The sequence below is a fragment of the Lacerta agilis genome, chromosome 3 (genome assembly GCF_009819535.1).
Source record: "Lacerta agilis isolate rLacAgi1 chromosome 3, rLacAgi1.pri, whole genome shotgun sequence".
NCBI lineage: Eukaryota > Metazoa > Chordata > Lepidosauria > Squamata > Lacertidae > Lacerta > Lacerta agilis.
The window spans coordinates 110,849,488-110,921,576 of record NC_046314.1 but is presented as its reverse complement, the minus strand read 5'-3'; the positions used below and the strand labels follow the sequence as shown (position 1 = coordinate 110,921,576).

At 46.2% G+C, this 72,089-nt stretch overlaps 3 long non-coding RNA genes across 3 annotated transcripts; all 3 read left to right on the top strand.

The window, feature by feature from the left end:
* The first annotated feature begins 23,498 nt into the window (after positions 1-23,498).
* Positions 23,499-24,719, top strand: LOC117044736. The gene is made up of 3 exons (XR_004426327.1): positions 23,499-23,668; positions 24,270-24,396; positions 24,501-24,719. It is a non-coding gene; the product is annotated as an uncharacterized LOC117044736 (long non-coding RNA).
* Positions 24,720-42,912: 18,193 nt separating this feature from the next.
* Positions 42,913-43,371, top strand: LOC117044735. Its single transcript, XR_004426326.1, has 2 exons — positions 42,913-43,037; positions 43,153-43,371. It is a non-coding gene; the product is annotated as an uncharacterized LOC117044735 (long non-coding RNA).
* Positions 43,372-48,722: 5,351 nt separating this feature from the next.
* Positions 48,723-51,789, top strand: LOC117044734. Its single transcript, XR_004426325.1, has 3 exons — positions 48,723-48,836; positions 50,564-50,690; positions 51,585-51,789. It is a non-coding gene; the product is annotated as an uncharacterized LOC117044734 (long non-coding RNA).
* The last annotated feature ends 20,300 nt before the right edge of the window (positions 51,790-72,089 follow it).

Below are 72,089 nucleotides of genomic sequence, written 5' to 3'. Positions count from 1 at the left end.
GTCACAACGGGGGGTGCACCCCGGGTTCCATGTCTGTGGGGGTGACAAGAAGTCACCCCACCAGGGCTCGCGGTGCAAGCAGCCATCACACCGCCACAGCCGCATGTAGAGGATCCTCTGTTCGCGGCTGCAGCCACGAGCAGAGGACCCCGGCACCATCCGTATGGAAACTGGAGCAGCGGCACCAGCAAACCGCTATACAGCGCATGTGCGAAGTTGCTATGTACAACGCATGTGCAGCATTGATACGTACGGCAAATGCATCATACGTAGCGACACCGCACATGCGCCCTACGTAGCAACAACCGCCCCAGGTGTCACGATGCCTTCCTTCACCCCTGTGCATTGGAAACCTCAAAGCTGGGTTAATGGAATGTACTCTATGTGAGGCTGCCCGAGAAGACCCAGAAATCGTTATCTTGTTATTTGGGTGGTTTCCAATAGCGGAAGGTGCCTGTGTCCAGTGCTCCAGCCACAGCCCCTCCCCTTAATTTGGCTACATTCCTATTGGCACTCACCAGCAGTGCCTGGGAAGTCCACTGAATGCGCAGAAATCATTCCCTTATCATTGGGGTGTTTTCCAATAGGGGAAGGGGTCACCCAAGTTCAGTATGAGAGGGAGGAAGTGGGAATTGCACCCACATGTACGCACAGAAATCATTCCCTTATCATTGGGGTGGTTTCCAATAGTGGAAGGGGTCACCCAAGCTCAGTATGAGAGGGAGGAAGTGGGAATTGCACCCACATGTACGCACAGAAATCATTCCCTTATCATTGGGGTGTTTTCCAATAGTGGAAGGGGTCACCCAAGCTCAGTATGAGAGGGAGGAAGTGGGAATTGCACCCACATGTTACAGGATGGGGTGCCCCTGTCCAGTGCTCCAGCCACAGCCCCTTCCATTAATTTGGCTACAGTCCTGTTGACACTCACCAGCTGAGTCTGCTATTAGCAGGAATGACAATGAGAAGACAACTTGTTCTTTCTTTTGCTACAGCACTTGCGCAGACGTCAGAGCGCGAATGTCGCAGGATGGGTGGCAGCTGCCATAATGGCTTTTGCCCACCTGGAAAACATCACAGGGGACATTGTGGTAACCAAAAAATATGGTGCTGCAGAAGATAGGTAAGAATTCTAGATGAATCTCCTGCCCTGTTGTCAGGATTGATTTGTCCATTGGTTCTTTTTTATCTAAGCCAGTTTGGAGGGGTCCTGGTCCAAGCCAAAACCCGGGCTGGCTTTTAAGACATATTAATGTATCCGGCAGGAGAATAAGAATAGCATATTTGTATACGGAACAGAATAAGTAGGAATGCTGATGACCAGAGCGAAAAAATAGCTTGGCATGTTCTTGTGCCTGTTACACGTGCCTGATCTGTAGAAGTTGCTGGGGCCAAGAAATGACTCATCCTGAACTTCTACATGCTTCTTCCCACCTCAATTCCATCCATGCCGGAAGAGCCTATGAAATCGGCCAGCTGTGTGTTGGTGATGCTTTCTGAAATGTTGGTGCTGAGCTGCAGCACAGAGCCGTAAGGCTGGGTGGGCCACTCTCCTGGGCAACTCTCTCTCTCTCTCTCCTGCTCTTCATGTTATGATCTGTAACAGAAGAGGAAGACAGAATGGTCCATGTTTTGTATTAAGATTGGCTGCAGTTCTCACTCAGGGCCACCAGTATGCAAATGAAGGATTGAAAGCTGCCGTGCTCTGATTGGTTAGTTGGTTGGAACTGGTTACTGTTACAAGTTACTTAGTATTACTGTATATAAAGCAGCCAGCTAAGCTGTTGTCAGTGGAACAAGGAGCAGTTCTAACTGCTGTAATGAAGAGCTGTTGGTCTAAAAGAGCTGTGTTCTCCGTCCATCTTTCCCACAACCTAAGAAGAGTTTGGATTTGATATCCCGCTTTTCACTACCCTAGGGAGTCTCAAAGCGGCTAACATTCTCCTTTCCCTTCCTCCCCCCACAACAAACACTCTGTGAGGTGAGTGGGGCTGAGAGACTTCAGAGAAGTGTGTCTAGTCCAAGGTCACCCAGCAGCTGCATGTGGAGGAGCAGAGACGCGAACCCAGTTCACCAGATTACGAGTCTACCGCTCTTAACCACTACACCACACTGGCTCCCTAACCTAACAGTCCAGATCATTGTGACATAGTTAATATAGAAACTGAGGTGCTTTTGGGACTTTTCCAGGAGATAGTTCACCTCTCCAAACCCCAGTTTTGTTCTCGTTTTTCTACCAAGTCCTGCTGTGGCTCAGCATTTGCAGTTGTTGATACTTTGATACTTTCCTTAGGAAACACATCAAGGGTTTTTCTGCAAACAAAAAAGAAAAATCAAAGCCTAGGTTACGTGAAGGATAGTGGAAGTAAGACAATCAGAATGAATTGCTTTGGTCTTACTAAGCTTGACAAGAGCAGAGCCATGGGGAAGATTTAAAAAATCAATTGGCCTTCTAATGTTGACATCACGTATTGTGTTAGGAGGAGAGGTGGATTCAAATCACTGGTGTATTTCAAGTTATCCTGTATTTTCCTCTAATAATTTTTATTAAGATTCACAGAGAAAAATACAAAACTTAATATCCTTTTCCCTTTTTTAACCACACCAAGAGCCAGTGTGGTGTAGTGGTTAAGAGCGGTAGACTCGTAATCTGGTGAACCGGGTTCGCGTCTCCGCTCCTCCACATGCAGCTGCTGGGTGACCTTGGGCTAGTCACACTTCTCTGCAGTCTCTCAGCCTCACTCACCTCACAGAATGTTTGTTGTGGGGGAGGAAGGGAAAGGAGAATGTTAGCCGCTTTGAGACTCCTTCGGGTAGTGATAAAGCGGGATATCAAATCCAAACTCTTCTTCTTCTTCTTCTTCTTCTTCTTCTTCTTCTTCTTCTTCTTCTTCTTCTTCTTCTTATCTAAATACAATAAAAGCACAAAAAGGGGGGAGGAGAGACATAAAGAAAGAAAAAGAAATAAATAGAGCAGAAAAGAGGTTAAAAGGGAAAGGTAGAAAAAATAAGATTCAGAAAAGAATGAACTTCTGATTCTTCATCTGCCCACTATGAAGATAGATGATAGATAGATAGATAGATAGATAGATAGATAGATAGATAGATAGATAGATAGATAGATAGATAGATAGATTTTCACTACATCCAATCCAATATACCGCCCAACAAAGTTAGTTAGTACTTTTAAGGGGCAAACAACAAATTATCCTGCTCAGAACCTATTCAAATCAGGAAAGGCCGATCTGTGTTTCTCCAGATGTTGCCAGCCTACAGATCTCCCTCACCCTTGATCCCTTGCCATACTGGCTGTTGGGGCCAATGGGAGGTGGACTCCAACAACATCCGGCGAGCCACAGGATGATTTAAAGGATAAGCCACGTATTAATGTATATCTCCTCTTTTTCTTTATATTAAAATGTGTGAGTTACAGGTAGGTAGCCATGTTGGTCTGCCGTAGTCAAAACAAAATAAAAAATAAAAAAATTCCTTCCAGTAGCACCTTAGAGACCAACAAAGTTTGTTCTTGGCATGAGCTTTTGTGTGCATGCACACTTCTTCAGATACACTGAAACAGAAGTCACCATGCACACGAAAGCTCATACCAAGAACAAACTTAGTTGGTCTCTAAGGTGCTACTGGAAGGAATCTTTTTTTTTTTTTTTTTTTTTGATTAAAATGTGTGTTTGTGTTTTGCATCTGAATGTGTTCAGCTTTTTATTCCTGATTATCTATGTAATGCAGCATTAAAAACTGCAGAATCTGACAATGTTCTCTCTCACACACAGATAACGTCAGGATGCTGGCTGAGTTACATCCATAGCCTGAACATTTTCCGGCCTCTGCAACCTGCTTTGCTACGCATTTGAGCTTTTAATGGAGTTGATTCCATGGTGATTGTTTTTCTTCTTCTGCTAATTAAAAATCATGCATTTGAGCACCAATGTTCTTTGTGTCTCTGTGTCTCTGTGCATTCGCACAGCTGAATGAGCTACTTTATTTCAAAGTGCCTTGGAGAGACACTTCCACACAGATGTCCTGTTCACATTTCAGGCAAAAGAGGCTCCAGAAACATCTACTGTCTTGCTCACCTAATTTAAAAAGACACAGGGTTTGCCCATTTTTACCTGCCTCGCAGTGCAGTCCCACAAGTCTGTACATTGTGCCATTTCTTGGACTGGCTTCTGTTCTTTGCCCATTCCCCCAAATGGGTTTCTGTGGGTTTCTCAAGTGGATTCCACAGCTTCCTGATATTTTGTCATTAAAGAACCTCACTATACAGCAACAAAACAAACACCACTGTGAGAGGTATTGTGCCTCTGAATACCAGTAAGTGGGAATCGTAGGGAAGCAGTGTTCTGTTGGGGTCATGTCCAGCTTGCAGACTTCCCATGGGCACCTAGTTGACCACTTCAAGGACAGTTACAGGTGGGTAGCCGTGTTGGTCTGCCATAGTCAAAACAAAATCGAAAATTCTTTCTAGTAGCACCTTAGAGACCAACTGAGTTTGTTCCTGGTATGAGCTTTCGTGTGCATGCACACTTCTTCAGATACGTATCTGAAGAAGTGTGCATGCACACGAAAGCTCATACCAGGAACAAACTCAGTTGGTCTCTAAGGTGCTACTAGAAAGAATTTTCGATTTTGTTTTGACTTCAAGGACAGAATGCTAGACTAGGTGGGCCAATGGCCTGATCCTGCAGGCTCCCCTTATGAAACTGGATGGGGAAAGGCTGACTTGAGGAAGCTCAGCGCAAGACACAAGAAAGCTTTCTGGAGATGTTGGAGCACAGAGGCAGATGGAGCTACCTAGGGTGGGTGAAGGTGCAACAGAGGCTACAGGAGCACAGGGTGCCAAGGGACCATCACGAGAGGAAGCAAGGGCAAAGAAGAGTGAAGTACTGCTAAGAGCAGCCAGATCCAGGACAGGTGTCGGGGAGGAAAGGTGTTGGGACTTTCTTGGACTTGACACAGCCCCCCGCCCAACGGAACCCTACACCAAACATCAACTGTGACAGAAGAGCCTGGAAAAGAAGCAGCATATGGCCACATGATGTTGCTTTATGTACCAGCCAGTTTTCTAACTAGTTCAGTATTGTTACAAGTGGGTCTGACACCCTCAAAATAAAATCTGAACAAAATTGGTGAATCAGCGAAGAGTAGATTGATTACAAAAACTTTCTTGCAAATAGGCACACCCAAAGTTAGTAATAATAAAAAAGCTTATATTCTCTATTCCCTAAGCACAGGTTCCCTTCCTTTATCTCCCCCGTCGGTAGGGACCACAAGGTTTACAGCCTATCACGACTGCCAAATTAACCTATTAGCAATTTTTGTTATTTCCAGTATTTGGCCTATTTCCTATGCAACTATTTGTTAAGCCAAGCAAAAATAAGTGTGAATCGGTCTCTGTACTTGCTAAGCCTTGTCTACTTATCACACCCACATCATAGCTGTCAAGTCTCCCTTTTTTGCGGGAAACTCCCTTATTCCAAGCCGTTTCCCGCTGCTATCCCTTATTGTTGATATCCCTTAAATTTCCCTTATTTCCGGGAAGGAGAGTTGGAGTCCGGGGACTCCTTGGGTCCCTGCCTTTCTCAGCCCTGCCTGCCTACCTCACAGGACTGTTGTGGGGATTAAATGAGGACTAGGACCAGGGAGCTCCTTGGAGAAAAAGGTGGAATATAAATACCTAATAACAGACAGACAGACAGATGTATAAAGAAGATGATAAAATAGACGAATGTTTCTCGGCAACAGGGGCTCAGATTAAGCATTGGTGCCCCTAACTGGAGGCAGAGCAGAGCCAACCTGGCCAGAAGCCATCAGTGGTCCTCTCCTCCTGCATGAATTGGCCTAATCCTTTTCTAAAACCATCCAAGTCGGTGGCCGTCGCTGCTCCTTGTGTCAGGGAGTTCCAGAGGTTAACCATGTGCTGCGTGAATAAGTGCTTTCTTTTCTCTGCCCTCGTTTCTCTTTCCTGGGGGCTCTTTCCTGGTGTAAATTAATTTGGAGCTTGGGGGGGATTACCGCGGCGTGGACTGTCCCTGAGAACCGTAGACTGTCCCCGGGACAGGTGAGGGTGCTGATCCCTTATTTTCAAATCCGAAACTTGACAGCTATGCACCCACATCCTGGCCATTAGCAGGTATCAGCAAGTTCTATACTTGCTGACGCCTGCTAATCTGAACTGTCTGAGATTGCCTAGTGTCCTTGTACAGTGGACGCTCAGGTTACGGACGTAATCCATGATGGAGGCATGTCCGCAACCCGCAGCATTCATATCCTGCAGCGCCGCGTCTGCACACGCGCGTGGCACAATTATGTTCTTCTGCGCACACGCGCGGTGCAATTTAGCGCTTCTGCCAAAACCCAGAAGTAACCCGTTCCAGTACTTCCGGTTTCGACACAGAGCACAACCCAAAAAGACGTAACCCGCAGTGGCCGTAACATGAGGTATGACTGTACAAAGCAATATTTATGTCGGAGGCTGCCTAGTCTCTGTAGCCTTGTATCTTTATCACAGGGACGTGGGTGGCGCCATGGGCTTGCGGATCAGAAGGCTGGCAGTTCGAATCCCCGCAACGGGGTGAGCTCCTGTTGCTCTGTCCCAGCTCCTGCCAACCCAGCCATTTGAAAACATGTCAGTGCAAGTAGATAAATAGGTACCACTGCGGTGGGAAGGCAAATGGTGTTTCCGTACAATCTTGCTTCCATCACGGTGTCCCGTTGAGCCAGAAGCTAGCCACAAGACCCAGAAAGCTGTTTGTGTGCAAATGCTGGCTCCCTCAGCCTGAAAGTGAGATGAGCGCCGAAACCCCATAGTCGCCTTTGACCGGACTTAACCATCCAGGGGTCCCTTAGCTTTTACCTTTACCTGTATCGTTATGTGAATGAAAGCAACTAGCAGCTGCAGCCTTGAGTGAAAAGGCGACTTTATCATTTCTTACAAGTGTTGTCTTACTTGGACTAGTATCAACCCTCCAGATTTTCAAAGGGGAGTCTCATCTGACCCCTACCTGCATAAACAGAGGGCAAACTTAGGACCTTTCCCTCATACAAACATTGTACTCTACCACTGAAGTGCAGGCTTGCTTAAAACCCATTTCAGCTTTACAGCCATAACCCACTCTTGTACACCAAGATGGTACACAGGGGCAAGCATGTTTTCTTCCCTGCAGTTCCTGAAGGAATGGTGGCAGTTCATAATATATGCTGCCATTTGTCCACCTCATAAAGTTCTTCCCTTTCAAGCTGCTCTTACTGAGTGAGTAACCAGGCAGGTGAACTCTGCTTTTGTCCCCTGCTTGCCCACCTGTTTGGTTGTGGTCCTGTGAGGGAGGGTGGCTAGTGGCCCCTCAGACCGTATGGGCCAGTGTGCCTCACCTGGGGGCCCCAGAGCACCAGCCCTTGCAGCCTCCTTCTGAAATTCTTTAGGCCAAATGGGTTTTATTCCAAATGGGTAAAAATCTAGCAAATGGGCTTCCTCCCAAAATGCCGTCAACCGCTCAGAAACAACATGCTTGAATACAAACACACACACACACACACACACACACACACACACACAAACACCCCACATGCAGACATTTAAAAGAACACCTTATCTCTGAGGCTTTATCCTGAATGTCATGGTCTATTAGTAGTGTCTTCCTCATGGGATGTTTACAGATTGCCATCTATGGGCAGGGGCCTTAAATCAAGTCCTGAAGCACATAATTCAACTTTGCCACAGGGTTTCTGCCCCTACCCACCACTGGCTTGTGGCCCCCGGGAAGTCATTCAGAAGGGAATGTGGCCCCACCTTTTCTTTACATGAATATACCTCAAACTCCTCCTCCTTTTTCTCTCTAGGTGCTGCTGTCATTTGACGACCTATAAATGAGGAGCCCCTTCTGTTCCCTCCTCTGTGTGATCTCAGAATTCCCAGGAAATAGAAGCAGGCATGAAGTTCTCCCACTTGATCTCTGTTTTTTTCCTCTTTTCTTCCCTCTTCCTGCTAAGGGATTCAGGTATTGTACAGAGTTTGCTTAGATTGTGGCAGGCAATGCTGCTGTAATTGGGAAGGGGTTTTCGTACCAATGGCAAAGTTCCCAGAAGCAGTGCTGTTTGCTATGTTATGCACACACAAAAAGTATTATAAATATTAGGGTGAGGGTGGTTTTGGGGGGGAGTGGAGGGTTAAAACAGAAAGTTTTATTATTTTGTTTTAGAAAATGATTTGGTTTTATTTCTTAACGTTTCCGTCGTGTTGTGGCTTGTGGAAAAGAGCATGGTTTCAAATGAAATCTTAAATTCAAACAAATAAAATTTAAAGTAGTTCAGATGCTAAAAGCTCATAATCTTGGGCAGATGCCATAAACCTTTTTTTAGAGGGATTGAACCAACCATTTCTTTCTTTCTTTCTTTTTTAATGTAAAATAACCAGATATCTTGTTTTTGAGGCTGAGTATTATAAAGATCGACCCGAGGACATTTATACAGTCGTACCTCGGAAGTCAAACAGAATCCGTTCCGGGAGTCTGTTCGACTTCTGAAACATTTGGAAACCAAAGTGCGGCTTCTGATTGGCTGCAGAAAGCAGACAACGGACTTAAAACGCTGCAGCTGGCAAGGAGCCCTAACTTGAAGAGAACCAACATTTTTCTTTCTTGCCTTAAGCTTACGCTTCAAAACCATCTCACGAACCAGAATCAGATGAAGAATGTGAAAAAGCCAAAGGGAAGTGCATGATGGAGTTTTGCTACTCTAGTAGCTGGAAGAAAATCGGGACATGCAAACCGCACCGTGTCTGCTGCACACAAGTGTAAGAGCTCCCTGAAGCAGAGGTTGCCAGTCTTCCACTACAATTCCCATCAAACCCAGCCAGCATGGTCAGTGGTCGGGGGTGTGCAGAGTTGAAGGTTTGAAAAATACATTGAATTTCTCATAGCTCACTTTCACCATCTAGTGTCACATTTGTATATCACAATTTACAACACATTTAAAACCTTTTATTCGCAGCTGTGTAGCTGAGTCCTTAGTTAGTGTCTCCCCTCAAAACATACTTGGATCTCTACCCCCAGTGCATTGGCTAAGCTGGCAAGGCTTGCATTGCAATATTCTGTTACATGCAGCTTCTGTTGAATAGCTAAGGCTGTAACCCAAATCTCAATTGCACCAGGTTGGATACAGCAGAAGTCTTCCTCCATCTAGCTCTGTCAACCTCTGCTGGCCTCTGCTTGGGCCACAGCACCATAGAAAAATCACAGGATGTGGTATTAGCCAGCATTTTTAAAAAAAATATTTCTAGTCCTTATGACTGCATGCAATGCCCCATGAAGTTTTAGGAGCCACAGCAGTACTTGAGTAAGGTTTTGAGTAATTGGGGGCAAGACCTCAGGGTCATAGCTTGTTCATCACCCCTCCTCCTCCTCATTGTTGTTGTTGTTGTTGTTTGTTGTTGTTGTTGTTGTTGTTTTAAAAGGCATATTCAGTTTTGCAAAATGGTTGGGCAGGTGTATTTATATTAGATGGAACACAGAGTCTTGCTCATATGTATTCTAGCACTCACAGAACTATGAGAACGATGTGTTTTGAAATGGAAGGCAGTACGGCATGAGGATGCAGCCAAAGGCGTAGCGAGCCGCTTTGCCGCCCGGGGCGGCAAACTTGAAGGCACCCCTCCCCGGGGGGCAGTGCGCCGCTCCCTAGCGCGTGCACCCTGACATCACGACGCGTGCGCAGCCTCCTGGGTGGGCAGTCCACCCAAGATGGCGGGTGCGATCGGCCAGCACCCCTTCCGTGTGGTGCGGCAACCTTTAAGGCTGCAGCGCGTGAACAGCAGCACAGACGTTGTGCTGCTGTTTGCACGTTGCAGCCTTTTAAAAGTTGCCGCGCCGATGGTGTCAATCACGGGAGTGGGGCCTGCCCCCAGTGTCAGCCCCCCAGGGCGGTACCCAGGGCAGACCGCCCCCCCACCCCCTTGCTCCGCCCCTGGATGCAGCTGGTGAAGGAAGCCCTCTAGTTGCTCCAGTTGTCTCTTCAGCAATTTTGGTGGGTTCTTGACATCCACAATCACTGCAAAATAATGATGAGGTTCCTCAGAGGCAGCAGCCAAGCAAGCTCTTTAGCACAGAGAGTCTGAAAAATGCAGGCTTTACCAAATATTGCCCAGGTAACCACATGGCTGAGTTGGGATTTTGAACCTGTTTCTCATGCCTAGCCTGCGACGGGGAAGTCGGGCAGCATGTAGCCTTTTCATGTCACACGGCATTCAGAACAGTAATAAACGTTCCCCACATCAAATGGGGTGCACGTTTTGTGTGGTCGCGAGTAGCCCCCTTGGATCCCGGAGCAGCTCCTGGCAGTTGGGCCTGGCACCACCTTCCCAGGTTGGATACCTGTGGACTCCACCTACTCCAGCAGCTGCCCAATCTCGGCTGGGGAGGTGTTGCCAGGGGGATTGGCCAGGTAGAAGGAGGGATTATACAGTACACACAATAGAACTTGAGCCATACCTGGGAAGCGGCCGTTTGCCACGCAAATACATTTATGTCATTGTCCTTGCTCCCTCTGTTTTCAGTAACAAGGAGCTGAGTGTATGTTTTCCTTCTCTTCCTTCAGGTAATGGAGCAGCACAAGAGTTGTCTGCTTTGAGGTTTTCTACAATCAAGTATATGAATTTTATGCAATAAATAAATTCAAAGACCCCTCCTAGATCTGTCCGAATTTATTCAGTCCCCATATAAACTGCTTTTAGTTTTTAACTTCTAACATACCTCGCATTTTCTGTAGCAGCTATAGGGTTTCCCATGCATTTGGAATTCCCTGGAAATGGCCAGAAACAGCAGCCGGAAGCAGTGTCTGGCTGAAAATCACTGGAATGTCCAGGAAAATGGTTGGCACTCCTATCTTTGGCAGGATATAGTGAAAGTCCACAAAGAATTTATAAAACCATTATATGAGGTCTGGCAAAGGTACAAAGGTTTGCTAGAAAGAAAGACACCTAGGTGGCTTTCACCCACAGAGATTTTAACGATAAAAAAGATCAACACAGAAGAAGAAAATTGGATAACGTATGAAGATCTGCTAATTGAATCAGAAAAAGGCTGGAAAATTAAATCTTATGACCAGGTGGAGGGAAATTTGACAGGGTGGATCCAATACCACCAGGTGTATAATCTATTTAATGAGGATAAAAGAAAATATAACTTTGATAAGAAAAAATCGAAATTCCAAGAGGAAATATTAGAAGGAAAGGAGAAATTACTATCTAAAATGTATAATTATTTATTAGAGTGGTTCACAAAAGATGAAGAAATTAAAGAAGTAATGACAAGGTGGGCTATAGATGTAGGTCATAACATTCAATTTGAAATGTGGGAAAAATTATGGTGTGAACATATAAAATTTACAGCTTGTACAATCTTGAAGGAGAACATCATGAAAATGATGTATCGATGGTATCTCACGCCAGTAAGATTAGCAAAAATGTATAGAAGATATGACAAGAAGTGCTGGAAATGTGAGGAGAAAGATGGCGACTTCTATCATATGTGGTGGACATGTGATAAAATTAAGCAATTTTGGGAAGCAATCTATAATGAATTAAAGAAAATATTTAAATACACATTTCCAAAAAAAACCAGAAGCTTTCCTGATTGGCTTAGTTGGGGAAGAGATAAAAAAGAAAGGCCAAAGATTTTTCCTTTATGCCACCACAGCAGCAAGGACACTACTGGCGCAGTATTGGAAATTAAAAGATTTACCATCAGTTAATGATTGGAAAAGAAAATTATTGGAGTATTCAGAATTGGCGAAATTAACTGGGAGATTAAGAGAACAAAGAGATCAAAGGTTTCAAATGGAATGGGGTAAATTTTTAGATTATATGAAAGATTGTAAAAATTTGTAGCACTTTCGGGTTTGGTGGAATTCTTGCAGCAGGACAAAATGTAAAGACAAAAATGAAGAAAATAAGTTATTAAAATAGATGGAAAATAAGAAAAAGCGAGGGAGTAGCGGAAAATTAGAAAACCAGAGAAGAGAAGGAAGGAAGTCAGAAAACTCGACGGAGTTTTATGCAATATTGTAAAATATTATATGTCTAATATGTCTGTATCTTGTTTATTGAAAAATAAAAAATATATTTGCAAAAAAAAAGGAATGTCCAGGAAAATCAAGACGCATGGCAACCCATGTCGGAAGTCTTAAAAATAGCTCAAAAACATCATCATCATCATCATCATCATTATTAGAGATTTTTCATGATACCTTCAAAATGTTTGAGACTACAGCTGCCATCTGCTGAGGGTCAGGCAAATCTGTCTATATCGGTTCCTCATCTCTCCAGTCTTCAGCCTGGTTCTCTGGATTTTTGCATCAATTTGACTTCTTTACCACACACACACACACACACACACACAGATGTGCTCACAAAGATCTCCTCCACAAACTACCTTCGTCAAAACATACAGACAAGACTTCAAGAGTATTGATGCTGAAATGCATGGTTCTTAATGGACATAAGAGAAAGACATTTCAGCATGGAATCAGCTACGCTAATGGATCAAATGCATAACGTGTCAGGAGGAAGGGGCTGGCAGAGCAAAACCAGTTGGGTCAACAGACACTTAGTCCTTGGATGTAACCCTTTAATCTCGGGGTCGTGGGTTTGAGTCCCATGTTGGGTGAGAGATTCCAACATTGCAGAGGGTTGGACAAAATGCCTCTTGTGGTCCCTTTCGGCTCTATAAATCTGTGATTCTATTATTCTGTAACCTTGAAACTATATATTCTCCTATAGTTCCTAATTTACCTAGACAGGGCCTGAAAATGAGGCACAATATGAACATATGGCGCTTATACTGTACATATCCCAAAACAGAGCTTTCTTCTGCCTATTTCAGCATTGTCTACTTTGACTGGTAATAACTGTCCAGGTTTTCCTACCTGAGGAAACCTTGGGGACTGAACCTGAACCCCCCTTTTTATATATAGTTTTCTCACCAATTCCTCCTGTGAATTTAGGATCTGCTGTGTAATTCTGTGTGGTGACACAGTCATGTCGCCACAGGTGTCTAACTCGTTCTGCTTCCTGACGTGATCACATACACAAACTCGCTGTTCCCAAGGTGAAGCAACATTGAGGCTTATCACATTCTTTGAATACATCTTGCTCGTTATGGATAGAATCTCTTGTGGGAATCTGAAGTAATAATAATAATAATAATAATAATAATAATAATAATAATAATAATTTATTTCTACCCTGCCTATCTTGCTCGGTTTCCCCAACCACTCTGGGCGGCTTCCAACAGAAGGTTAAAAATACTTTAAATACATTTTGATCTGTCTCTAACCTCCAGGTTTTCATAGGATCATAGTGTTGGAATGCTTACTTGGTGCATTTGATGCTTTCGTTAAACCAAATGATGTGTTCCAAAAATACATGGATTACAGGGAAATGTAGACAAAAGTAGGAGGAGGGGGAGGAGGAGGGGGAGGAGAATTTATTAACTCACCTGGCTGGCTGGTTTACTCAGTCACTCTGGGCAACTTCCAAAACAAATAAAAACATAATAAAACATCAAAAACTTCCCAATACAGAAAGGGAGGTATCTGAAGAAGTGTGCATGCACACGAAAGCTCATACCAAGAACAAACTCAGTTGGTCTCTAAGGTGCTACTGGAAAGAATTTTCTATTTTGTTTCGATTAAGGGACCCAGGTGGCGCTGTGGGTTAAACCACAGAGCCTAGGGCTTGCTGATCAGAAGGTCGGCGGTTCGAATCCCTGCCACGGGGTGAGCTCCCGTTGCTCGGTCCCAGCTCCTGCCCACCTAGCAGTTCGAAAGCACGCCAAAGTGCAAGTAGATAAATAGGTACCGCTCCAGCGGGAAGGTAAACGGTGTTTCCGTGCGCTGCTCTGGTTCGTCAGAAGCAGCTTTGTCATGCTGGCCACATGACCCGGAAGCTGTCTGCGGACAAACGCCGGCTCCCTCGGCCTATAGAGCGAGATGAGCGCCGCAACCCCAGAGTCGGACACGACTGGACCTGATGGTCAGGGGTCCCTTTACCTTTATGGCAGACCAACACGGCTACCCACCTGTAACTTCCCAATACAGGACTGCCCTCAGATCAGTGGTGGAGGATCCCTCTCCGGCACCCAGGGCAAGGCATCCTGTATGGAGTGCGCATACACAGTGACCATACGAGCTGCCAAGCATGCGCAGTCCTTACGGGCTACCGCGTGTGCGCACTACGTACAGGATGCCACATGTGCACACTCTGTACGGGCTGCCCCGTCCTGGGTGCCGGAGAGGGTTCCTGCAAAATAATGATAGACAGTATTTCCCCTGAGGTCATCAAGGCCAATGTTGACTGGTGGGCCCCAGTGCTTGCAGCCCTGTTTACCAGCATAGATCAATCAGCTACCATCCCAAAGGATTGGGGAGTAGCAATCATTATCCCCATATTCAAGAAAGGGAGCAAATCCAACCCTGCTAATTATAGACCAGTTAGCCTACTAAGTGTAATCAGTAAACTCTACCCTGCCCGTTTACGCAATAAACTTGTGGACTGGATGGAGCAAGAACATGTGCTTACAAAAGCACAAGCTGGGTTCAGGGAATATTGGTCAATCATAGATCAAGGCCTAATACTCCCAACACCTTGTGGGAAAATACACCACCATAAAGGAGGATCCCTCTATGCAGCCTTTATAGATTTTAAATCTGCTTTTGATTTGATATCATATGATATCAAAGAGGAAATTAAGTGCTTCAAACATAGACAGATGATTACTGCTTCTCATCCACAGTTTAAACGAAAACACCAGGGTCCGAGTTAGCTGTGATTGACAGGGCCATTTATCTGTTGTTGTTCAGTCGTTCAGTCGTGTCCGACTCTTCGTGACCCCATGGACCATAGCACGCCAGGCACGCCTATCCTTCACTGCCTCCCGCAGTTTGGCCAAACTCATGTTAGTAGCTTCGAGAACACTATCCAACCATCTCATCCTCTGTCGTCCCCTTCTCATTGTGCCCTCCATCTTTCCCAACATCAGGGTCTTTTCCAGGGAGTCTTCTCTTCTCATGAGGTGGCCAAAGTACTGGAGCCTCAACTTCAGGATCTGTCCTTCTAGTGAGCACTCAGGGCTGATTTCTTTGAGAATGGATAGGTTTGATCTTCTTGCAGTCCATGGGACTCTCAAGAGTCTCCTCCAGCACCATAATTCATGTGTCCTAGCTCCCATTTTATTCAGTTTCTATATTCATTCATAAGGAGGGAAAATGGAGGAAGGAAATGCTCACCCCCAAAAACTGGCCTGATACTCCTGTATGCGGACGACGCGTTCCTATTTTCCTTCTCCTGTGTGGGTCTAAGGAAACTACCATCGAAAAGTTCTTCCTAATGCTTAGCCAGAATTTCCTTTCTTGTAACTGGAAGCCATTGGTTTGAGTCCTACCACCCAGGGCAGGAGAAAGCAAGCTTGCTTTCCATGGGACAGCCCTTTAGAGATTTGGAAAGCATATTGCTTCTCAGACATATATTCTCCAGGCTAAACATACCCAACTCCCTCAACCCTTCCTTATAAAGCCTAGTTTCCAGACTGAATGCAGGAGTCTGCGTTGGCCATCTTTCATGGATACTTTAGTTGAGATTTATGCATTGCAGGGGGTTGGATTAGATTAACCTTGGGTGTCCCCTACAGCCCTATGATTCCATGACAATATTGGAAGAGCGTTTCAGCTTGGGAAGGCCTGCCCCTAATCATGATGTTCCTCTTGTTTGAGGATTGCCAAATTCAGCCTGAAGCCAAACTGATGGATTTCAGGAACCTTGGTGCTCCATGGAAGGAACGGGAAGATCTATTGCATCACCAAATATCTTTTTGACTGGTAGATATCTAAGAGGGCATCTTGTCCCAGAGAATTTTTTCCTCAATGCTATAATTCATGGTTAGTGGCTTTCTCCTATGATGCACATCTTATTCCTGGGAGTACCAAATTCACGCACAATTGCCTCACAAGCTCATATTCCGTCTAGGTCCGTCAAGCAGTGAGCATCACCTCTTATAAATAAGAAGGAAGCTCTTTCCCATTCCATCTCCACATGACCGTTGAGTTAGTCAGTATTTTTAAGGGGCAAACAACAAATTATCCTGCTCTGAACCTATTTAAATCAGGAAAGGCTGATCTGTCTTTCTCCAGATGTTGCCAGCCTACAGATCTCCCTCACCCTTGATCCCTTGCCATACTGGCTGTTGGGGCCAATGGGAGGTGGACTCCAACAACATCCGGCGAGCCACAGGATGATTTAAAGGATAAGCCAGAGCAATACCTTCCCGCCAGAGCAATACCTATTTATCTACTTGCACTTCATTCTTTCAAACTGCTAGGTGGGCAGGAGCAGGGACTGAACAACGGGAGCTCACCCCATCGCAGGGATTCGAACTGTCAACCTTCTGATTGGCAAGCCCTAGGCTCTGTGGGTTAGACCATAGTGCCACCCGCGTCCCAATTATGTATGTAATGCAGCATTAAAAACTGCAGAATCTGACAATGTTCTCTCTCACACACAGATAACGTCAGGATGCTGGCTGAGTTACATCCATAGCCTGAACATTTTCCGGCCTCTGCAACCTGCTTTGCTACGCATTTGAGCTTTTAATGGAGCTGATTCCATGGTGATTGTTTTCCTTCTTCTGCTAATTAAAAATCATGCATTTGAGCACCTATGTTCTTTGTGTCTCTGTGCATTCCCACAACTGAATGAGCTACTTTATTTCAATGTGCCTTGGAGAGACACTTCCACACAGATGTCCTGTTCACATTTCAGACAGAAGATGCTCCAGACACATCTGCTGTCTTGCTCACCCAATTTAAAAAGACACAGGGTTTGCCCGTTTTTTACCTGCCTTGCAGTGCAGTCCCACCGGTCTGTACATTGTGCGATTTCTTGGATTGGCTTCTGTTCTTTGCCCATTCCCCAAAATGGGTTTCTGTGGGTTTCTCAAGTGGATTCCACAGCTTCCTGATATTTCGTCATTAAAGAACCTCAGTATACAGCAACAAAACAAACACCACTGTGAGAGGTATTGTGCCTCTGAATACCAGGAGGTGGGAATCGTAAGGAAGCAGAGTTCTGTTGGGGTCATGTCCAGCTTGCAGACTTCCCATGGGCACCTAGTTGACCACTTCAAGGACAGAATGCTACACTAGGTGGGCCAATGGCCTGATCCTGCAGGCTCCCCTTATGAAACTGGATGGGGGAAGGCTGACTTGAGGAAGCTCAGCGCAAGACACAAGAAAGCTTTCTGGAGATGTTGGAGCACAGAGGTGGATGGAGCTACCTAGGGTGGGTGAAGGTGCAACAGAGGCTACAGGAGCACAGGGCACCAAGGTACCATCATGAGAGGAAGCAAGAGCAAAGAAGAGTGAAGTACTGCTAAGAGCAGCCAGATCCAGGACAGGTGTCGGGGGGAAGGTGGTGGAACTTTCTTGGATTTGACGCGGAGCCCTCCTCAACGCAACCCTACACCAAACATCAACTGTGACAGAAGGGCCTGGAAAAACTCTCTATACCTGCTGACCCATTTCTACTTATCACACCCACATCCTGGCCATTAGCAGGTGTCAGCAAGTTCTATACTCGCTGACGCCTGCTGAACCGTCTGAGATTGCCTAGCGTCCTTGTACAAAGCAACATTTATGTCTGAGCCTGCCAAGTCGCTGTAGCCTTGTATCTTTATCACAAGGATGTGGGTGGCCCCGTGGGCCTGCCAATCAGAAGGCTGGTGGTTCGAATCCCTGCGGTGGAGTGAGCTCCCTTTGCTCTGTCCCAGCTCCTGCCAACTCAGCAGTTTGAAAGCACGCCAGTGCAAGCAGATAAATAGGTACTGCTGTGGCGGGAAGGTAACCGGCGTTTCCGTGCACTCTGGTTTCCATCACGGTGTCCCGTTGCATCAGAAGCAGTTTATTCATGCTGGCCACATGACCCAGAAAGCTGCCTGTGGACAAACGCCGGCTCCCTCAACCTGAAAATGAGATGAGCGCTGCAACCCCATAGTCACCTTTGACTGGACTTAACCGACGGAGTCCTTTACCTGTATCTTTATGTGAATGAAAGCAACATTATGCCTGAGGTTTTGAGCAGCTGCAGCCTTGAGTGAAAAAGCGACTTTATCATTTCTTACAAGTGTTGTCTTGCTTGGACTAGTATCAACTCTCCAGATTTTCAAACGGGAGTCTCATCTGACAAGTACCTGCAGACACAGAGGGCGAACTTAGGACCTTTCCCTCGTACAAGGGCCCCAGAGCACCAGCCCTTGCAGCCTCCTTCTGAAACTCTTTAGGCCAAATGGGTTTTATTCCAAATGGGTAAAAAACTAGCAAATGGGCTTCCTCCCAAAATGCCTTCAGCTGATCAGGAACAACATGCTTGAACACACACACACAGAGAGAGAGAGAGAGAGAGAGAGAGAGAGAGAGAGAGAGAGAGAGAGAGAGAGAGAGAGAGAGATTTAAAAGAACATCTTATTTCTGAGGCTTTATCCTGAATGTCATGGTCTATTAGTAGTGGCTTCCTCATGGGATGTTTACAGATTGCCATCTATGGGCAGGGGCCTTAAATCAAGTCCTGAAACATGTAATTCAACTTGGCCACAGGGTTTCTGCCCCTACCCACCACTGGCTTGTGGCCCCCAGAAAGTCATTCAGAAGGGAATGTGGCCCCACCTTTTCTTTACATGAATATACCTCAAACTCCTCCTCCTCTTTCTCTCTAGCCGCTGCTGTCGTTCGACGACCTATAAATGAGGAGCCCCTTCTGTTCCCTCCTCTGTGCGATCTCAGAGTTTCCAGCAAATCAAAGCAGGCATGAAGTTCTCCCACTTGTTCTCTGTTTTTTTCCTCTTTTCTTCCCTCTTCCTGCTAAGGGATTCAGGTATTGTACAGAGTTTGCTTAGATTGTGGCTGGCAATGCTGCTGTAATGGGGAAGGGGTTTGCGTACCAATGGCAAAGTTCCCAGAAGCAGTGCTGTTTGCTATGTTATGCACACACAAAAAGTATTATAAATATTAGGGTGAGGGTGGTTTTGGGGCGGAGTGGTGGGTTAAAACAGAAAGTTTTATTATTTTGTTTTAGAAAATGATTTGGTTTTATTTCTTAATGTTTCCGTCGTGTTGTGGCTTGTGGAAAAGAGCATGGTTTCAAATGAAATCTTAAATTCAAACAAATAAAATTGAATGTAGTTCAGATGCTAAAAGCTCATAATCCTGGGACAGATACCAAAAACCTTTTCTTTTTGAGAGAGAGAGACTGAACCAACAATTTCTTTCTATTTTTTAAATTTAAAATAACCAGATATCTTGTTTTTGAGGCTGAGTATTAAAATGATTGACCCTAGGACATTTATACAGTCGCACCTCGGAAGTCAAACAGAATCCGTTCAGGAAGTCCATTCGACTTCCAAAACGTTTCTGATTGGCTGCAGAAAGCAGAGAACGGACTTAAAATGCTGTAGCTGGCAAGGAGCCCTAGCTCGAAGCAAACCAACATTTTTCTTTCTTGCCTTTAAGCTCATGCTTTTAAACCAACTTACCCACCACAATCGAAGGAGGAATGTAAAAAAGCCGAAGGGAAGTGCATGCGGGAGAGGTGCATGACTGCCTGGAAAAGAATCGGGAAATGCGTGCCAAACGACGTCTGCTGCAAACTTCCGTAAGAGCTCCCTGAGGCAGAGGTTGCCAGTCTTCCACTACAATTCCCATCAAACCCAGCCAGCATGGTCAGTGGTCGGGAGTGTGCGGAGTTGTAGTCATGCAACTGCAGGGTCCCAGGTTGGTGACGGATAGCCTAAAGCAGACACGTCCAACGTCCAACAGGTTGCGACCCACCATGCAATATCAAAAACTGGCAATGATCTACCACACTCTCCCATTGTCATTCTTCAACTTCAACATACAGTGGTGCCCCGCTAGACGAATGCCTCGCTAGACGAAAAACTCGCTAGACGAACGGCATTCGTCTAGCGGAAGCCACCCCGCAAGACGAAAAAGTCAATGGGGCTGCTTCGCAAGACGAAAAATTTTCGTCTTTTTTTTTCGTTTAGCGGAGCGCGGCTGTCATTGCCGCTTCGCTAGACGAAAAAACCGCTAGATGAAAAATTCGTAGAACGAATTATTTTCATCTAGCAGGGCACCACTGTATTATATTTAGCTGGGGAAACCCAGCCAAACTTGAGTATAAGCTCCCTGAGGAGATGACTCTGGAAAAGCTGTTTTGCCTGCTTGTTCACTATTGTGTGAGACAAGAACAACAATAGTCTGTGTCAATCATTCAGGGTGGTTTTTAATAAACAATGATATAATCTATTTCCAAAGCAGGCCAACTTTGGCTATTTTCATCCATAATTCTGATCTGTTTTCTCATTTTTAAAAAAAGACTTCACCCAAACTATATATTCTTGAACGTTTTCACTCAGAATATTTATTCTAGGTAGAATCTACACACATATTTTTTAAAAATGCTGTGAAAATGCTTTCTTAAAAAAAAAAAGTTTTGAAAAATACATTGAATTTCTCATAGCTCACTTTCACCATCTAGTGCCACATTTGTATATCACAATTTACAACACATTTAAAACCTTTTATTCGCAGCTGTGTAGCTGAGTCCTTAGTTAGTGTCCCCCCTCAAAACATACTTGGATCTCTACCCCCAGTGCATTGGCTAAGCTGGCCAGGCTTGCATTACAATATTCTGTTACATGCAGCATCTGTTGAATAGCTAAGGCTGTAACCCAAATCTCCATTGCACCAGGTTGGATACAGCAGAATTCTTCCTCCATCTAGCTCTGTCAACCTCTGCTGGCCTCTGCTTGGGCCACAGCACGATAGAAAAATCACAGGATATGGTATTAGCCAGCATTTTAAAAAAGTATTTCTAGTCCTTATGACTGCATGCAATGTACCTTGAAGTTTCAGGAGCCACAGCAGTGCTTGAATAAGGTTTTGAGTGATTGAGGGCAAGACCTCAGGGTCATAGCTTGCTCCTCGCCCACTATTATAATTATTGTTATTTATTATATATTTTTATTTCTTTTTTTAAAATTTGTTTTGACTATGGCAGACCAACACGGCTACCTACCTGCAACTTTATTTATTTATTTATTTATTTATTTATTTATTTATTTATTTATTTATTTATTTATTTATTTTAAAAGGGCATATTCAGTTTTGGAAAATGATTGGGCAGATCATTTTATTTTAGAATCTTAGATGGAACACACAGAGCGTGGCTCCAGCTGCCCCTTTGGCAATTCTGGTGGGTTCTTGGCATCCATGATCACCGCAAAATGATGACGAGGTTCATGTGAGTGGTTCATCAGAGGCAGAGGCCAAGCAAGCTCTATAGAACACAGAATCTGGAAAAAAAAATGCAGTAACAAGGAGCTGAGTATATGTTTTGCTTCTCTTCCTTCAGGTAATGGAGCAGCACAAGTGTTGGCTGCTTTGGGGTTTTCTACAATCAAGTAGTATATGGATTTTATGCAATAAATAAATTCGAAGACCCCCCCCCCTCCTAGATCTGTCCGAATTTCTTCAGTTCCCATATTAAACTGCTCTTAGTTGTATACTTCTACCATACCTCATCATTTTATTATTGTCACTATTTGAGATTTTTCATGATACCTTCAAAAAGTTTGAGACTACAGTTGCCATCTGCTGAGGGTCAGGCAAATCTGTCTGCTTCGGTTCCTCATCTCTCCAGTCTTCAGTCTGGTTCTCTGGATTTTCGCATCAATTTGACTTCTTTACCACACACACACACAGAGAGAGAGGGGGGGGTGCTCAGAAAGATCTCCTCCACAAACTACCTTCTTCGAAACAAGCAGGCAAGACTTCAAGAGTGTTGATGCTGAAATGCATGGTTCTTAATGGACATAAGAGAAAGACATTTCAACATAGAATCAGCTACACTAATGGCTCAAATGCATAACGTCTCAGGAGGAAGAGGCTGGCAGAGCAAAACCAGCTGGGTCAACAGACACTTAGTCCTTGGATGTAAGCCTTTAATCTTGGGGTCGTGGGTTTGAGCCCCATGTTGGGTGAGAGATTCCAACATTGCAGAGGGTTGGACTAGATGCCTCTCGTGGCCCCTTTTGACTCTGTAAATCTGTGATTCTATTATTCTGTAACCTTGAAACTCACTTTAAGTGGCCAAAACCGTGATGTTACCTGTAGCAAAGAGAAAAACAATTTCTGATCCAGCAGTTTTGAAAGAAGAGAGGTTACAAATACCAGTACAGGTCAGGATTGTCTGAATTCTTAATGAAGAAACAAGCAATTACTCTGATTAAAAAGTTATTTAAATTGGGAGCACCTAGTGTGTGACTCTGTAGATTACGGTGGACTGTTACCTGTAAACAGTTGGCTGCATAATACTACACTTAAACAAAACAGTTAAAACACGGAAAAGTAAGAGATTTCTATGCACTCACTGAAAGTACAAGGAAGTATACCACTTTTATTTTGCAGGTGGTGTGCTCTCTGTCGAAACTTTGCTATGGTAAGAACTATGCCACGTAAAAATATGAAAAAGGCAATGTTCTGTGCAACGTTTGGACCAGGCCATGGAGAAATTCCTGCAGGGTGGGAGGTGTATATGAAGCAAGATCACAAAGGAAAAAAATGCTGATACATTTTCACTAGATTTCCCCTCCCCCCCCCCCAAGATGAAATGAAGAGCAAAATAAGAGCTTCCCTTCTCGCTGAATTTCCCATTCTCCAGAACCACAACCACCACCCTCCTAGAAGCCAGTCCCAAACATGAGCCCTCTATTGCAACAGAATAAATCTCAGGTGAATGGAGAAGGAAGAGACATTTGTACCTGACCTCTTTCTTTCTCCACACACACACACAGGGCCTGATTTAGGTTTGATGAGGTCCTAAGCTACTGAAGGCAAGGGGGCCTTTTATATGTCCAGCTGTCCTTTGTCAACAACAATTTGTTGCTGTTTTTTGTGTTGAATATATGCTATATGGTAATTTATGGACCTATCTAAAGTGATTTGCACATGTAGGCACCCTATATATAGAAATGAGCAAATCAGTGATATTTTAGGGAGCAGACGAACAGGCAGGGCCCATTATTTACATCACAGGAGCCAACACAACACAAAGCACTGTGGCTTATGCAGGTTTTATTTTATTTGTTTTTTATCTTATATTTTGGAAATGTACATCCAGGGTTTTCTCCTTTGAATTATTTGGGGGTCCGCAAGAGAGTGGGGCCCTAATCTATAGCCTGTTAAGCTTATACAGTACGTAAATCCAGCACTGCACACACACACAACCCGCACCAATTGCTGAAACGCCACAGAGAAACAAGGTCTAAGCAACACTGTAACTCTCTTGTTCCAGCCTGGATGAAGCCCTGAACAACACTCCTCTTAAGGAGTGGGAACATTGTGTTGCAAACCCCCACACATGTGCTCAGATTTCGGTGCTGCTGTTCCCAGCTGGCCATATGCAAAAAGCCACCTGACGTTCTCCCACAATACTCCTCCTTCGTCATTCCCTCTCTTCCCCATTTTCTGGAAACAGTCAGGCTCCGGAAGCTCTGAGACTGAGCCATGAAGATTACCTTCCTTCTGTCTTTTGTTATCGTCCTTCTATTGCCAGGTAAGATGTTTGGGGGCCACCCATCTTGAGCCTACAAGAAACATCCACCCATCTTCAGCAGGAAACATCCACCCTGTGGGCTGGGGGGAATTCTTTGCTGTTTTGATTGCATAGTCCTAGAAATATATTCATAGAGTTGGAAAGCAGCCGCGAGAGTCATCTAAGTCCATCCTGCAGCAATGCTGAAGCCACATCTAAAGAATCTCTGACAGATGGCCATCCAACATCGGTTAGGAAACCTTCACTGAAGGGGAGTCCACCACATTTTGATCGAGTCTGTTCCACTGTGGAACAGCTCTTACCATCAGAAAGTTGTTCCTAATGCTCAGCCAGAATTTATTTTATTGTAACTTGAAGCTGTTGGCTCGAGTCCTACGGCGAAACATGCCCAACATCCTCAACCCTTCCTCATAAGGCCTGGTTTCCAGACTGAATGCAGGAGTGTGCATTGGCAGGGGGTTGGACTAGATGAGGCTTGGGGCACCCCTTTCAACTCTACCGCTCTGTGATTCCATGACAATATTGGAAGAGTGTTTCAGCTTGGGAAGGCCTGCCCTTAATCCCAATGTTCCTCTTGTTTGTTTGTTTTTAACACTCCCAGGGTCTAACCAGGCCAGGCGTGAAAAATGTGCAGATGGCGTATGCAGAAATCTTAAGGAGTGTTACAGGGAGGAAAAGTTGTGGGGACCATGTCCCCAGGATCCGTCCCAGATCTTCTGCTGCTTTTGGTAAGCTGGCTCCCTCCCTCTTCACCTATCATATTGCGGGGGGCGGGGGAATCCTAACCTCTCATATTTCAGAATACCTTCATCCTGTTTACCTGTTCCCTTAGGGTAGGCGTCGATTATCCACCCAGGAGAAGATTCGGACGTTTCTGAATCCTGAGGCAATTTTCCTGTGACACGGGCTCTTTCTTCATCGCCACTCCCAGAGGCCTTGTGCATTTGAGCTTGTCAGCTAGTCAACCTTCCCCAAGGGGAAAGAACACCTTCTCTAACAAAAATCTTGCATTTTCCTCTTCTAATAAAAGCAATGCAGTTGGGCATATGAACCAGTGGTGTGTGCTAATTTCCATAAAGGGAGAAGGACGTTTCCTATCTCTGAAAAACAAACAGTTTCTACCTTTTGTAAAAATGAATGCTTCGCCCACCTCACCCTAGTCCCCATAATCTCCAGAACATAGATAACATTTTGGCTGCATGAACAAGGGGGATATGTACAGGCTGTTCTAGCAAAGACACTTCTCTTCTGTGCCAAGGACAGCTCAGACTTGCAGCCTGCATAAAGGAAGCAAATCTGCACATATCTCATGAAGTGGCTTATTTTGCATCTCCTCAGTTGCAAGGGGGAGAAGGGGGATTCTGTTCGCATTCAGGGGTGAAACTGCCTAACATGCACTCATCAGAACAATGCGTGGACCAAACCACAGTCATCCTTTGAAATTCACACTGCTCTGAATTTTGCACTGCAGTTTTCCAGCTGGGAAAAACACATACCCAAAATGCATATACTGCAATCTAGTGTGCATGAAAATGCATTTATCAGTGAAAATCACATGCCAATATGTATTATATTAGAGGAAATTACTAATATAATACATATATATCAGGCAAAAACAGTGTATTGGGAGAATATCACACTAGATTGCTGAGAACTATATTTCTTCTTCTTTCATGGTTGATCCCTTTCATTTGACCGAGTAGTTCTGCTGCTCTGCTCCATAAACTCCAGTTCACAAACGCCTGGAGCCAGAGTAGGAAATGTGGTAGAAATTGTTGGACTACAACTCCCAACAACCCTGCCCATTGGCCAAGCTTTCAGTTGAGGTACTACAGCATTTAGAGGGCATCACATTGCCTACCCTAGGCCTAGGAGAATTGACCAGGTTATGCTCTGATTGTAGACCTTCAGATGCAGATTGTCAAATTCAGCCTGAATCCAAACTAATGGATTTAAGGAGGTTTGGCACTTCATGGAAGGAAGGGGAAGATCTATTACATCACCAAATATCTTTTTAACTGCTGGATATCTAAGAGGGCATCTTGTCCCAGAGAATTTTTTTCCTCAATGCTATAATCCATGGTTAATGGATTTCTCCCATGGAGTACCAATTTCACACACAATTGCTTCACAAGCTCATATTCCGTCTAGGTCCCTCAAGCAGTGAGCATCACCTCTTATAAATAAGAAGGAAATACTTTCCCATTCCATCTCTGCATGACCGTTGAGTGGAAGGAGTCTTAAACAAATCCAAGTAGCCATGAATATCTTTTTTATTTATGCTTTGCTCGTCTTCTCCCTTTTGGAGGATCCAGGTAAGTTTCAGGATCCTGCAAGCAGGTCCTGCAAGAAATGTTTATGGTTCATTCTCAATCCCTTGGAGTCATGTTTCTATCCTGGGTTGAAGCCCCCTTTGAACGGAGCCTTGTAGACTTCTTGCTTAGGAGGAGTTTCAAGAGATGGGAAGGGTGAAAAGGCAACTATTTTTCTCCTCACAAGCATGATCATAGAGGCCTCTCACTTCTGTGCTAAATGAATCAGATAGTAAATGATGTAGAAAGACTCAAACCTTAGCCCGCATCAGAGAGAATGTCATGCTAAAGTTTAAAGGTAGGCTGGCAGAGAGACAGTGACCTTCTGTCACCTGCTGCTCCTGATGCCCAGCCCATTTATGACTGCTTTCTCTGTGAGTACCGGTAGTTGCTACAGAAATGCAAGATCCTTTTGTCAAAGCATCATGGACCTTCTCACCGAAGAGGCTCTGGTCAGCTTACAAATTCTCCTTGGAAGAGTTGTCCTAGCCACTCTGGGTGGCTAGATTTATTACAAACAAGAGCTAAAGAAACATTGTGAAGTAATAATAATAATAATAATAATAATAATAATAATAATAATAATAATATCATGCTTCTTTAAGAACATTCCATGGTGTTCAGGGGAGTTGATTCCTTTGCAGGAGTGTTTAGGATCACAGTCTTAAGATGGCGAGTCTGTGGAAGGCAGCTTTAATGAATGAAAGTCAGATTTGATCAGTGAAACTGTTTGTTATTATGAGCCCTTCCTGCCCGACTCATTTTTGAGGTTATTTTTAGTCTGTGTTATGGGATCAAAGCTTTCCATGTTCTGTTCTTCTAAGCGATGAGTTGGAGTATTTGCTTATAGGACTCTAAGGTATTTTATGTATTCTTCAATATCTTCAAAAAGGACATCTATGTACTGGGGTTTGGGGAAAGCGGGTTCTCCTTCATGGAAAGCACGTGTTGCGGTGGGGGGGCCTGCAAACTACCCCCTAGTTGCTGGGCAGGTTAGTTTGGATGGCCACTGTTATGATTGGACCTGGGGTGTTGTTGGGGAGGTTTATACCGGTATGTTGCCATTTTGTAATGGACAGTCCAGCTTGTTATAAAAGGTTAGCTCGCAGAGTGTTCCGCCTCTTTGACTGCGAGCTTCGGATCACCCGCCCTTCCCTCCCTAATTTAGGCCTCTGTGTTGACCTTGCTATGCCTGTCATGGGGTCGTCTGCTTTTGGGGCAGGGGCCTGGTAGGAATTTTTCTATTTGGCTGATTGGCTGGTGCCATCTGGTTTTCGCCTACTGCGTAGCAATTAGTCACAACTTGTAAGGTTGGCAGTTAGGCATTGGTTCTTATCTTGCTGGGTTGGTGGAGGGGACTGTTGACTTGTTTGCCCCTCCGAGTTCATCATGGTGTGGGGATTTCCGTTAAAGGAACCCAGGGGCTCGATATGCTTTTGTCCGTAACCCCCGGTCGGGGGCCAGGGCCACGCAAGAGCCCCTGGGAGCCTGTGGGAAGAGGGGAGACGTGATTCCCACTCACTTTCTCTACCCGGAAGGTTTTTCCCCTTACTGACAAATGTCAGTTCTGTCCTTAGGGACAGATAGTCTGAACCAATGCCTAAGCAACCACTCACGTCTCTTGTAAGTCAATAAAGTTGTGGCCAAAATTATGCCAAAAACCAAAAATTATGTCTGTGGTGTGAATTTATTTAAGGGGTGGTTTGGGGACCTCGACAGGCAATGTGCAAATTTATGTAAACTCAGTTGACAAATTTATCTGTAAAAGGGAGAAGATTAACTAAAAATTCTGTAATTGGTGAACAATCTTCTTTAAAAAAAAGCAAGAATGAGCTCACCTACTAGGTTATCCTGCCTCTCATTAAGCTTGTGCTGTTTTTCAAATATCTTTTGTTTTGGACAGCACTTCTCGAGAAAATTACTACAAAGGAAATCTGCCATGAGAATGGTGGAAAGTGCGCTTACATGGAATGCCGTGATAATGCAAAGGAAATCGGAAAATGCATCGACCCTCTTTATCTTTGCTGCAAAGATTGAGTTAGAGAACTGTAAGAAAATTCTACCCATTTGGCTAAACTGTGATCTTTTTCCTTTATTTTTCTATGTATATATGACATGAGAATACAGGTGGGCTTTGATATGGGAAAATTCACATCATGTCTGCCACTATTTAGAATGCAGTGTTGGGAGCAAAATTCAGCTTTCTGAGAAATTCAGCCTTTTTTGTCCCCTTTTGAAGTCCTAGCCCAAAGATGTGCCTGAAAGGAAGTGGGTAACACCCACTGAAAGTTGCTTTGCCCAAAATCAATGCTTCAGTGCCATGTCTAATTGACTCCTCTAACAAAAGCCAGGCAGGTCAATGCAATAATTGCATTGAACGTTTCCTCAGTCAGCACTATTTATGCAGGGGAGAGAATCCATGCATAAATCCATCCGATGTCTTCAAGCACAAAGTGCACAGAGCCTTCCTTACGGGCGCTTCCGCGTTCCGAAAACGGAGTGCTGAATAACTGCAGGCATTGCAAAATTAGCAACAAACTCTGCAGAGAGATTTTTGACAGAGAAGGCAGGACCTCTAGTGGCTATGTGTGACCATATTCTCTCAGGGTTATGTGGAGGGGCTTGGCACTTACTTTTATGTTGTTCTGCCTGATGTGCAGTTATGTAAAGTTTACAGCATTTTATTTATTTATTTATTTATTTATTTATTTATTTATTTATAAAAGCACAACTCACTATTATATTATCTCAGTTGCCTTGCAACTATGAGCATTCATCTTTCCATAGTACTTTGGGGTCAAGGCTAGACAGTACCAGAAAACACAGGCTTGCCAAACTATGTGTGCTGGCCCCAAGGGTTTGTCCATGAAGCGAGGTCCAAGTCCAGTCCTGGGTCTAGGGGTCCAAAGGAGGTCAGTCCGGCGGGGAGCGAGGCAGGGAGCAGGTCAAGGTCCAAGGCAGGTTCAGGCACAAGGTTGCAGGTTGAGCACACGCTTGCAACTATGCTGCTCACGCAACTTGGGCTGGGTCTGGCTGGCTTTTATCTGGCCCTATGCTTAGGGCCGCCCCGATCCTCTGGAGACTCGCCTCTCCTCCGGGCCTGGAGGCGAGCACTCCTCCTGCAGACACTTAACTCCCTTCGCCTCTCTGCCCTGAGCCTCTGTAGCTCAGGAGAGGCTGGTGGGTTACTGGACCCAGGGGATGCCTCAGCTTCCTCTGAAGAGGCTGGGAGTGGAGCACCTGCAGGCAATGGGTCCTCCCTCCCATCAGGAGCCAGAGCAGACTCTGCTGATGCCTGCACCTGGGGATCCAGCACAGGTGGGGATCCTTCAGGCTCAAGCCCTGGCCCCGGCTCAGCTGGTTCTGGAGGCGGGGAATCCTGTGCAGGCTGGGATCCCTCAGGTTCAGCATCAGAGTCTGACTCCCAGGCCATCACACCATCCCCCCTCCCAGGCCTCCCCCTCAACTGAGGGGCCGGACCAGGCTTGCTGGGGTAAGCTGCATGGAAATCACGGAGGCAGGCAGGTGCGTGGACGTTTTCCACTGGTTCCCATGAACGATCCTCAGGCCCATACCCCTTCCAGTCGATGAGGTATTGGAGCTTCCCCCTGCGGTATCGTGAGTCGAGAATGCGCTCCACCTCGTACTCAGGCTCCCCCTCAACCAAAACTGGCTGCGGTCGTGGATTGTCTGGGTGGAACTCGTTGGGCGGGGCGACTGGACTAAGTAGGGACCGGTGGAATACTGGGTGAACCTTGAGTGATGGAGGTAACTGGAGGCGAAACGCCACCGGTGACACCTGCGCAGTGATGGTGAATGGGCCGGCAAACCGTGCATCCAGCTTTCGTGAGGGCCGAGAAGGATGCAGGTGACGGGTAGAGAGCCACACCCGATCGCCAACATGGAGTTCTGGCCCCTCCTGACGATGTCGGTCAGCTTGGGCCTTGTATGCGTCCTTGGCCTGGCGCAGTTGCTCCATCAATAATTGTTGCTGGGACTGAAGCTCCTGAAGCCAGTCTGTCACTGCGGGGACCGCGGAAGCTGGCAGCACGTCCGGGAACAAACGTGGATGGTAGCCGTAGGAGGCCTGGAACGGGGTCTGCTGGGTGGAGGCGTTCACTGCATTGTTGTAGGCGAACTCCGCCAATGGCAAGTGATCGACCCAGTCATCCTGCTGGAAGCTGCAGTAACACCGGAGGTACTGCTCCAGCACCGCATTTGCCCGTTCCGTCTGGCCATCGGTCTGCGGGTGGTGGGCCGAAGATAGACAGACCTCCGTCCCAAGGGTCTGGTGCAGGGCTCGCCAGAAGTGGGATGTGAACTGGACGCCGCGGTCAGAAACCACACGCTCGGGAAGGCCATGCAGGCGGAAGATGTGCTGCATGTACAGTTGAGCCGTCTCCTTAGCTGTGGGTATGGACGGGCAGGGGGCACAGTGCACCATCTTAGTGAAATGGTCCGTGAAAACCAGGAGGCAGGTACAGTGACGAGATGGGGGCAAGTCTACCACAAAGTCCAGTGAGACCGTGTGCCAGGGACGTGGTGGGACTGGTAATGGCTGGAGCAGACCGGGGGGTCGCCCAGTAGGACCCTTGGCCCGCCGGCAGACATCGCAACCAGCAACATAGCGTGCCACATCAGCCTTCAGGCGGGGCCACCAGAACTCCCGGCTTACCAGATGAGTGGTCCGGTACCGCCCAAAGTGCCCTGCTGCTGGGGCATCGTGGGACATCTGGAGAACCTCAGCCCGCAATGGTCCTGGTGGGATGTATAGACGACCCTGGTGCAGCAGTAGGCCCTGGTGCAGGGCCAGCCCTGGATATCGAGGGCATGACCCGTCAGACAGTTCCCGGAGCCGTTCCTGAGCCCAAGCGTCGACCCGTTGCTGTTCTCGCACCCGAGCCTGCAGTGGCTTGGCCTCCTGAGTGGCCAGGAATGTGGCTGGTGGTAAGATAGTCGTCGGTACTGCCTGCTGTACAGTGTCTGCGACGTCCTCGGGTTTCCGGGACAGGGCATCCGCTTTCCGGTTTTGGGAGCTAGGGATGTAGCGGATCCGGAACTGGAACCGGGAGAAAAACAGCGCCCACCGGATCTGCCTTTGGTTCAACTTGCGGGTGGTCTGGAGGTACTCCAGATTCCGGTGGTCCGTTCTCACTTCCACCGGGTGTCGTGCCCCCTCAAGATGATGGCGCCAGACCTCAAAGGCCACCTTGATGGCCAGTAGTTCCCGCTCCCACACGGTATAGTTACGCTCCGCCGGAAGGAGCTGCCGGGAGTAGTAGGCGCAGGGTAACAGCGGCGCATCGGGTCCGTGTTGCTGAGACAGGATGGCACCGAGAGCCGTACTGGAGGCATCAGTCTCCACCACGAAGGGACGAGAGGGATCAGGATGCTGTAAAATCGGCGCCCTCTGGAAACAGGCTTTCAACCCCTGAAATGCCACTTCAGCCTCCTCATCCCAGGAGAAGGGTGTCTTGGGGCGCAGCAGTCGGGTTAATGGGGTGGTGCGATGAGCATAATCTGCAATGAAGGTCCGGTAATAGTTGGCGAACCCTAGGAACCGCTGTAAGTCCTTGCGGTTCCGGGGCGCTGCCCACTCTCGAACCGCAGCCACCTTCCCAGGGTCCATCTGCACCCCGTCAGGGGAGAGTCGGTGTCCAAGGAAGTCCACTGACCGCTGGTGGAACTCGCACTTGCTGAGCTTGGCATACAGGCGGTGCTCCCGCAAGCGCTGCAACACGGACCGAACATGACTCTCGTGACGGGCTGGGTCACGGGAATAAACCAGAATATCATCTAGGTACACCACCACGTATTTGTCTAGCAAGTCCTGGAACACGTGGTTGATGTACCGTTGAAACACGGCGGGTGCGTTGCATAATCCGAACGGCATAACCAGGTATTCAAACTGCCCATACCGGGTCCCGAATGCCGTCTTCCACTCGTCCCCGGCACGGATCCGAATCAAGTTGTAGGCCCCTCGGAGGTCCAGTTTGGTGAACATCTGCACCCCCTGCACCCGCTCCAGCAATTCTGCAATAAGGGGCAAGGGGTACCGGTCTGGGATGGTGATCTTGTTCAGGGCCCGGTAGTCATGGCAGAGGCGAAGCTCCCCACACTTCTTCTTAACGAAGAGTACAGGAGCGGCAGTGGGTGAGGTAGAGGGCCTAATGAACCCGCGTTCCAGGTTCTTGCGAAGGAAGTCCTGCAAGGCTTCACGCTCTGGCTCCGAAAGAGAATATAGGCGGCTTACAGGCAGGGGCGCCCCAGGCTGGAGGTCTATGCCGCAGTCGAAGGACCGATGAGGTGGCAGCTGGTCTGCTCCCTGTTCCTCGAACACGTCTAAATAGTCCTGGTACACGGCAGGGAGCGTTGACACAGCCTGCCCCATGGGGGCAGCTGCTACTAACTCGGACTGAGCATGGGAACCCGGGTCTGGGAAGCGTACAGTCCGATTGACCCAGTCGATCTGAACATTGTGCGACTCCAGCCAGTCCATCCCAAGCACCAGGGGAAACCGGGGCATGGTGGCAATGTCCAGGGTTCGTATCTCCCGGTGCTGCTGGTAGCACAGGACCAAGGGCTGGGTCTCCCGAGTAACCACGCCCGAGCGTAGGAGCCGTCCGTCAATTGCCTCCACCTGTACTGGTTCCGGCTTGTTCTGAAGCGGCACCTGATGCTGAGTGGCGAAGGCAGAGTCCATATAGGAGCGGGTTGCCCCCGAATCCACCAGAGCGTGGGTGAGAATCCAGGGCCCACCGGGGGGGTATAGACGCACCGGTATCATGAGGTGTTGCAATTCCACTGGTGAGGGCCCATCATGCGATGCTTGGGGCCCCAGGTAGCCTGGGCCATCGGCTACTGGGGTTGGCCGTTTCACCTGCGGCTGGCGTTTCTCAGGGCAGGTTCGGGCGTAGTGTCCACTCCCACCGCAGTAGAGACACAGGTTCCCCTCCCGACGCCGAGTCTTTTCCGAGGGGGAGAGGCAAGGCCGCGCTGCCCCGAGCTGCATCGGCTCCTCCAATGACTCAGCTCTGGCCACGGAACTGCAGGGAAGCACCGGCGCTGGGAGCCCGGAGTGCCGGCGGCCCCGGGCCTGCCGACGGTCCTCCAACCGATCATCTATCTGCAGACTCCGTTGGATGAGGGCATCCAGTGTGGCAGGGCGATCCAACGTGGCCAGCTGATCCAGTACCTCGTCTGAAAGTCCCTCGAGATACTGGTCCCGCAGTGCAGAGTCGTTCCAGGTCAAGTCCTGCGCCAGCAGCCGAAATTCTGTGGCGTAGATGGCCACTGTGGACTTGCCCTGTTTCAACCGCCGAATTGCCCGATTGGCTTGACTCCCCTTCTGAGGGTTGGCAAACGTGGTTTCCAGAAGATTGCAAAACCCCGTATAGTCTGTCAGCAAGGGGGAGTCTTGCCGGAGCAGCGGCAACGCCCACTTGGCCGCCTGGTCCTTCAGCAAGCTGATCAGGAAGTGCACCTTGGTGCGGTCGTCGGGGAAATCCCGAGCTCGCCCCTGAATATACAGCTTGGCCTGGGCGAGAAACATGGGAAAGCTGGCTGGGGACCCATCAAATTTCTCTGGCAGGGCCACTGGGTACTTGCCAGGAGCTGGGGCGGCGGCCCCAGGAGCCGGTAAGGCATCCAAACGCTGCTGAAGCGCCGTAACCACATTGCTTAGCTGCTGCACGGTGTGGGTCAAGGCCTGGTTCTCCTGGGCCAATGCCACCAGCGCAGCCGCCTGGTCAGCCATGGCTATTAGTTCCTCCCGAACGCACCCCAGCGAAGGGGGAGTGCGGGTGTGGCGTGAGCAAACTGTGCTGGCCCCAAGGGTTTGTCCATGAAGCGAGGTCCAAGTCCAGTCCTGGGTCTAGGGGTCCAAAGGAGGTCAGTCCGGCGGGGAGCGAGGCAGGGAGCAGGTCAAGGTCCAAGGCAGGTTCAGGCACAAGGTTGCAGGTTGAGCACACGCTTGCAACTATGCTGCTCACGCAACTTGGGCTGGGTCTGGCTGGCTTTTATCTGGCCCTATGCTTAGGGCCGCCCCGATCCTCTGGAGACTCGCCTCTCCTCCGGGCCTGGAGGCGAGCACTCCTCCTGCAGACACTTAACTCCCTTCGCCTCTCTGCCCTGAGCCTCTGTAGCTCAGGAGAGGCTGGTGGGTTACTGGACCCAGGGGATGCCTCAGCTTCCTCTGAAGAGGCTGGGAGTGGAGCACCTGCAGGCAATGGGTCCTCCCTCCCATCAGGAGCCAGAGCAGACTCTGCTGATGCCTGCACCTGGGGATCCAGCACAGGTGGGGATCCTTCAGGCTCAAGCCCTGGCCCCGGCTCAGCTGGTTCTGGAGGCGGGGAATCCTGTGCAGGCTGGGATCCCTCAGGTTCAGCATCAGAGTCTGACTCCCAGGCCATCACACTATGCTTCCTATGACTCACGCCTGTTTCATCCAAACCCTCTATCCCTATACCAGCGAAAGCAAACCCTGCTTAGCACAATCCTTACACAGGAACCTAGGAAGCTGCCTTATAACAAATCAGGAAACTGACCCATTAGCTCAATATTCTCCGGACAGGCTGGCAGCAACTCCCCAAGGTTTCAGGCTGGGAAAATTCCCAGACCCCTGCCTGGAGATGCTGGGGATTCAACCTGGAAGCCTCTTTATGCAAACAGATCCACTGGTTCCTCCTGCCCCAAAGGATTGTTTCAGAAGAGATTGCAATTTAATACATGTCGCTCCCCCCCCCCCAAGGCCACATTCATGCCATCCATTTAAAGTACTAGGATACCATTTGAAACATGCATAAAGGGACCCCTGACCATTAGGTCCAGTCGTGTCCGACTCTGAGGTTGTGGCGCTCATCTCGTGTTACTGGCCGAGGGAGCCGGCATACAGCTTCCGGGTCAGGTGGCCAGCATGACAAAGCCGCTTCAGGCGAACCAGAGCAGCACACGGAAACACCGTTTTCCTTCCCGCCAGAGCAGTACCTATTTATCTACTTGCACTTTGACATGCTTTCGAACTGCTAGGTGGGCAGGAGCTGGGACTGAACAATGGGAACTCATCCCGTTTCGGGGATTCAAACCACCAACCTTCTGATCAGCAAGCCCTAGGCTCTGTGGTTTAACCCACAGAGCCACCCGTGTCCGGGAAACAGGCATGGCTTCCCCCAATTTATTCTAGGAGCTGTAGTTTCTTGAGGGAGCTGAGTGGTGTGCGGGGACCCCTCTTTCCCTCACTGAGCTGCAGTTCCCAGAGTTCCCTGGGGACAGGAATTGGTTGTTAAGCCATTCCAGGAACCATAGCTCTGTGGAGAAGAATAGGAGACATCTAGCTATTGCCAGCACCCTGAAGAAACTACAGCTCCCAAAATGCTCCGGAGAAAGCCATGGCTGTTTGAAATAGCATCGTAGTGCTTTAAATTCTTGGTGTGTCTGGGGTCCCTGTTATCCTCTTCTCTGTGCCCTTCATCCACCCATGGAGGAAGACACAGGATATAAATTAAATTTTAAAATGGATATATTCTCTCTTGCTTCAAAAACAAAGGAACTGAGAGCCTCTCTTGGTTCTCTTTCCCTGTATTGGGAATTTTTAACGTTTGATGTTTTATTATGTTTTTATTTGGGTTGGAAGCTGCCCAGAGCAGCTGGGGCAACCCAGCCAGATGGGTGGGCTATAAGTAATAAGATTATTGCTGTTTCTGAAGGTTACGCTATGGATTTCTGAACTGCATCCAGATAAGATGAAGACATCTGCTGAAAATTCCTAGGCATTACCCCGTGCACATCAATGGATTCCTTGCAACCTGCTTCCTTTCTCCCAATAAAATCTTATTTTAACATTTGGGGTGATTTGATTTTTTTTTTTTTAAAAAAAAAAGACCATTTTAGGCTGCGGGTCAATTAAACATTAGTCAAAGTATTGGTGAGATACTCCCTCGCAGGTTGTTTTATTCTGTTAGAATATTTCTCACTATCTGAACTGTGCTTTAATTGTAAATATAATTTTTGTCAGCCCAGGATGCTAAGCAATCACGAAGATATAGTTGAGAGCATGTGGGCAACACCCACTGAAAGTTGCCTTGCCCAAAAGCAAGGCTTCAGTGCCATGTATAATTGACTCCTCTAACAAAAGCGAGGCAGAACGATGCAATAATTGCATTGAATGTTTCCTCAGTCACCACTATTTATGCAGGGGAGAGAATCCATGCATAAATCCATCCGCTGTCTTCAAGCACAAAGTGCACAGAGCCTTCCTTATGGGCGCTTCCGCATTCCGAAAACGGAGTGCTGAGTTACTGCACGTATTGCAAAATTAGCAACAAACTCTGCAGAGAGATTTTTGACAGAGATGGCAGGACCTCTAGTGGCTATGTGTGCTATGTGTGCCCATATTCTCTAAAGGGTTAGATGGAGGGGTTTGGCAGTTACTTTTTCTGTTGTTCTGCCTGATGTGCACATATGTGCTGGTTTAGAGCTTTTTTTTCAAAATGAAGAAGAACAACTCGTTATTATATGATCTCAGTTACTTTCCAACTATGAGCATTCATCTTTCCATAGCACTTTGGGGGCAAGGCTAGACAGTACCAGAAAACAGCCTTGCCAAATTTTATTTCCTGCCCATCGCATCCATTCTCTCCCATAAGTCAAGGGGGGGGGTCACCTGCAGGAGTCGCTGGGCAGAACAAGCTGTTTCTTCCAAACCTCGACACCTGAACTAGAGAAAGCTTAGCATCAGTTACAGGTAGGTAGCCGTGTTGGTCTGCCTATTCTTGTATATGCTTAGCATATTCCTCACACAGGGACACTGGAAGGTGTATTATAGCTAGTCAGACCATTTTCCATCAAACCATTGGTCCATCTAGTTCAGTATTGCCTGCACTGACTGGCAGCAGCTCTCCAGGGTTTCAGGGTTTCAAGCAGGGTATTCTCCCAGCCCTCACTGGAGATGCTGGGGATTGAACCTAGGATCTTCTGCCTATGATGCAGGTGCTCCAACACTAAGCTATAGCCCTTCTCTCACAGCCCTTATTTTCTGGATTTTCATCTATTTTGAGCTTGCCCCTTCTGCCATGACAAGTGTCAAAAGCTCCCTAAAAGGAAGCTCTCTCTGTGTGTGTGTGTGTGTGTGTGTGTGTGTGTGTGTGTGTGTGCTGTACTTTCTGTACTTAAGCTCAGAACGACATAGCAAACCTTTCTTTTCAGTACATTTGAGGCACAAAATGGGAAAGTCCATGCTTAGAAAACAAAGAGCAGGGTTTGAAGTTGCAGAGACCAGAGTTGCATACATTTAAATGGACCTGCACTTTTGCAGTCAGATGGACAAGCTACAAATAATGAAATTATTATTATTATTATTATTATTATTATTATTATTATTATTATTCCCTTAACCTCTTCAGAACAGTTTGCTTGAAGGACCACCTTTGCTCCACATATGCCCACTTGGCTGTTTTGATCTATGGAAATGGCAATGTGACAATTGCAACAGAATAGTCATTCTGCACTTTCAAGGAATCATAAATAGGCGGGGAACTCGAGAGTGTAGGAGCTGCCCTGCTGAAAGAATGATTACTTACAAGTAAAGAGCAGCTTCGGCAGATCAAAATGCACAAGTGTGCATGTGCAAGAAAGATTATCCTTCAAGTATACCGGTCCCAAGAAGCTAAGGACTTCATATACTTTATGTTAACCATCTGATGATTTAGTTCAGTGTGTATCTGAAGAAGTGTGCATGCACACGAAAGCTCATACCAAGAACAAACTTAGTTGGTCTCTAAGGTGCTACTGGAAGGAGTTTTTTATTTTATTTTGTTTCATCTGATGATTTCTAATGATTGTAGGGTTGCCATATCTCAAGAAGCGAAAATCCCGACACAAAAGTATTTTTCTGCAAAGTGCTTTAGCTATCTTTTCAGAAGTTCACAAAAAAACAACACTTCCGATACTCCTGGGTTTCCCCAGACATCTTAACCCATTTTCTAACATTCCACCCGGACGCCGTTTTTGATGGACAAAACCTGGCTGTGACAGCCCTAAGTGATTGCGTATGCTTTTGCCTTATGAAATACTATTTCAGGGGGTTTGTGACTGTTTCTTGTTTCCCTGCAGAAACCGACTTTCTAAAATTCGTTAGACAGCTTTCTGCAAAAGGACAGTCCTGCCTCTTTGCATGTACTCAACTCTGGTCTCTGCAGTTTCAAAACCTGTTCTTTGTTTTCCAAGCATGGATTGGAGTTTTCTACCTCAGGGTACTGAAACACAAAGGTATAGTTGTGTCACTCCAAGGTTTCAACACCTTCCAACGGATGCATGTAGAAAGCTCTTGCTTAAAGTACAGAATGTTCTCCCTTCCCACCCCACCTGTCCTGACACATCGGGAATGCTCAGCTCATCAGCAATATTGTTACCCCCAACCCCCAACCTCTGCTAAGCGGTACCGAGATCCCAGGGAGTTCCGGCGCAGAGAGAAGAAACACCGTGGTGCATCTGCAGTTGCACAACCGGACACCTTCATCTGCCCCAGCTGCAACAAAACATGTCTCTCCTGCAACAGTCTCCACAGCCACAGCAGGTGATGAAACTGTCCAACAGCCTGACTTCACTCACAAAGGCACACTCCTCCATTGTCTTCCAAGACAGATAGATGCAAACTCTGTTCAACTCTGATTAGAGTGGAGGTATTTCCCCTGCCCTCTCTTCCAGTGGAGAGCCAATGTGGTGAAGAGCGGTAGACTCATAATCTAGTGAACCGGGTTTACGTCTCCGCTCCTCCACATGCAGCTGCCCAACCTTGGGCTAGTCACACATCTTGGCTCCTCTTCATCCTGGAGAGAAGTGACTAGTGGGGTGCCACAGGGTTCTGTCTTGGGCCCAGTCTTATTCAACATCTTCATCAATGACTTGGATGATGGGCTTGAGGGTATCCTGATCAAGTTTGCAGATGACACCAAATTAGGAGGGGTGGCTAATACCCCAGAGGACAGGATCACACTTCAAAATGACCTTAACAGACTAGAGAACTGGGCCAAAGCAAACAAGATGAATTTTAACAGGGAGAAATGTAAAGTACTACACTTGGGCAAAAAAAATGAAAGACACAAATACAGGATGGGTGACACCTGGCTTGAGAGCAGTACATGTGAAAAGGATCTAGGAGTCTTGGTAGACCATAAACCTTACATGAGTCAACAGTGTGATGCAGCAGCTAAAAAAGCCAATGCAATTCTGGGCTGCATCAATAGGAGTATAGCATCTAGATCAAGGGAAGTAATAGTACCACTATATTCTGCTCTGGTCAGACCTCACCTGGAATACTGTGTCCAGTTCTGGGCACCGCAGTTCAAGAAGGATACTGACAAGCTGGAACGTGTCCAGAGGAGGGCAACCAAAATGGTCAAAGGCCTGGAAACGATGCCTTATGAGGAACGGCTTAGGGAGCTGGGTATGTTTAGCCTGGAGAAGAGAAGGTTAAGGGGTGAACTGATAGCCATGTTCAAATATATAAAAGGATGTCATATAGAGGAGGGCGAAAGGTTGTTTTCTGCTGCACCAGAGAAGTGGACACGGGGCAATGGATTCAAACTACAAGAAAGAAGATTCCACCTAAACATTAGGAAGAACTTCCTGACAGTAAGAGCTGTTCGACAGTGGAATTTGCTGCCAAGGAGTGTGGTGGAGTCTCCTTCTTTGGAGGTCTTTAAGCAGAGGCTTGACAGCCATCTGTCAGGCATGCTTTGATGGTGTTTCCTGCTTGGCAGGGGGTTGGACTGGATGGCCCTTGTGGTCTCTTCCAACTCTATGATTCTATGATTCTATCTTTGAAATCTCTCAGCCTCACTCACCTCACAGAGTGTTTGTTGTGGGGGAGGAAGGGAAAGGAGAATGTTAGCCGCTTTGAGACTCCTTCGGATAGTGATAAAGCAGGATATCAAATCCAAACTCTTCTTCTTTATCATCCACTCCACCCACCCATCTAATTTAAGCAGTAATTCTTCCAACAGTTAAAAGCATAAAAATGCAATGTGTCCTATGTGAAGTTATCATTTGATGGGATCACTTTCTTTCATGGCCCCACAAACAAGCAGAGTGCATATTCATTAACCCATTTGCAGCACAAAGGTGTCATTTTTCTCAGTCCAGAATCAATCATACTTGTTCTCAACATGCTGTGGTCTAAACCACTGAGACTCGTGGGCTTGCCCATCAGAAAGTGGGCAGTCCAAATCCCCGTGGCGGGGTGAGCTCCCGTTGCTCCGTCCCAGCTCCTGCCAACATAGCAGCTCGAAAGCACACCAATGCAAGTAGATAAATAGGTACTACTGTGACGGGAGAGAGTTCCAGAAAAACATCTACTTCTGCTTCATTGATTATGCAAAAGCATTTGACTGTGTCGACCACAGCAAACTATGGCAAGTTCTTAAAGAAATGGGAGTGCCGGATCACCTCATTTGCCTCCTGAGAAATCTCTATGTGGGACAAGAAGCTACAGTTAGAACTGGATATGGAACAACTGATTGGTTCAAAATTGGGAAAGGAGTACGACAAGGCTGTATATTGTCTCCCTGCTTATTTAACTTATATGCAGAATACATCATGCGAAAGGCTGGACTGGATGAATCCCCAACCGGAATTAAGATTGCCGGAAAAAATATCAACAACCTCAGATATGCTGATGATACTACCTTGATGGCAGAAAGTGAGGAAGAATTGAAAAACCTTTTAATGAGGGTGAAAGAAGAGAGCGCAAAATATGGTCTGAAGCTCAACATCAAAAAAACTAAGATCATGGCCACTGGTCCCATCACCTCCTGGCAAATAGAAGGGGAAGAAATGGAGGCAGTGAGAGATTTCACTTTCTTGGGTTCCATGATCACTGCAGATGGTGACAGCAGTCACGAAATTAGAAGACGCCTGCTTCTTGGGAGAAAAGCAATGACAAACCTAGACAGCATCTTAAAAAGCAAAGACATCACCTTGCCGACAAAGGTCCGTATAGTTAAAGCTATGGTTTTCCCAATAGTAATGTATGGAAGTGAGAGCTGGACCATAAGGAAGGCTGATCGCCGTAGAATTGATGCTTTTGAATTATGGTGCTGGAGGAGACTCTTGAGAGTCCCATGGACTGCAAGAAGATCAAACCTATCCATTCTCAAAGAAATCAGCCCTGAGTACTCACTAGAAGGACAGATCCTGAAGTTGAGGCTCCAGTACTTTGGCCACCTCATGAGAAGAGAAGAATCCCTAGAAAAGACCCTGATGTTGGGAAAGATGGAGGGCACAAGGAGAAGGGGACGACAGAGGATGAGATGGTTGGACAGTGTTCTTGAAGCTACTAACATGAGTTTGGCCAAACTGCGAGAGGCAGTGAAGGATAGGCGTGCCTGGCGTGCTCTGGTCCATGGGGTCACGAAGAGTCGGACACGACTGAACGATTGAACAACAACAACTGTGACGGGAAGGTAAACGACGTTTCCATGCACTCTGGCGTCCGTCATGGTGTTCCATTGCACCAGAAGTGGTTTAGTTGTGCTGGCAACATGACCTGGAAAGCTGTCCTTTGTCAACAACAAACTGTTGCTTGTTTGTGTTGAATATATGCTATGTGGCAATTTATGGACCTAATAGGTATCTAAAGTGATTTGCACATGTTGCTATGCAACAAGTCCATGCAGAATGTAGGCACCCTATATATAGAAATGAGCAAACCAGTGGTATTTTAGGGAGCAGACGAACAGGCAGGGCCCATTATTTACATCACAGGAGCCAACACAACACATCGCACTGTGGCTTACGGAGGTTTTATTTTATTTGTTTTTTATCTTATATTTTGGAAATGTACATCCAGGGTTTTCTCCTTTGAATTATTTGGGGGTCCGCAAGAGAGTGGGGCCCTAATCTATAGCCTGTTAAGCTTATACATAAATCCAGCACTGCGCGCACACACAACCCGCACCAATTGCTGAAACGCCACAGAGAACAAGGTCTGAGCAACACTGTAACTCTCTTGTTCCAGCCTGGATGAAGCCCTGAACAACACTCCTCTTAAGGAGTGGGAACATTGTTTTGCAAACCCCCACACACGTGCTCAGATTTCAGTGCTGCTGTTCCCAGCTGGACATACGCAAAAAGCCACCTGACGTTCTCCCACAATACTCCTCCTTCGTCATTCCCTCTCTTCCCCATTTTCTGGAAACAGTCAGGCTCCGCAAGCTCTGAGATTCAGCCATGAAGATTACCTTCCTTCTGTCTTTTGTTATCGTCCTTCTACTGCCAGGTGAGATGTTTGGGGGCCACCCGTCTTCAGCCTACAGGTGGGAGAGCAGGAAACATCCACCCTGTGGGCTGGGGGGAATTCTTTGCTGTTTTGATTGCATTGTCCTAGAAATATATTCATAGAGTTGGAAAGTAGCCGCAAGAGTCATCTAAGTCCATCCTGCAGCAATGCTGAAGGCCATCCAACCTCGGTTTAGAAACCTTCACTGAAGGGGAGTCCACCACATTTTGAGGGAGTCGTTCCACTGCAGAACAGCTCCTACCATGAGAAAGTTCTTCCTAATGCTCACCCAGAGTTTCCTTTCTTGTAACTTGAAGCCGTTGGTTCGAGTCCTACCACCCAGGGTACGAAAAAGCAAGCTTGCTTCATTTTCCATGGGGCAGACCTTTAGAGATTTGGACACTGTATTGTTTCTCAGACTTATCTTCTCCAGGCTAAACATGCCCAACATCCTCAACCCTTCCTCATAAGGCCTGGTTTCCAGACTGAATGCAGGAGTCTGCATTGGCAGGGGGTTGGACTAGATGAGCCTTGGGGCTCCCCTTTCAACTCTACCGCTCTGTGATTCCATGACAACATTGGAACAGTGTTTCAGCTTGGGAAGGCCTGCCCTTAATCCCAGTGTTCCTCTTGTTTGTTTGTTTTTAACACTCCCAGGGTCTAACCAGGCCAGGCGTGAAAAATGTGCAGATGGCGTATGCAGAAATCTTAAGGAGTGTTACAGGGAGGAAAAGTTGTGGGGACCATGTCCCCAGGATCCGTCCCAGATCTTCTGCTGCTTTTGGTAAGCTGGCTCCCTCCCTCTTCGCCAGCAGCATGCCTATCATATTGCGGGGGGCGGGGGAATCCTAACCTCTCATATTTCAGAATACCTTCATCCCGTTTAACTGTTCCCTTAGGGTAGGCGTCGATTATCCACCCAGGAGAAGATTCGGACGTTTCTGAATCCTGAGGCAATTTTCCTGTGACTCGGGTTCTTTCTTCATCGCCACTCCCAGAGGCCTTGTGCATTTGAGCTTGTCAGCTAGTCAACCTTCCCCAAGGGGAAAGAACACCTTCTCTAACAAAAATCTTGCATTTTCCTCTTCTAATAAAAGCAATGCAGTTGGGCATATGAACCAGTGGTGTGTGCTAATTTCCATAAAGGGAGAAGGACGTTTCCTATCTGTGAAAAACAAACAGTTTCTACCTTTTGTAAAAATGACTGCTTCGCCCACCTTACCCTAGTCCCCATAATCTCCAGAACATAGACAACTTTTTGGCTGAATGAACAGGGGAGATATGTACAGGCTGTTCTAGCAAAGACACTTCTCTTCTGTGCCAAGGACAGCTCAGACTTGCAGCCTGCATAAAGGAAGCAAATCTGCACATATCTCATGAAGTGGCTTATTTTGCATCTCCTCAGTTGCAAGGGGGAGAAGGGGGATTCTGTTTGCATTCAGGGGTGAAACTGCCTAACATGCACTCATCAGAACAATGCGTGGACCAAACCACAGTCATCCTTTGAAATTCACACTGCTCTGAATTTTGCACTGCTGTTTTCCAGCTGGGAAAAACACATACCCAAAATGCACATACTGCAATCTAGTGTGCATGAAAATGCATTTATCAGTGAAAATCACGTGCCAATATGTATTATATCAGAGGAAATTGCTTTGCAAAAATCTATGCATCTGGCAAAAAGAGTGTATTAGGAAAATTTCACACTGAAATGCTGAGAACTACATTTTTTCTTCTCTCATGTTTGATCCCGTTCATTTGACTGGGTACTTTTGCTGCTCTGCTCCATAAATTCCAGTTCACAAACGCCTGGAGCCGGAGTAGGAAATGTGGTAGAAATTGTTGGACTACAACTCCCAACAACCCTGCCCATTGGCCAGGCTTTCAGGGGTCTAATTGGAGTTGAGGTCCTACAGCATTTAGAGGGCATCACATTGCCTACCCTAGGCCTAGGAGAATTGACCAGGTTATGCTCTGATTGTAGACCTTCAGGTGCATATTGTACTGTTTTAGAGCTGCTTTTTTTTCAAAATGAAGAAGACACAGAACTCATTATTATATGATCTCAGTTATTTTGCAACTAGGTGCATTCATCTTTCCATAGCACTATGGGGGCAATGCTAGACAGCACCAGGAAACACAGCCTTGCCAAACTATGCTTCCTCCGACTCACACCTGTTTCATCCAAACCTTCTATCCCTATACCAGCAAAAGCAAACCTGGCTTAGCACAATCTTTACAAAGGAAGTTAGGAAGATTCCTTATAACAAGTCAAGCCACTGACCCATTAGCTCAATATTGTCTGCAGTGGTTGGCAGCAGCTTCCCACCGTTTCAGAAAACATAGCCTTGCCAAACTATATTTCCTGCCTATCTCATCTGTTCTCTCCCATAAGTCAAAGGTGGGTCACTTGCAGGAGTTGCTGAGCGGAACAAGCTGTTTCTTCCAAACCTCAACCCCTGAACTAGAGAAAGCAAACCCTGCTTAGCACATTCCTCACATAGGGACACTGGAAGGTGTGTTATACAGCAAGTCGGACCATTTCCCATCAGACCATTGGTCCATCTAGTTCAGTATTGCCTGCACTGACTGGCAGCAGCTCTCCAGGGTTTCAAACAGGGTACTCTCCCAGCCCTCACTGGAGATGCTGGGGATTGAACCTGGGATCTTCTGCCTATAATGCAGGTGCTCCACCACTAAACTACAGTCTTTATCTCACAGCCCTTATTGTCTGGATTTCCATCTATTTTGAGCTTGCCCCCTCTGCCATGTCCTTTGAGCAGGATACCATTACCCAAGGAGGGGCAGGCAGAGGCTACAAACTCCCCTCCAACCAAGATCACCAAAATAGACGAACAGACTTGTGAAATTGGTATAAGCCTAACCCCAACACCCTTGGGCAGGTGTGAATATATACACCCATACACCCATTTCCAGAACTCTTTCCCTCTGTTTTCCAATGGCCAAACCATGAGGTAATGCAGAGCCATTATGTTCAGAATGAAACCAGTTTATCAAGAAGTGCTTTCCAGGAACAGAAAAATAAATCTGCAACAGATCTAAGACTCCATGTGGGCTACGTAGATGCTGCTAGCACTCAGTCTCCATTGATTCAGGATGCTTTCCAGCTTGTCTGTTCAGATATCCCCCACTGTGAAGACTTAAAGCAAATGTTTTCCCTCCCCTATTCAAATTCCCTTCATTCTGGAAGGAGATGAGTATTTTACAAGGAAAGGGGGGCACCTAGTGGAGTGAGTTTAAGTTGCAATGCTTAAATGCTGAAGCAAAGGCAAAGCACAATTATCATGATGGCTATTTTTTATAATGCAGATGTCATGGCATGGTGGGAGGAACTAACTGGGGGACCCCCAAGGGAAGAAGGCTCAGAGCCCAGGGACAACGATGAGTGGTCAGAGGGAGAAGAGGGAGCAGAGTGGGAAGAGGAGGTGACAGAAGCTGAAAGGTCTGTGTGAGAGAATCAGAGGCAGAAGCTGAAGTAGGAGAGGAGGGAGACCAAGAGGCTGGTGAAGAGCCATGGGTATCTGTCTCTCCAGCTTTGACAAGTTCCCCTCCCCACTTGTCTCCCAGAACCAGAAGAGGCATGGAAACAGCAGAGGAGAGGTTGGCGATGCACAGGCACAGTCTCTGATTGCTTGGGGGGAAACCCTGGAGAGCAAAGGACTTAGGCAGCTGTGGGGAGTTGGGGACCTTCAGTCTCAGCAACTGCTTCATTGGGGCATGACCTACTGGAGATGAGTTGCTATGCTCATTAGGCCTGACACCCTTATGCAGAATGTGTTTTTGCTAACAAAGAGTTAACTCCAACTAGCAACTTACTGCTGGCTTACTCCTGACACAAACTGGTGAAGACATTACAGAATCATAGAATCCTAGAGTTGGAAGAGACCACAAGGGCCATTCAGTCCAACCCCCTGTCAAGCAGGAAACACCATCAAAGCATTCCTGACAGATGGCTGTCAAGCCTCTGCTTAAAGACCTCCAAAGAAGGAGAGGGGGTCCCAACTAAAGAAAAATGGCAACTTAAACTCATGGAATATGTGCAGCTTGCAGACCTTACATATACAATAAGACAGGCATGTCCTACAGGTAGATCTTGATCTACCGGTAGATCACTGGACATGTGCAGTAGATCACTGGCAGATCATTGGCTCCCCCCAAAGAAGCTGAAAAACTGTGGTTCCCCTAATAAAAGCTCGACATTTTACCTCCTCCCTGAAAAAACTCAACTGCTAGTAGATCACTGCCAGTTTTTAACTATGTGAGTAGATCACAGTCTCTTGGGAGTTGGCCACCCCTGCAATAAGAGAACAAGAATTTTAGGGTCTGGTGACTTCCGTTTCAGTGTATCTGAAGAAGTGTGCATGCACACGAAAGCTCATACCAAGAACTAACTTAGTTGGTCTCTAAGGTGCTACTGGAAGGAATTTTTTATTTTATTAAGAAGAACATACGTTTAAAGAAGATTGGAAAATGTTTATTGAATATATGGGGGAATTGTGTATACTTGAAAATCTTGGCAGCATTAAGATAAATTCAACAGCGTAAATAATTTTTGATTGATGTAATAATGGAATACTGAATGGTTTAGTTTATGCAAAATATGCAGGGATTTGTGATATGCAAAATGAACCATGGAAAGAGCACATGGGAAGTCATTGGTATTCTAAAGTTGTTTAAATTAATATGCTAAAATGTAAAACAGAAAATTTAATAAATTTAATAAAAATTATAGGGGAAAAACATTAACTTAAGAGTGGGAAAATAAGAAACAAAGAGAAACTGAAACTGGCAAATTTCACCCATCACTGAAATGGCGGCAGCATGTTGTGCAAATGAAATGCCATCTCTGTGAAATGGAGCTGTATCTGTGGAAGCCTCAGGGTCTTTCCCCATCACAGCCACTTGATCTTGGAAACAGGTGCTCCTCGCTGATACAATTTAAATTGCAGTGAGAACATCCATTAAGTGAGAATAAATTGTGTCGGTCGAGCCAGCTTCTTGCAACCCCAACAAGTTGACCCGTGTGAAGTGGGGAAGAGGGAGGGCAAAAAACAGAAGGAAACTCATCTAATTTGTATAGGTGAGAAAGGAGTTTCCCCAACAGGGCTGGCCCTATGATGAGCCAAAGTAAGACAGCTGCCTCAGGCAGCAGTTGCTGAGAGAGAGGAGCTGGCCAGAGCTGCGAGTGCCACATGCCATGCCCTGTACCCGCTACGCTAGCCAGCTGCCCTCAAGTGCAGTGCAAGTCCCTTTCCTTTCTCCAGTACTGGAGTAAGATTCAACAACCAGTCCACTTGGCTTCTGCATTTGCCTTGGAAGAGGCCGCCATTTTGTACTTTGGTCCACCACTTATTATGTATTATGTTCTTTGTCTTGTATTTTTGCTGTGAACTACCCACTATGGTTGAAGGTTGGCATATCAATGTAATAAATAAACCAATTAAGTAATTTGTGTCAGGCTGCATCAACAGAAGGGTCTTGTCTAAGGTTGCCTTATTTCAAAAAGTAAAAACCAGGATACCCCAAGCCCTTTTTTTTTAGCAAGACCTTGAAATTGTTGAGCTTCTTTTTTATTGATGAAATTTTTAAAGGAAACCCATCCAATCCAAATGTCTTTATTGTACTAGCCATTGGCCATGGCAAATCTGAATAAAAAATGAAGACAAACAAGAGTGTGTCGTGCCACAAACAATTGTCTGTATTAAGATCTCTGAATCTCTGTTACAGTTCACAACCATATTGCCCAGGGTCTTCTTTCTGGTGTTCTTGACGGTCAAAGCAAAAGGGGTGATTTTAAGAGTCACTGAAGCATTTGCATCGCTAAGAAACCATAGGACCTTCTCTGCTGGGGAAAGACATCTTTCCTGCATGGATGGTAAGGTGAGAAATCACCTCCCGGGTCGTGTACAGTGGGCAATAGTAAATAGTGCAAGATGTCTCCCACTCAAAAGTTGTTGAGCCCTTTCTTTTACAAAAATGCCAAAAAAAGTGATTATTTTTTTTATTCACTTGCCTAAGATCCAGGAAAAAACGCCACCTTTCGGAAATCCCCCCAGAAATCAATTCCACCTTTGAAATCCCGGTAATGTCTGGGAGAATCTGGACATGCGGCAGCCCTAATAGTGTTGAGATCAAAAGAAGTAATAGTACCTCTTTATTCTGCCTTGGTCAGACCACACCTGGAATAGTGTGTCGAATTCTGGGCAGCTGGGTTTGAATGCACCCTGCAAAAATACTGACAGCCTTGAGGTGCCTCTGGTTTCCTTGCCTGGTAAATTTGGCAACACCTCTTCCTTTGAGTCTCCAAGATCGTTCAAGGTTTCCTGCAACCCCCTTCTAACCTTCCTGCAATCTTTTGTTAACTGATTGCCCAAGCTTTCACAATTTCCCCCAGAGGCTTATAAATATAGAGAATGTCCACCTTTGGAAGGACTCTGAATTTCCCCACCACTGTTGTCACTTTCCTCCACTGCAGCCGTGCTGGTTTCGCGCACAGAGGGAGTCATGAAGCTCCTCCATCTTATCTTCTCTGCCCTCTTGACCATAGCTCTGGCTTCTCCAGGTAAGGAATAAGTGGACCTGTGCAACAGCTAGAAAACTTAAAAATGCAAGCTCTAAAGCAGAATCATGGGGAACACGTGGACATCCAAGTCCTGCTAGACTCCAATGCTCATCCTCCCTGACCATTAGGGATGGACAAATTGGTCAATTTCAGTTTCTCCCCCCACCAATCTTAAGTTCAATTTTCCATATCAGCTTGCAAATTGATTTTTTTTTAATGTCCTCATGAAAATTCCACAGCACTTTAATGCCAATTTCTCCTAATGCACATATTTTTGATTAAGCTAGTAGAAGGAAGAAGAAGAATTTATTATTTATACCGTGCCCATCTGGCTGGGTTTCCCCAGCCACCCTGGGCGGCTTCCAACAAAGATTAAAAATACATTAAAACATCAGTCATTAAAAACTTCCCTAAACAGGGCTGCCTTCAAATGTCTTCTAAAATAGTTCCAGTTACAGGTGGGTAGCCGTGCTGGTCTGCCATAGTCCAAACAAAATAGAAAATTCTTTCCAGTAGCACCTTAGAGACCAACTGAGTTTGTTCTTGGTATCTGAAGAAGTGTGCATGCACACGAAAGCTCATACCAAGAACAAACTCAGTTGGTCTCTAAGGTGCTACTGGAAAGAATTTTCTATTTTGTTTCTAAAATAGTTGTTCATTTCCTTGACATCTGATGGGAGGGTGTACCACAGGGCGGGCACCACTATCGAGAAGGTCCTCTGCCTGGTTACCTGTAATCTCACTTCCTGCAGGGAGGGAACCGCCAGAAGGCCCTCAGAGCTGGACCTCAGTGTCCGGGCTGAATGATGGGGGTGGAGACACTCCTTCAGGTATACTGGGCCAAGGCCGTTTAGCCCTGTGACTATACAGCAGGACATTCTAGCCTTCAACATCACTGGAAGACCTAGACAATAATTTCAAAAAGAATGGGGGAAATGCAGAGAATACTTTACCAAACAGTGCCCCAAAATATACACCTGGACTTGTTTCGATTAATTTACAGGTGAAACTCGAAAAATTAGAATATTGTGGAAAGGTTCATTTCCTTCAGTAATTCAACTTAAAAGGTGAAACTAATATATGAGACAGACTCATGACATGCAAAGCGAGATATGTCAAGCCTTTATTATAATTGTGATGATTATGGCATACAGCTGGGTGAGAACCCCAACTTAACAATTTCAACTTTGGCGTTTTCATCAGCTGTATGCCATAATCATCACAATTATAACAAGCAAAGGCTTGACATATCTCGCTCTGCATGTCATGAGTCTATCTCATATATTAAACTCCAGTAGCTAATGAAAACAATTGCTTACATAAATGGACTTTTCGACAATATTCTAATTTTTCGAGTTTCACCTGTACACAGGAGACTTTGTGGTTTTTTTAAGTCATAATTAGGAAAAATTGTAATAATCACATATAAAAGAAACAGTATACAAGAAGTAAATAAGGAGGCCATTTACAGGATAAAGGAAGTCTTCTATTTTTATCTTATGTTTTCTTTGTGTAAGGTGATAGGAGTTTAATTTTGATAATTAAATTGTCAATGGTGGTGGGTTTGTTTGTTTGTATGTATGTATGTAGGAGTTGTTGTGGACCATGTTGTAAATAAAGAAAGAAAAGAAGAAGAAAAAAGGAAGTCCATGAGTTCTTATGTTATGAGAGATGGAGAAAAACTTTTCTCCCTCTTGGTGAATTTCTACCTCTTTCCATTTCTGTAGGTTTCGCCAATGTGCCTGATGAAAACCTCAGGTGCATACTTAATGGAGGTTACTGCAATTATAGCTATTGCCGCCGTCCAATGAGACAAATTGGAATATGCAAGAATGGCACCAGATGCTGTAAAATGTAAGAAAGAAAATTCTGCCAGGGTGGCATCCTTAGAGCTTGGCATTTCAGCTCAACCAGGACAGATTCCATGCGAGGCTTTTAAAAGAGAGGTTTAGATGCCCACTGCAATTGTCCTGGTTCCATAATAGGAAGAGTTTGAAAGCAAAATGGTGGCATAGTACCACCTCCTCATGCAGGCAAATTATTTTTCTATTATTTTTTTTAGAATATATTTTATTGTATTTTCACACATAATTAACATACTTTAAAGTTATGTCATTTCCTGGGACGAAAGCATAACAGCAGCTTAGCATTAGAGCTATTACTTAGAACAAGTTGATCGTGCATATTAAAGTCTCTATTCCAATGAATCTCTCTAGATGTTTCTGTGGGTCTGAGGAGGTTGTCCCGACTGATCATCTCATCTCAATAGGGTGCCAGAAGGTGGTTGGGGAAAAGATGGAAAAGCTAAGATGACATTTTTGTCCTTCATAGTGTGCATAATAGAAATGCTCTTGCAGACTCTTTGGGACTGTCTGGTAATGCATCGCTGAATGAAGTCTGAGCAATTGGGGATTTTGTGTGAGCCTCCTCCATATTGAACCTGCAAGGGACATTTCTCCCACAATGCCATGGGTGCTGCCTTCTATGTGGTCAAGCATAGTACTGCAGAGTTTGAAGGGACTCATCTAGTCTGACCCTCTGCAATGCAGGAATATACAGCTGTCCCATATGGGGATCGAACCTGTGACCTTGGTCTTATCAGCACCATGCTGTAACCAACTGAGCTCAGCTTTCAGTGATGGAGCGATTCCCCCTTTGGCTTTCTTAATCTGACTTCATTCTTTTTCTGGGAAGATGTTCAAAAGGTCATATTGTTGTTGCTGTTCTTGTTATCCTATCTAAACACAGGTTTTTGGGCTGAATGCCCAGCTGAGGGTTTGGAATCCAAGAAGCTGCATCGCCATAACTCAACCCTTGCCACCAGATGCTCCTTCTTCAACATCAGTCTTCATGGGCCTTCGTCAACCTCTGACTTTCCTCCTCTGCTGCACTTTGCAGATCCAAAGGAGATTGCTTCTCACTTTCAATAAAATAAGGTTGCATAGAAATCACATTTGGATGGTTTTCCTTCTTCTTTCCTTTAAATGGTTTTGCAGCCTGCCTTTCTCCCAACATGGGGTGGTGGATGGAAAACCAAGGTAGGGGGAATTGAATGGAGTTCCTGGAATCCTGAACAGAAGCCTGTTAACAAAGTCATTTAAATAACACAGGTGGAGTCAAGAGCCCTGATAACACTTTACTAAAGAAACTGAACAAAAGCGTCGCTTAATTTGAGGAGAAAGGGGCAGAAAGGTTTCATTTTTATTATTTCAGGCCTTGTACATAGCAGGGAAATATACAGCCAATTATAAAGAGGAAAAACTCCCCCAATCTTCGGTGAAGATCATGCGACTCTGCCTGATTGCTAAGCAACACCTCCTTTCTTCCTTTTGGCTAGTTGACTTTAACACTAGCAGAATTAACCCTTAACTTACAAACTGAATGATCCATGCTGTTGCACTTCCAACACAGCCCTCCACACTGCAACATATTTTTTTGTGATTTATGTTACATTGGTTGGTTGGCTGGTTTATTAAATTTGCTAGTTGCATTATCTTGCCCAGAGCAACCCAAAGCAACTTACAAACAAACAGCCCACATTGAAACCAAGAGGAAAAAGAAATACATTAAAAAAACATCCCACCCACTTCTAAAAGGTCACAGGTAGTTAAAGGCCAAAGGCCTGGTTATATGGGAACATTTCTACCTGTCGCCTAGAGATAGGTCATGATGGTGCCAGGCGAGACTCCTTGGGGAGAGCATTCCACAAACAGGGAGCCACCACAAAAAAGGCCCATTCTTGTGTTGCCACCCTCTGGGCCTCTTGTGGAGGAGGTACACAAAGACGAGGCTCAGATAATGATCTCAGGGCCCAGGTTGGTTCATGTGGAGAGAGGCAGTCCTTGAAGTATTGCAGTGCTGAGCCATTCAAGGCTTTATAAGTCAAAACCATCACTTTGAATTAGGCCCAGAATCTAACTGGCAGTCAGTGCAGTCCGGCCATGATTGGTGTAAGTCTTTTTTCTTCTTTGGAGATCCCTCGTAGCCGAGTAAGATTGTCTTCCATAAACACGGTCTTAACAGTGAATCTGTATGTGACTGTGGAGGCCAGTTCTGGATCCACACATCCTTCCACAGTGGGGACATTGGTTCCCGGGCGGGAGTTGATCACGGTGTGGATTTGCCAAGCGTGCCTTCCTATCAGCACGTTTCTCCCTTTCATCCTCAGTTCAAGCGTCTTCAAAACCCATGACACCTTTGGTAAAGGCTGTTCTCCAACTGGAGCGCTCGCTGGCCAGTGTTTCCCAGTTGTCAGTGTTTATACTACATTTTTTTTAGATTTGCCTTGAGTCAGTCTTTCAACCTCTTTTGTTGACCACCAGCATTAATTTTTAAGTTTGGAATAGAGTAGTTGCTTTGGAAGACGATAACCAGGCATCCGCACAACATGGCCAGTCCAATGAAGCTGATTGGTGTAATATATCCAACCTGTCTAAATTGTACTGCACTTCTGCAATTGAACATTTGATGCAGTAGCACTGAGCTCAGGGAACTGGGAAGCCAGGTTTGTAGGAAGGGAGTTCGGCAGGTGAGAGAGAGCCAAGGATTGTAGGCCAGGGAATGGAACAGATAGAGATGGGGGGGAGGATTCTGAGAAACGGCAAGAAATTCATCTTATAACTTAACTGGCTGCAGCTTTCCTCTAAAATTTCAATCGCCAGAAAACCCCAAGAGAAGAGTGTTGTTAGATCTAAACTAAGACCTTGAAAGGAAGACCCTGCCAGTCGCAACTTCATCTTGCAGTGCAGCATTTCTACATACCAACCCAGATCTAAAAGGCAATGCAAACAGGTTAATTTCACAGGCACGAACCAGCCAGTTCACTGACCAGGTCTCACATGAGGAATGTGTTTCCCTTGAAAAGCAGGACATTGCCATCTGGCGGACATTAGGATAACTGCAAAAAGCACAGCAAGTTCGGGCAGATCTTGGCAGGATTTTATTTAAAGCATTTTATTGCTTTTTCACATGTAATGAACATAATTTAAAATACAATAAACAAGAATAGCAGCCAGGCTGTCCCTTCTTGGAAAGAAGCATAACAGCATTTTAAAGTTAGAAGCGCTACTTAGAACAAGTATATAATGCATAGGCAAACTATGGCCCACGGGCCGGATACGGCCCGAGGGGGGTCGTTAAACTGGCCCCCGGCCCTTGCCGCCCTCTTGGTCAGTCCCCATGTGGTGCTAAATTGGCACAGTGCGCCGGTTTAGCTCCGCGCGGGGACTGACTTCCAGGACACAGCCACAGCTTCCTATTGGCTGCAGGAAGCTACTGCAGCCAATAGGAAGCCACAGACGCCTCCCCCCCCCATGGCTCCGAAAGCCAGTGGGGAAAGAGCGGCAGGTGTGTGCGCACGCACACAGGTGCATGTGCTCCCTCGTGCGGGCGATTCGGCCCGCCAGGGGAAATGTTTGCCAACCCCTGGCATAAGACATGTCCAGCTGTGCGATCGCAATCTACCGGTCGATCATGGGGCGTCCCTGGTCAATCCTGGTCAATCATGTGATCCTGTTGGATCTTCCTCCCCAATTAAAGCTTAACAACTTTGGTCAATCCAATGGGTAGATCACTGCCAGTTTTTGTTTTTGTTTTTTAGTGGGAGTAGATCACAGCCTCTTGGGAGTTGGACATGCCTGATCTAAGCCAATAAGCCTCTCCATATGTTTCCACAGGTCTGGGGAGCTTGTCTGAATTGATCAGCTCATCTTCACAGAATCATACGAGTTGCAAGGGACCACAAGGGTCATTTAGTCCAAACCCCTGTAATGCAGGAATCTTTTGCCCAACATGGGTCTCAAACCCATAACCCTGAGATTAATAATCCCATGCTCCACCAACTGAGCTATCCCGGCCGGTTTTATATGGGAGTTGAATGTATGTCAGGTGTTGTAGAAGGATAAAAGACTCATCTTGTCTCTGGCCGCCCTGACCTGTCAAGTCAATTCCTCAGCCAGAGTAACAGATCACCATGAGCCTATTGACAAGCCTGTTGCAGAACGCCAATATTTAGCAATTTCCAGTGGGGTTTTTTTCTTTAAAAAAAAAATGTTTGCGGGTACTCTCATTCTCCTTCTCATATTGAAATACTGCCCCTCAATGAGGCCAAACTTAGAATCACAAAATGTTTAGGAGTATGCGTACCCCTGCATCCCCCACAGGAAAAAAGAACTGGCAATTTCTAAAGGGGTAACTACCACCAAAAATGACAACATCTCCCTGAATTGTTGTGGAAAGCCAAACTTTTGACTGGAAAAGTGGGGGAGAGATATTGTTTTGTTGTTTTGGTTTAATTATTTACTGTGTTTTATCTTGTATTGTAGTCTGTGAACTGCCCTGAGATCTTTTGCTGGGCGGTATATATAACAACCACCACCACCACCACCCCAGAATTGACAGATTCACCCATTCCTAGAAGGGAAGGGTTGGTGCCAAGTGACTGGAGCTGGAAGCTTACCAGGGGTCAGCAAACATTTTCAGCAGGGAGCCGGTCCACTGACCCTCAGACCTTGAGGGGGGGCCGGACTATATTTTGAAAAAATAATAATGAACAAATTTTCCTATGCCCCACAAATAACCCAGAGATGCATTTTAAATAAAAGCACACATTCTACTCATGTAAAAACACCAGGCAGGCCCCACAAATAACCCAGAGATGCATTTTAAATAAAAGGACACATTCTACTCATGTAAAAACATGCTGATTCCCAGACCGTCCGTGGGCCAGATTTAGAAGGCGATTGGGCCTGACCCAGCCCATGGGCCTTAGGTTGCCTGCCCATGCTTAAGACCAACAGTCCTTGCAAGAGATGTGCTTCATTTTATTTCATTTTTGTTACTCTCCTGGAGCTTGCCAACTGTTCTCCCTCAAGCATGTGGCCACGGGCCTTTGAGGTTTTCCTCTTGCCTCTTCTGAGCTCAGAGGGGGAACAACCTGCCTTTGAAATCCTCCAGTTCCCTATGTAACAAATGCAATAATACGTTAAGCTGACCGCAGTGCCGTAGTTTCAGTTTGCATCCCACATGCTTTCAACAGACGAGCGTGTCACAATCCCCAAGGACTGGCTATCCCTTGTACCTGTGGAGTACAGAAAAAGTGTCATTTTAGAAAAAAGATTCAGCGAAACACTACCAGCAGGAGTAGCACCGGTGTTGCTGTTGCTGTCTTACTCTGTTTCAACCCTGCTGGGGGAGTTTCCACAACCAACCTTCTTTAAGATCATGAAGCTCCTTCGTTTCCTTCTTTCTGCCCTCTTGATTATGGTGCTGCATTCTCCAGGTAAGGGATAAACTGAGCTGGTCAATAAATCTTAATCCAGGCTGCAGAGGGTTTTTTTTTCGTTAGGAAAATGAAGTCGCCTTTTATCACTGCCACAGCGAGGCTATGAAATATGAAATCATTTCTGCCTTAAGGTAGGGAACCTGTGGCTCTCCAGACATCGTTGGACTCCAACACCCATGGCAACAGTCAGGGATGATGGGACCTGTAATTCAGTAAGATTTGAAGGGCCACTGGTTCCCCACTCTGCCTCAGAGTAGGGCTGCCATACATCTGGTTTTTCCTGAACACATCCAGGAATCAGACTGTCAAAATGGCATCCGGGCAGATTTTCGCGGAATCGGCAGAATGTCCCTACCTTAGGGGGTGCCTTCTTCCAAATTTAACTTCCTGCTCAAGTAAATCACAGACTCTCCAAGTGTCCTTACTCCTTATTTTCCAGGGACACTCCCGGATTTGCAGAAGCCATCCCAGCTTCTCATTTGATCCCGGAACGTCCCGCTTTTCCTTAGGACAGAGGTTTTCAACCTTTTTGAGTCCACAGCTCCCTTGACCAACTACCTTTGTTCTGCAACACCCACGTGGTGCTCAGGAGCCCGGTTATGTCGCCGCTTGCCTGCAGAACTGGCAGCCTCTCACCCTTTTTCGAACACCCTCCCTTGTGGAGGGTTCCCTCAGCCTCCTTTCCTCCCCCCTCTCCTCGGGAGTCCTCCAGGAAGCTGCTGCTGCCATCCTTGGTCTCTGAGCTGCCCCCCTGCCTCCTCACACTGCCCCACAGGGACCTGGGAAGCAGATGCCCCCAATCCCTGCCTCCCACTTGTCTGTCCATTCCCAACAGCAAGGTACTGGTGGATTGGCTGGCTGGGCTCCCTCACCCGCTTGCTTTCTTACTCTGAGGCCACCTCAGCTCCTGGCAACCAGCACCCCCTGGCCAGTCCCACAGGCACCATTTGCCTGGGGAGCTTGTAGCCTGGGCTGCTGCAACAAAGAGCTGTGCAAGCCTTTGAGAGGCAGAGATGCGAGAGGACATCAGAAGAGGGAGGGAAGGAAAGCAGGGCAGAGACCAGTGTTGCCTGTGGCATCCCAGGGTGCCATGGCACAGTGGTTGAAAACACCCCTATTTTCACCAGAGGAATGTTAGATGGTATGGAGTTATGTGACCCCTCGAGCCAAGGAGATATGTGACTAAACAACTTTTAGAAGACATCTGAAGGAAGTCCTGTATAAGGAAGGTTTTTTAATGTTTGATGTTTTATTAAGTTTTTATATATGTTGGAAGCCGCCCCAAGTGGCGGGGCAACCAGTCAGATGGGTGAGGTATAAATATTATTATTATTATTATTATTATTATTATTATTATTATTATTATACCAATTTTCATTGGAGAAATATTGGAGGGTATTAATTCAATGAAAACGGCCTTGTTGTTTGTTCTTTTTACTGTGATTGGAACTGAGATGCTGTGTGGAGCAGACACATAACTGATGTTACACTAACCCGTTGGAATTACTTAGAAGTTCATAGAATTGTAGAATTGGAAGGGACTCCAAGAGTTATCCAGTCCAGTTGGTCTCCTCATTATGCAGATTTTATCAAGAGGTGAAAACAAGTGCCTTTACCAATCGTGTTCTTCCTAGGGCACCTTTGGAAGATCTCTGCTGCACCGATTTTCTTTACCCTTTCTGAAAGGTTTTTTTTCCCCCTTCATCCTCCTCTTCCAATTTATCTCTTCCCATTTGCATAAAAATGGAAGGTATACTTGTGCTCTGCAATTCACTTAGCTGCCAACAGCGGGCAGAGTGAGGGGAAGGGAGGGTGGTTGGTCTGGTATGGGGAAAGGGCAAAGGGGCATGAAGGGTTGGCAAGAGGGGTCAGCAGCTGTGTGTGTGTTTGTGTTGGCCTGGGTTGTTTGGACAAAACTAGAAATGTTACATGGGACGCGGGTAGCGCTGTGGGTTAAACCACAGAGCCTAGGGCTTGCCAATCAGAAGGTCACGGTTCAAATCCCGCGACGGGGTGGGCTCCCGTTGCTTTGTCCCAGCTCATGCCAACCTAGCAGTTCTAAAGCACGTCAAAGTGCAAGTAGATAAATAGGTACCATTCCGGCGGGAAGGTAAATGGCGTTTCAGTGCACTGCTCTGGTTTGCCAGAAGCGGCTTAGTCATGCTGGTCACATGACCCGGAAGCTGTACGCCAGCTCCCTCGGCCAGTAAAGCAAGATGAGCACCACAACCACAGAGTTGTCCATGACTGGACCTAATGGTCAGGGGTCCGTTCTTACTGCAATTTGGGGGGCAAGCTTGCTGTGAATGGAATAACCTGTGACTCTCTTTCCTTTCAAACAGGATCCGCCACCCCTCCAAGCTCTGATCTTGAATGTCAGCAGCAAAAAGGCCTGTGTTTTCCTGGCCGTTGTCGCCGCCCATGGAGATCCATAGGGACGTGCAATGTGGTATGGCACCGTTGTTGCGAGAGGTGAGAGGGAAATTCGGGAGGATGTAAACAGAGAAGCCTACATACGTCTTTCCTTCATACGTTCATTGATGTTTCTAAAACATTCATAGGTTGGAGAGTGTCATCGAGCCCAACCTTCCGCAGGTCTCTCAGTGGTTAATGCCTGAACATATACAACATGTTAATGTGTGTATATGCACAGATAAATAGGGTGTTTTTCTCCTTCCAGGGCAGATTTTATTTATTAAATTTATATACCGCCATTCATCAAAATATCTCAGGGCAGTTCACAGACAAGGTAAAGCACAGTAAATAATTAAACCAAAACTACAAGACAATAACACACATACCCCTTCCCACAGATACAGTACACCCTCGGGTTACGTTACTCTCAAGTAATGTAAACTTGGGGTTGCAAAAGCGGCAAATCCGAAAGAAATGTGTGCGAATTTTAGCATCCATGCTGAATGTTGAAACCAGAGTGCCTTCAGTAACATTGCATCGTTATTCTTTTGTTTACCAGAAAGAGGCATTTGCATTCTCGGGAAAGAACGTAGAAATAAATAATTACCCGGAAGACGTACCATCACATGATCCTCTGGAACCATTGGATTCTGGGACAGCGCCGATATCGAAGTAAGCATCATCCTGTCTCACAAATAGAAGAGATGCCTTGCTTGGAAGATACAAAAAGAGGCAGCTTTTTCACTTCCAGTAAGATCAAGTTTCATAGATACGTTATGGGAATAACTTTGTGTGTCTTTGCATGGAAATATCTGCTGTCTGAATTATTAGAAATCTTATCATGTTAACTCCCAGCCCATTTGATTATCATTTATTCCAACAAAGGTATCTTTTCAATCCGCAACTATTTTTGTCTGCTTTATTTTAATAGGATGAGTTGGGGAGTGGAGTTTCTTCCTATATTTCTAATTAAACACTTACGTAATTCCACTACAGTGGTACCTCGGTTTACGAATTTAATCCGTTCTGGAAGTCCGTTCTTAAACCGAAACCGTTCTTAAACCGAGGCGCACTTTCCCTAATAAGGCCTCCTGCCACTGGTGCCCTTCCACCATTCGGATTCCGTTCTTAGATCAAGGTAAAGTTCTCAAACCGGGACACTATTTCCAGTTTTGCAGAGTTTGTAAACCAAATCGTTCTTAAACAGGACTGTTCTTAAACCGAGGTACCACTTTACAGTGGTACCTATGGTTAGGTACTTAATTCGTTCCGGAGATCCGTTCTTAACCTGAAACCGTTCTCAACCTGAGGTACCACTTTAGCTAATGGGGCCTCCCACTGCCGCCGCGCGATTTCTGTTCCCATCCTGAGGTAAAGTTCTTAACCCGAGGTACTATTTCCGGGTTAGCGGAGTCTGTAACCCAAAGTGTACATTTCATTGTACAGTGGTACCTCGGGTTACGTACTTAATTTGTTCCGGATATCCGTTCTTAACCTGAAACCGTTCTTAACCTGAGGTACCACTTTAGCTAATGGGGCCTCCCGCTGCCGCCGCGCGATTTCTGTTCTCATCCTGAGGTAAAGTTCTTAACCCAAGGTACTACTTCCAGGTTAGCGGAGTCTGTAACCCGAAGTGTACATTTCATTGTACAGTGGTACCTCGGGTTAAGAACTTAATTCGTTCCAGAGATCCGTTCTTAACCTGAAACTGTTCTTAACCTGAGGTACCACTTTAGCTAATGGGGCCTCCCGCGGCTGCCGCACGATTTCTGTTCCCATCCTGAGGTAAAGTTCTTAACCCGAGGTACAGTATTTCCGGGTTAGCAGAGTCTGTAACCCAAGGTGTTTGTAACCCGAGGTACCACTGTATTAGTTTTCCTGGCGGGGGGGGGGGGGACCTGGTCTTTCCCAGCATCTTTGATACAGTCCTGTGGCTATGCTGCCACCTTGAGGACAACATATAGGCCTAAGCTGCCAATCGATCTGGCATCCTTTACAACAGCAGTTTTAAAAATACAATTTCCTTGCACTTTCTTAGTGCATGCTAATCTAACCCGGAGAAAGACGGCAGCTTTTAAGAGAGTTGAAAGTTATCTAAGATATTTTAATATTTGTCGAAAGCTGCCCAGAGTGGCCAGGGAGACCCAGCCAGATGGGCGGGGTACAAATAATAATAATAATAATAATAATAATAATAATAATAATAATAATAATAATATATTATATATTATTATTATTATTATTATTATTATTATTATTATTATTAGAGGGTCTTCAACACCACAGTGTGACCATACACATACAGAGAGAGAAAAAACCTCTTTTTGATCCATATCTGATCAAACAGGCTTGGCAAATTAATTTGATTTCCTCTCCAAGGAGTTCAAAGTAGTATACACAGTTCTCCACCTCTTCATTTAATCTCCACAACAACCCTGTGAGGTAGGCTCGGTTAAGAGGTGGTGACTGTCCCCCAGGGGCACCCAGTGCACTTCATAACCAAGGGGTGATTTGCAAACCTGGTCTCCCAGCTCCTAGTCTGACACTCTTAACTCAGTTGTTTTCAACCTTTTGGAGTCCACGGCTCCCTTGACCAACCACATCCTTTCTGCATCTCCCCTGTGGGAACCACTAATTCTGGGATTCAGAATGTAAGCGTTCCAAAAATGGAGGGCAGGGCAAGGGGGTGAGGCTAGGAATCTGGGACATCACTGGGAGGTAGCAAGGAGGAAGAGGAGGAGGAGGAGGAGAACTCAAGGAAGGAAGATGATGGGTTTGAAGGTGCCAGCTTCCATGAATGTTCCTCGGAAAGATAAAGAGAGAAAGCTAATGCAAGAAGATACGGGTTGCAAGTTAATGGAAGGATGCCTCCACCACTCCATCCAAGGTTCCCCTGACGTTCCTCAAGTTTCCCCAGGGTGCCATGGCACACTGGTCGGCAACCAATGCTCTAACCACTACACCTCACTGGCTCACCACTTCTGTGTTTTTGAAGCAACACAAAAAACTACAAAAGCTGCCTGACTTTTTTGTCTGGGAGTGTCCCCCATCTGAAATACTGGAGAACTGGTGCTAGCCAGAGTAGAAGGCACCTCCCTATGTTTGTAGGTACCCAGATGTTTCTTTAAGAAGCAATCTGGTTGTGGAACTGCTTCCTTGGTTCCACATATCTGGCCCCATTTCCCCCCAGCTGTAGGAGGGCTGCTGAAAACTGCCATGTTTTGTCTGGCTTTACTTATCAGGGAGCAGCAGCGGATCAAACCGATAGGGCACCTGGGGTGGCGCATGTGCCCTGTGCCCAGGGGCGGGGCCAGCCGCCCACGGGGCAGGGCAACCCGGGGTCCGAGAGCCAGTGTGGTATAGTGGTTAAGAGTAGTAGACTACTCGTAATCTGGTGAACCAGGTTCGCTTCCCCGCTCCTCCACATGCAGCTGCTGGGTGACTTTGGGCTAGTCACACTTCTCTGAAGTCTCTCAGCCCCACTCGCCTCACAGTGTGTTTGTTGTGAGGGAGGAAGGGAAAGGAGAATGTTACAGCTGGGTGAGAGGCGGCGGACGGACCATTTGGGGAAGCACAGAGCCTGCGCATGCCCAAGCCACCATGTCACTCCCAGAAGAGACGCGTGGCTTGGGCTCGCTGCAGGCCCTGCAGTGAGTGCCACCCGCCATTTTGTCACCCCCTTCAGTGGTGACACTTGGGGCGACCCAGCCCTACCGCACCCCCCTTCCTCCGCTCCGATAGAGAGGCAGTTATAGGCAAGAGGCGTCGTTTGGTGGATTGCACAGCCTTATGCGTTACAACATTCCTGCACCCACGGTCCTAGGCATGCTCTGATGCAAGGAGACGCAGTGCTTGCAGTTCCACCTGTACAAACCTCAAAGGGATTTCCTCACAGCTCCCAAAACGTTGCACAGTCGAGGTTCTTTCCCTGCTGTGGGAACACTTCATCTGAGTAGTTTTGTGGCAGGCCGGTGCCATCTGCTGGACTGTTACGAGAGTAGCGCAGAAGCATTTAAACCAGGGCATAATCCACTCCCGCACATCTAGATTTAGGAAACAGATCTCCCTGGTCAAAGCCTCGGTGCCTGTCTTTTTAGAAATTAATTGCTGCCTCCCACTCCCATTGCTACAACAAAGGAAAAGCTAGGAAATGCAACACTGCGCACTGGGGCATTGCAAAGCTCCTAAACTGGACCGCAGTCTGCATTTGTGGTACGCAAAACTGAATGCAACGAAATGGCTGCCAACAGTCAGTGAAACCCCATTTTTGCTACCCTCCTAAGCTTAAAGATAGAGGCAGGTTATCAGACACCTGATACTTGGGCGAATGGGGTGTGTTCAGCACTGAATCAGCCACCAGGTATGCAAGCCTGTCTTAAAGGTAGAAAGGACAGGAAGATCTTGTGCCTGAGGCCCATTTTACATGTGCAGTTTTCAACATCTACAAACCGAACAATGCAATGTGTGAATGTAACAGACACGTGTTTGCAAATGCATATCCAAGATTGGCTGATTATACCAGGGAATCACAGGTGAGCAGAGTACTGTTGCACCCATGTCTTGCATACGAGTTTCACACAGGCAGCAGGCTGGGGATTGTGAGAATGGGCTGTTTGGGGCGGGGGTGTCTCTGAGCCTATTATCCCTAAAAGAAAGGCTTCAGCTTGTGGGGGGAATTATCAGTTTAAGCTTTTTTCTTTTTTCATTTCATTGTGTATCATTTCCCCAAAACCTTTGGCTTTTTAACATGTCCACCACATATGAAAAAAAAAAAAACATTTCCTCATTATGTTGACACTTTCCAGCACTTGTTTGATACCGTCTTGTACGTCTTTGCCAATTTGTTTGGTGTTGAGTGCCCCCTATCTATCATTTTCATATAGTTTTTCTTTAAAGCATAACAAGCAATCAATTTCGCATCTACTCTACATATCAATAGTACCGGTATGACCCAAATCTCTGGCCCATTGTATCATGACTTATTTAACCAGTCCATCTTCTGTTTCCCATTCTAATAACAATTTTGAGATCAGTTTTACCTAACAGTTTAATTTCAAAGTCTAACCTTTGTTCCTTAAAACCATTCTGCAGATTTAAAAAAAATTATTTCATTTACTTGACAAACCAATCAGATGGAGACTTTAACCACGATGCTGGATTCAGAATACACACCAAGTCAAACCTTGGCTTCGCTGCCATGCCACACTGAGCTAAGCAGCTGTGATGGTTTTCTTGGGAGCCAGCACATTCATTCAGTCACAGAAAGCCATGCTCTGGCTCACTGCAATGTGCCATTCCAGTGAGTGGAACGGACCACAGAATTGTGGGAAAGTTCAGGGTGGCAGGAGAGGATATATTGTTTATTAAGATCCTTCCTAACTTGCACCACCAAGTTCCTTTATGTAGCTGAGTTACATACCCCTCTTCATGCACAGCAGATAGCTGGTTGCAGGCTCGTGTAAGCCTCTCACTATTATACAATCCAGTCTGTCTCAGATTGAATTGTAAATTTCCTTTAATCCCTCTTAAAAGACACAACAATCTTATTCAAAGTCAATAAAAAGAAGTTTTCAACTGGCTGGACCAAACATTCCCTTGCATGTCTTTTCTAGCATTACAAGGAATTTTGTACTTGACTGCCTCTCATGGATCACATCCCACATGAACCAGAACAAACAGTGCCACAGGGAAAGATAATATGGGCCGAAGTCTCCCATTGGCCTTGTAAGAGCCCATTATGGTCTTACAGCCTGACTCAATAGAAGGCAATGTATTATATCCAGAGTCAAGCCACCTTCTGGCAAAATGTGATCTCATCCTGCATAGAAGCCTAAAAACACCAACCCCCCGTGATCCTCCAGCAAAAGAGTACAGATAGAGTTACAGGGATTCTGTAATTTGTAAGCCAAGGCGATGTGCAAACAGAATCCAAAATGGCAACACTCCCAGGATCCCAGTGGATTCTAATTATATACACGTCTAGCAGTTTGAGGAAGGGTGAAGCAGGCAAGTGGGCAGGGGAATGACAGGGAAAGTGGCAAATGCCGATGAGCATGATTGATACACCATGCCCCAGTTCACATTCATCTGCAGGTCAAGATATTCTGTGCATCGGCTTGCAGGCCACACTGCAGAATGTGTCTGAGAGGGTGCATATGCCCATGTATGTGGCTTCCTGTTCAGGATGATTGCAGGGTGACTCACGTGCTGTGCATGATCTGCAGAGAGACTGTGGCTGCATACACAGAGTACATTTAAAGCACTAACTCCTCACTCCCTCCAGAGAATCCTGAGAACTGTAGCTTGTTAAGGGTGCTGGGAATTGTAGCTAAGGTTCATGTGATTTAAATGTATGGCATGTACACAGCCTGCTGCAGCCATAAGAAAGTTGTTGTTGTTGTTGCTGCTGTTTAGCTCTGGAGGTTTTGCATGGACATAACTTGCCTATTTTCTTTTCGGCTTGGTAAGGAGAAATCGGCACTCTGATTCCCTAAGCTATTGCCCGATAGGATTTTGCACAAGGTGTCCTGGAGCACACTAGAAAACAGCTGGTGCTGCAATATGAACCTCATCCCCTCCTTTTCATACACTTCAGTTTCAGGAGGTATTTTTGGGGGGGGGGGTGAGAGGGGCATCTGGTTGGTATTTCTTTAAAGAAGCAGAGCAGCACATTCCTTGCAAGGTTCCAGGGAGCTCTTGGGCTACATCTAGACACATTAAAAAAAGTGTTTCGGGAAAACACGTTGTAAACCTCGAAGTGGGAAATCACGTTGGTGAAAGACGGAACTCCACAGCACCATCTGGTGTCACAGTGTTGTAACAAATATAAAACTCTTTTTCTTTACTAAAGTAGCTGAGTCCTTGGACTGGTGCAACAAGCAGTCAGGCTCTGGTTCCTTGGAACTTGTGCCTCGTTGACTGTCAAGCATGGCAGATTGAGCCTCTGGGTGTTGAGAGCTCTGGGCAAATCCTCCCAATCCCAGCTCTCCTGAGCAATCAGTCAGCTGACCTCAAGGGCCAATCCAGTGGTGTGGTGTGGGTTGCCAGTGCCCGGGACCACATGGAGGGGTGGGTGGGTAGGAAACGGATCGAGTACACACTTCCTGGTTCTCATGGAGAAGTGGCAGAAGTGCACAGCTATACTGAGGTAGCACTAGGGGTGTTGAAATTTTGCACCCCTAACAATTCCGCACCCGGGGCAACCACCCCTGTGGCCTTCCCCATGCCACGCCACTGGGCCAATCCGAGTGCAGCAAGCGCTATAAGTCTTAGAAGTCTTGGACCTGAACTCAGTATTTGCTCCTCACTCTGAGCACTGTCTCTGGTGCAAGGAGGACATCGACTAAACTCCTGCGACCTTTTCCTGTGTGGTAGCAGGTTTGAGATGCTGATGGAATGCAGGAGAAGGGCAGGGAATAAAGGATCCGTATAAATTTGTGGGTGTCCTGCAGGGCCAGAAGGAAAAGTGGATGGAGTCAAAGGCAAAAGGAAGCCTTTTATCTTATCTTTGCAATGCGGGTTACATTCTAGCAAGACAAAAGCCAGAGGTTTACGTACAGTAACAGACTCCAAACACAGAGAGACAAAGAAATTCCATCATGCTCTATCCAGGAAAGTAAGAGGCATTGTCTCAAGGGCATATTCCAGGCATGCAAAAGCACTGCAGAGAATGCAAAGCAGGGCAAGTGAGGGGTATGGCCTGCAGAGCGTTCTGAGGGCCTGATGAAGATGCCTGGGGAGCCACATTCGACCCTGGGACTCCCCACGCGGAAACCTCAGGATCAGACTGGAGCTCCAGAACAGATCCCGTCTGCAACCGGAGGTACCACTATACAGTCAAACCTTGGTTGTTGAATGTAATCCATTCCGGAAAACCATTTGATTTCCAAAACGTTCAACAACCAAAAGTGGAAGCCTCAACACAATAGGAAACTCAAAACTGAAGCCACGTAGCATGTTCGGCTTCTGAAAATCGTTCCAAAACCGGAACAGTTATTTCTGTATTTTTGGTGTTTGGGAGCCGAAACGTTCCAAAAGGGAGGCGTTCAGGAACCAAGGTTTGATTGTACACTCGAACTTAATGTCGAAGCTGAACATAACGGCATTAGCTCTTCGTGCAGTGACTTGCTTTTCAAGTATTTGCCGAATTCAGTAGGGTGTGTGTGTGTGTGTGTGTATCTAAGTGGCTCCTTTCAAATTACGTGTTATGACAGCTGATATGAAAGTAAGGATCCCGCCCAGGAGCTTCTCCTTGGAGATCTCGAAAGTAAATTTAGTTACAGAGAGTAACAGTTGGTGCTAACAGAAGACCGAGGATGTAAAAGATATCGCCAGTTGGCAGGGGACCTGCAACTACTTCAGCTGGGTGTTCATGACTATGGGAGAAAAAGACCTCGAGAGCAATGCAATTAATGGGGCTTGTTTGGGGGCAACGGATGGCATTTGAAGCTCGCTGGGGTGGGGGGAGAAGGCACACACGGCAATTTGTTTATTTTATTGAACAAATAAAGATTTGTTTGTTTCACATGGAATATTAATCCAAAATTAACAGCTAAAAAGGTTGAAATGCAAGTCCGTGGCTGGATGGCTTGCCTAAAGAAAAATGTTTTAGGCAAGCACCAAGCAGAGTAAAGTTGACGGCACCTTCCTGATGTCAACAGGCAGGGAGTTCCAAAGGGGCTGCGCCACAAAAAACATCAATTTCTTACAAGGGAGGAATGAGTATTATGTGGCACCTACAACATGGCCAGTTCCTCATATCGAAAAGGTTAAGTGGCCATATCCAGGTTAGTTAGCTGTTTATTAATTGAATTTATATCCCGCCCTATACCCGGAGGTCTCAGGGCGGTTCACAAAAAAGATCACAACGTGTAAAATCAAAATAAGAACAATAACCCAGTAACACACACACACACACAGCCCCAAAAGACCCACATTTTAAAAAGGTATAGGATGTCAATCAGGTCAACCAAAGGCCTGGTTAAAAAGGAACGTTTTTACCTGGCGCCTAAAGGTGTATAATGAAGGCACCAGGCAAACCTCCCAGGGGAGAGCATTCCACAGATGGGGAGCCACTGCAGAGAAGGCCCCGTTCTCATGTTGCCACCCTCCAGACCTCTCGAGGAGGAGGCACACGAAGGAGGGCCTCAGAGCATGATCTCAGGGTCCGGGTAAGTTCATATGGAAAGAGGCGGTCCTTGAGGTTAGGTGATCCCTCAAGAAAACTAGTCCCAAGCTGTTAAGGGGTTTAAAAGTGAAAAGTAACACCTTGAACATGATCATCTACAAGATCAACATCAAATGCAAGGGAAAGTGGTATATTATCTCCATCGCCTTTTTATATTTTTTCTGACAAAGTAATAATCATAAATAAGTAAGAATAAAAATGTGCACCCCACCAGAGACCATTCTATTGTAATTATCCAACCTCCTAAAATTTCAACACCTCTTGTGATGGTTTGACCCCTTTCCATTTTAACACTACAAATTCTACAAACACGTTTCATATCTCCTCACGCCTTTGTGTTATTTATAATAATGTTTATAAATCACTGACTCGTTAAAAAAAATCAGCATGGTGCCTCACAATAAAACCATTAAAATATCATAAAATACAGGAGAAACTACCGACAGTGGATCACAGTTGTTCACTAAAATGCTTTTGGGGGGGGGAGGGGGCGACAAAATCCTTTTAAGCAGGTGACAAGATATCAGGATTGTAGGTGCCAGTCTGATTTCAACAGGAACTGTGTCCCTGGAAGATTTCAGACAAATCGAGGACAGGAATTCGTCGCACAGCTCATAAACTACGGAACTCCTTCCTGCAGGAGGTAGTGATATGGCCATCAACCTAGAAGGTTTTAAAAGAGGACAAGGCAAATTCATGGAGGAGAGGACTATCAGTGGCTCCTAGCTGTGATGGCTTTGCTCTGTGTTCACGACTGGAGGCAGCAATGCTTCTGGAAATCAATTGCTGGAAACCGCAGGAGGGGAGAGGGTTGTTGTGCTCCTGTTCTGCTCACTGGTTTCCTCCAGGCGTCTGGTTGGCCGCAGTGAGAACAGGTTAAGCTGGGCTTGATGGGAAATTTGGCCTGATCCAGCAGGTTATTTGTAATAAGAGTTAAAAGGGTTCCTTCTCCGGGAGGGAGCCCGGACCTCCAGCAGAGCACAACTGGAAGCCCTTACCGGCTAATAAAATGACAGAGACCAGACCAGAATTCTAGTGCAAAGCAAGGCGGCTAATTAAGCCTGATCTTTATTAAAAGCTGTTGCAACAGGATGCTCCACACACACACAGGAGGGAGGAGGAGGGACCCAGAGTCATGCGTGCAAGCCCTTATATAGACATTTTAAATTGCCCGCCCTGGAGTCCAAGACCACCCCCAGAAACATAATACCTACATCACAGAAAAGGTGGTCTACAACAGAAATCTGACTGCGTTGCTTATCCCCTGTCCTGCATTATCTGGGTTTTGACTACTCTTTTGTTATTATAACTTCTTAATTCCTGAATCTAGGTCACAGGTCACAGGCTCACACCCTGTTCATATCTTGAATGTGCCCTTAAGACAGGATTTGTGAGGAAAGAGACAATGGGGAGTTTTCCCACTTTGACCTTTCAGAGAAATATTTGAGGTCAATTTGTTCAGGACCTAATCTGTGGGGTTTCTGACATGTGGTTTATATATACAGTTTGTTGTTGTTGTTGTTCAGTCGTTCAGTCGTGTCCGACTCTTCGTGACCCCATGGACCAGAGTACGCCAGGCACGCCTATCCTTCACTGCCTCTCGCAGTTTGGCCAAACTCATGTTAGTAGCTTCGAGAACACTGTCCAACCATCTCATCCTCTGTCGACCCCTTCTCCTTGTGCCCTCCATCTTTCCCAACATCAGGGTCTTTTCTAGGGATTCTTCTCTTCTCATGAGGTGGCCAAAGTACTGGAGCCTCAACTTCAGGATCTGTCCTTCTAGTGAGTACTCAGGGCTGATTTCTTTGAGAATGGATAGGTTTGATCTTCTTGCAGTCCATGGGACTCTCAAGAGTCTCCTCCAGCACCATAATTCAAAAGCATCAATTCTTCGGCGATCAGCCTTCTTGATGGTCCAGCTCTCACTTCCGTACATTACGGAATATACATTACATTACATATACAGTTTGTTGTTCAGTCGTTCAGTCGTGTCCGACTCTTCGTGACCCCATGGACCAGAGTACGCCAGGCACGCCTATCCTTCACTGCCTCTCGCAGTTTGGCCAAACTCATGTTAGTAGCTTCAAGAACACTGTCCAACCATCTCATCCTCTGTCGTCCCCTTCTCCTTGTGCCCTCCATCTTTCCCAACATCAGGGTCTTTTCCAAGGAGTCTTCTCTTCTCATGAGGTGGCCAAAGTACTGGAGCCTCAGCTTCAGGATCTGTCCTTCCAGTGAGCACTCAGGCCTGATTTCCTTCAGAATGGATAGGTTTGATCTTCTTGCAGTCCATGGGACTCTCAAGAGTCTCCTCCAGCACCATAATTCAAAAGCATCAATTCTACAGCAATCAGCCTTCATATACAGTTATGGAGATTTAATTTTTTATATATGACCTTAAAATTCTTATAACATTATTCTTACGTTCTTATGTGAGCCTCCTCAGCCAAGGAAGCCTCCGTGCCCCAGTTGGGGGTCAGTTTTGTTCACAACTGTAATCAGCTAGGAGTCCTGCCCTCCCCGGCCACAGGCTGTCTTAAACAACTGCAGAAAGTCACCTCCGGTTGCTCAAATATCATCTACTAGCTTAAAGTTCAAAAAGCAGCATTCCACTTGCACACCCGTTTTTGGTCTCGGCAATTGAAGGTGTTAATTGCGTTTTAGCAATTGCCCCGAAAGCAAAGCCCAGAGATTGCATCTTAAGCCTTTGCTGAGCAAGGCCAAGGTCATGCCAGAGAGTGGTGAAATCCGATCCGAAGCTTCAATGGGCAAAGGCGTCCAGCTAAGCTGTATAGCCTATGCTTCATAGCAGAGGCTTCGGGTTTCACCATTAAATCTTACAGTGGCACATGGCACAGCTCCAGAACCCCAGCGCAAATGCGTAGGGCATGTGCATTTCCTTAGAAATCGAGGAACAGTTGCACTTGAAATTCTATTTCCTCCAGGCATGCGCTGCGGCATGGGTGGGTGACATTTAATCCGGCCCGCATTGCAAGCTGTTTTCATGGAGTTCAGAAGCTGCTGGATCATCAGGAAGGGTCACTGGCAGGACTTCCGCTTTATATCCAAAAGGGTTCCAGGTTCAATATCCGGCAGCTCCCGCTAGGGCTGGGAGTGTCCCATGCCTGAACACCAAGAGAGCTGCTGCCAGTCAGATTATCAGTAAAATAATCTCAGCAATCATCACTAATCTGCTACTGCGAAATATTGTGGTCCCTTCCAACTCTGTTGTTGTTTAGTCGTTTAGTCGTGTCTGACTCTTCGTGACCCCATGGACCAGAGCACGCCAGGCACTCCTGTCTTCCACTGCCTCCCACAGTTTGGTCAGACTCATGTTAGTGGCTTCGAGAACACTGTCCAACCATCTCGTCCTCTGTCATCCTCTTCTTGTGCCCTCCATCTTTCCCAACATCAGGATCTTTTCCAGGGAGTCTTCTCTTCTCATGAGGTGGCCAAAGTCTACAACTCTACAATTCTATTATTAAAGGTGCCTAACTGTAATCATCACAAACTGTCTTTTTTGCAGCTCATTCAACCCCTACTTTACAATTTTCTCCTTTACATACCTACCGACTAAGGCTGCATACCAACGCGGCACTTTTAAAGCACAATTGTAGCACATTTTCTCCCTCTCATAGAATAAGGGGTGCTATTTTGGATGCAAGCCAAAGGTTTTCCAAATGTACAAACACAAAGAAAAGGGTTCTCCCAAACAGCACAAAAGCCACAAAGTCAAAAGGGACTCCAAAACCATTTAAGAAATAACAGGTGTTATCCTACTTTATACTGTTTCTCACGTGTCACCGTTGATGACTTGTGCAGTAAAATATTCTGCATTCATTGTTACCTGCACCATGGGTATCATGAACTGAAAACGAGAACCAAGGGGAACAGTTAAGGACTTCTTGGTAGTAAGGTTGTCATCTTTCAAAAAGTGAAAGTCCGGACACAAAACTTGTTGACATATATATGGCAACCCGCCCTGTGGAACACGCTCCCAGGAGATGTCAAGGAGATAAGTAAATATACAACCTTTAGAAGACATCTGAAGGCAACCCTGCATTGGGAAGTTTTTAATGTTTGATGTTTTATTACGTTTTTGCATATGCTGGAACCTGCCCAGAGTGCCTGGGGCAACCCAGTCAGATGGGCGAGGTACAAATAATTACATGATGATGATGACGATGATGATTGATGATGATCGGTGAATATGATGATACAATATATTGCAACAATAATGCATCAGAACCCCCTGTGAAATGAATCCATGCACCAATAATACAGAAGAACACATGTGGAATAAACTCATATTGGAGCCTGACCCCACCCCCACCCCCACCCCCACCCCAAAAATGAACATTGCCTCTAA